General features: G+C 35.9%; 2 protein-coding genes across 8 annotated transcripts; both read left to right on the top strand.

The window, feature by feature from the left end:
* The first annotated feature begins 17037 nt into the window (after positions 1 to 17037).
* LOC127083655 (protein MODIFIER OF SNC1 1) lies at positions 17038 to 28028 on the top strand. 3 transcript variants are annotated; one of them, XM_051023979.1, is made up of 10 exons: positions 17038 to 17115; positions 18503 to 18577; positions 18854 to 18937; positions 19029 to 19073; positions 19174 to 19546; positions 22401 to 22503; positions 23270 to 23341; positions 23469 to 24759; positions 24840 to 25101; positions 25178 to 28028. In XM_051023979.1, the coding sequence occupies exons 2-10, from the start codon at positions 18546 to 18548 to the stop codon at positions 27584 to 27586; spliced, it is 4671 nt and encodes a 1556-aa protein (XP_050879936.1). In that variant the 5' UTR covers positions 17038 to 17115; positions 18503 to 18545; the 3' UTR covers positions 27587 to 28028. The 3 variants fall into 3 exon arrangements, with proteins under 3 accessions (XP_050879936.1, XP_050879937.1, XP_050879935.1); XM_051023980.1 differs by having other exon boundaries at positions 17071 to 17351; XM_051023978.1 differs by having other exon boundaries at positions 17071 to 17411.
* A 7250-nt stretch (positions 28029 to 35278) lies between these two features.
* On the top strand, positions 35279 to 45370 carry LOC127083656 (protein MODIFIER OF SNC1 1). 5 transcript variants are annotated; one of them, XM_051023983.1, is made up of 11 exons: positions 35279 to 35389; positions 35499 to 35604; positions 36565 to 36639; positions 36916 to 36999; positions 37294 to 37338; positions 37443 to 37815; positions 40212 to 40314; positions 41032 to 41103; positions 41230 to 42508; positions 42590 to 42851; positions 42928 to 45370. In XM_051023983.1, exons 3-11 carry the CDS (start codon positions 36608 to 36610, stop codon positions 44929 to 44931), a joined length of 4254 nt encoding a protein of 1417 aa, XP_050879940.1. In that variant the 5' UTR covers positions 35279 to 35389; positions 35499 to 35604; positions 36565 to 36607; the 3' UTR covers positions 44932 to 45370. The 5 variants fall into 5 exon arrangements, with proteins under 5 accessions (XP_050879940.1, XP_050879941.1, XP_050879939.1 ...); XM_051023984.1 differs by lacking the exon at positions 35499 to 35604 and having other exon boundaries at positions 35285 to 35389; XM_051023982.1 differs by having other exon boundaries at positions 35312 to 35599.
* The last annotated feature ends 26719 nt before the right edge of the window (positions 45371 to 72089 follow it).

Here is a 72089-nt window from a genome sequence, read left to right as displayed (position 1 = left end):
GAAGAGAAGATCAAGCAAATTGATATATCACTTTGAGTGATCATTATATTACAAACTTTACATTCAATCCATTGTTGTAATCCATATCTTATTTTTTAGAGTTGTTAAAAAATAAGATTGTGTGTTTTGTAAACACCTTGTTGTCTAGGATTGTTGGAAGCAAGAGAGTTGAGTTTGAGAGGATTGTTCTCATATCAACTTGGTGAATCGCAAGAGGTTGTTCTTGGTGATTGTGTCTGTCGTGTACAAGTCATAACAGATAGTGAATTCTCTTTCATGTTGAAAGGGGAGTGGAGTACTCTCGATCTGTGAGGGGAACCACTATACATCATGGTGTTCTTTACTTTCCGAACTTTACCGCTTTTCATCACATAAGCATCTCAAGAAGGTAAGACTCAATAAACCGTGGAAAATCTGGAAAATCTTCTAAGTGACTCATTCACCCCCCTCTAAGGCACTCCTTAAACTTACAATTGGCATCAAAGCAGGTTATAGGTAACTTGTTCCTAAAAGATCCGCATGGCTTCCGCAAGCACGAATCCGGTTTTCAAAGACGGTGGAAGTAGTAACAAACCACCATTCTTCTCTGGAGAATATTTTGATTTTCGGAAGATCCGCATGAAGGCACATTTAGAAGCCCAAGGAGAAGGCATATGGGAAGTCGTTGAAGATGGTCAGCATAATCCTATGAGTGTGGTCAATGGCATTGGTAATCCAAAGATAAAGAGTTCGTATGATGAAGATGATAAGAAAAAAATCTTAAATGAAAAGAAAGCAATAAACATTCTTCAAAGTGCTTTAAGCATGGACGAGTTCTTCCGCATATCTCAATGTAAATCGGCAAAACAAATATGGGACACCTTAGTGGAGACACATGAAGGCACCACCGAAGTAAAGAGATCAAGGTTGAATACATTAAGTCAAAAATATGAGATGTTTAGAATGCTGCTCGGAGAATCCATCGTGGCGCTACAAAAGAGATTTGTTCACTTGACTAACCACTTAATTGCTCTCGGAAAAACATTTATAAATGACGATCTCAATCTTAAAGTACTAAGATCATTGACTCGAGAATGGCAACCAGAGGTGACGGCTATCTCCGAAAAGAAAAGTCTTTCAACAATGACGTCCGCATCACTCTTTGGCAAACTTCAAGAACATGAGTTAGAACTTGGTAGGCTTGAGAAACATGAAAGTTAAGAAAAGAAATCTAAAGGAATTGCCTTGAAGGTAGACTCAAAAGAAGATAAAGATGATGACGCATTGGTGGAAGTTGAGAATTTCATACTCCTTGTTAAAAGGCTTGGTAAGTTCTTTAACAAAAATGATAAATCCTTTAACACTAAAAAGAATAGACATTTCAGGAAAAAGGAGACCACCACATCTACGCAAGATATAACATGCTACGAATATGGAAAGCAAGGCCACATAAAATCGGAATGTCCAAAACTTTCAAAGAAAGGCGGATTCAAGAGCGAGAAGGATTTCAAGAACAAAAAGGCATATGTTGCATGAGGGGACAATGAAATTAGTTCTTCATCCGGATCGGATAACGAGGAATGTGCAAACTTGGCGCTAATGGCTTCTCATCATTTCGATGATGAAGAAGAGGTTAGTAATGATTTTTCTCTTTTTGATGATGATGCACAAGGTGCAATTAATGAATTGTTAAATGAATGCAAAATTCTTTATAAAACTATATCATCTCAAAAGAAACAAATCTCTTCCTTAGATGAAAAGATTGAAATTTTTGAAAAAGATTTTGAAAATGAAAAACAAAAGATGATTAGTGAAAAGAAGAATTTTGTATGTCTAAAGTGTGAGTCTCTCTCTTTCCAAATTGTCCAACTTAAAAGAGTCCTTGAAAGGTATTAAAAAGGACAAATTGGTTTGGAAGGAGTTCTTAGCCAACAAAGGTACTCAAATGACAAAAGTAGACTTGGTTACTCCAAATTTTCTAAACCAAGTTCAAATAAAACTATCTGTTAGGCCTAAGGATCAATCTCAAAAAGAAAGAGTCAACACACCAAAAGTTGTGCATCAACGTCCTAAAAAGAAAAGAGTTACAAAGAAAAAGTCTTATGTTCCTAGATATAAAAGCAATTTTGAACCAACTTGTTTTTATTGTGGTATTATTGGCCATACACCTAATGCTTGCTATGTTAGAAACTTTAGTGTAGCAAAGGGGCATTATGTATGGGTTGAGAAAGGTACTAATTATAAAGGACCCAAAGCAATTTGGGTACCTAACAAAACTTAATTTTGTTTTGTAGGTATGCTTGAAGGCCATATCAAATATTTGGTATTTGGATAGTGGGTGCTCCAAGCATATGACTGGTGATGTGCACAAATTTTCAGATCTAATGCTTAAGGCCAAGGGTTATGTTACTTATGGAGATAACAACAAAGGAAGAATTCTTGGCATAGGCAAAGTAGGTGCACCAAATTTCATATCCATCGAAGATGTGCTATATGTCGAAGGACTAAAGCACAACCTATTAAGCATAAGCCAACTTTGTGACAAAGGATTCAAAATAAGATTCACAAAAGATGAATGTTTAATTGAAGACGAAGTCACACAAGAGGTAATGCTTATAGGTAAGCGAATTAATAATATTTTCATGATTTCCCTTGATGATGTTTCTTTGAAGGTTAAGTGTCTTGTGGCAAATAACAACGACTCATGGTTATGGCATAAGAGATTTACTCACATTCACATGTAGCACTTGAATAAGTTAGTAAAACATGACCTTGTCATTGGATTGCCAAAGATAAAATTCATCAAAGATGGACTTTGCGATGCTTGTCAAAAGGGTAAGCAAACCAAATCAACTTTCACATCCAAGAATGTGGTGTCCACTTCTAGGCCACTACAATTGTTACATATGGACTTATTTGGTCCATCAAGAACAAGAAGCTTCGGAGGTAACTTATATGCTTTAGTTATTGTTGATTATTATTCTAGATATACTTGGACATTCTTTTTAGTGCAGAAAAGTGATGCATTCAAAGCGTTCAAGAAGTCTGCAAAGCAAATTCAAAATGAGAAATTATTAACAATTGCCTCCATAAGAAGCGATCATGGTGGAGAATTCCAGAATACTTCTTTTGAATACTTTTGTGAAGATCAAGGTATATTTCACAACTTCTAGGCTCCAAGGACTCCTCAACAAAATGGAGTAGTTGAAAGAAAGAATAGGTCATTGGTGGAACTTGCAAGAATAATGCTTAGCGACTCAAATCTTCCTAAGTATTTTTGGGCGGATGCAGTTAGCACGACATGTTTTGTAAGTAATAGAGTTAACATAAGACCTATCCTAAAGAAGACTCCATATGAACTCTTCAAAGGAAGGAAACCCAACATTGCTTTCTTTCATATCTTAGGATGCAAGTGCTTTGTCCTTAACAATGACAAAGACAACCTTGGTAAGTTCGATGAAAAATCGGATGAAGGTATTTTTCTTGGTTATTCTCTTACAAGTAAAGCATATAGAATTTATAATAAAAGAACTTTAAATATAGAAGAATCAATGCATCTTAAGTTTGATGAATCTAACCCCTCAAAAGAGGAAATTGTTGTTTGTGATAATGATGATGATTTTATAGAAATTCCTAAAGAAGATACTTCAAACAAGAATCAAGAAGAACCGATTCAACAAGAGTCAAATGAAAATGATCTACCTAAGGAATGGAGGACTCATTAAAGATCATCCTATTGACAAAGTAATTGGTGACATTAGTTAAGGTGTTGCTACAAGATTGAATCTCAAGGATGCATGCTTAAATATGGCTTTCGTTTCACAAATTGAACCCTCCAAGGTTGATGAAGCCTTAAGTGACGACCAATGGATAATTGCTATGCAAGAAGAGTTAAACCAATTCGAAAGGAATCAAGTTTGGGAGCTTGTCCCTAGGCCAAGTGATAAACACATCATAGGTACCAGATGGGTGTTTAAGAACAAGCTTGATGAGAATGGTATAATTGTTTGAAACAAAGCAAGATTGGTCGCCCAAGGATACAATCAAGAGGAAGGCATTGATTTTGAAGAAACTTTCGCTCCGGCTGAAAGGTTAGAAGCTATTCGTTTATTACTTGCTTACGCATGTTCAATGAATTTTCAGTTATTTCAAATGGACGTCAAAAGCGCCTTCTTGAACGACTACATCAACAAAGAAGTCTATGTCAAAAAACCCTTGGGCTTTGAAGACTTCAAGCATCCTTCACATGTATACAAATTGAAGAAAGCGCTTTATGGATTAAAACAAGCATCAAGGGCATGGTATGATCGTCTAAGTAATTTTCTATGTGAAAAAGGTTTTGAAAAAGGCAAAGTAGACAAGACTTTATTTATCAAGAAGATAAAAGGGAACACCTTACTTGTTCAAGTCTACATAGACGACATAATCTTCGGTTCAACCAACAAAGAACTATGTGAAGAATTTGCGTTGATAATGCAAGGGGAATTTGAAATGTCTATGATGGGAAAGATGAACTATTTCCTTGGATTGCAAATCAAGCAACTAAAAGATGGAATTTGTATCAACCAATCAAAGTATTGCAAAGAGTTGTTAAAGAGATTTGAAATGGATGGTTGTAAAGCAATGTCAACACCAATGGGCTCCGGAACCTATGTTGATCAAGACGAATCGGGTGTGTCAATTGATATTACGAAGTATCGAGGTATGATTGGTTCTTTATTATATTTGACGGCAAGTCGTCCTGACATAATGTTTAGCGTGTGTTTATGTGCTCGCTTCCAAGCAAATCCAAAGGAGTCACATCTCACGGCGGTCAAAAGAATCATGAAGTATCTCAAAGGAACAACCAACATTGGCTTATGGTATCCTAAAGGTAGTGTTTGTAAGTTAATTGGTTATTCTGACGCAGATTATGCAGGTTGTAAAACTGATCGAAAAAGTACTAGTGGTACATGTCACATCCTTGGAAATGCATTAGTTTCGTGGGCTTGCAAGAAACAAGCATGTGTTTCTCTAAGCACTACCGAAGCAGAATACATCGCCGCAGGTAGCTGTTGCGCTCAAATACTTTGGCTTAAGCAACAACTTCGTGACTACGGACTCGATCTTGGATGCATTCCTCTTCTTTATGACAACACTAGTGCGATAAACATTACAAAGAATCTGGTCATGCACTCAAGAACCAAACATATTGATATTCGACATCAATTTCTTCATGACCACGTGCTTCAAGGAGATGTCAAAGTCACATCTGTGGATACTCATAATCAACTTGCCGACATCTTCACAAAACCTTTGGCGCGAGAACCATTTTACAAAATTCGAAGGGAACTTGGGATTCTAGATGAGTGTGACATATAATTCGTCAAAAACACATCAATAATCAAAGGTGCACATACGTTTCCAACTCATCTATTTACTTTTGAAATTTATTTCATGGCTTTCTACTTCTACTCCTTTCTTTTACATGATTCATTGAGTGTCTCTTGCATGAATCTTTGATAAAAATATGTATTTTTTTTAGCTTTTTTCACTGAGTAAATCGATTTACTCATGATGTAAATCGATTTAAACATAAAACAGTAGCACTAGTGTTTGTATTGGGCATATTTGGCACTGAGTAAATCGATTTACCCATGTTGTAAATCGATTTACCCATAAAACAGTAGCATTGTTTTTTTTCGTGTTTGGCATATTTTGAACTAGGTAAATCGATTTACCCATGATGTAAATCGATTTACCCCTGAAACTTTTCACTTTTTGTGTTTTCTGGCCATATGGTAATCGATTTACCTATGGGGTAAATCAATTTACCTCTGCGTGTTCAGATTTTTTTTCTTTTCTTTTACTTTGGTTGGTCCAATCACATCCCTTCTCTCTCCCATTTAAAAGAATTTTTTTCTCACAAAACCTCACTTTAACCTAGCAGCCAGAATCTGCCCACTTGGTGCTCTCACCTCAAAAAGTCCATCTTCTCCAAATCACCCAAAACCTTCATTAAAGCTTATCTCCATCATCTCCTAGCCTTTACTCATGGCATCAAAACTTAAGAGAAAAGCTGGAACTGCTGGAAAAGGGAAAGAAAAAGCTTCGTCATCATCCATGGATGTTCAACATTTCTTCAAAGATCACACCCCGAAAGAATTGGAGAGGTGTCAAAAGTTTTATCAAAAGAAGATTGTTCAAACTCCAAAATTCGGTGATCTCTCTTCCTTTCCTGAAGAATGCTTTAATTTTCAAGATAAATTAATCTCTCTAGGTTTAGGGGCTCTCATAACTTCTTTTGGACCCTATTATCCAGATTTAGTGAGAATGTTTTATTGTAACATGTGCATTAAGAATGGAAAATTTATTTCACATGTTAAAGGGAAAAAGATTACCTTGACCCTTAAGAGACTTGGTAAAATTTTGGACATTCCCTCGGGTGGTCACATGTTATATGATCCGGAGGATGAAGTATGGAATGATTATAATAAAAGAGAATTTTATTTTGGCTCAAGTAGGATATCAGAAGGCGAATATCATGTAAAAAGGGTTGAATCTCATGGTGGGGAAGAACCACCAAAAGATTTTTGGAGTGCTGGAATTTTTTTCATCAATGATAGGTTGCTTCACTATTTCTTGGCTTATGTTATACTTCCTAGAAATTCAAATCATTGTAGTGTTACCGATATGGAGATGCAAGCATTGTATGCTATTAAGAATGACATTTCGCTTAATTGGTCACGTCTCATTCTTCACCATTTGATGACTCACACCAACAAGTTTAAGTCTCTTCCTTATGCTTGGTTCGTCACTCGTATTATGGAGTATTTTAATGTTGATCTTAGTGATGTTGAATATTGTCTTATGGATACAAGAAGTCACAAAATCTCTATCAAGAATGTGGACAAGCGGATGGGCTATCGGTATAATCCGGAAACTAAGTCGGTTATGTTTATTGGTGGAAATAATGAAGAAAATGAAGAGATTCCTCAAGAAGGAAATGGTGGTGAAGATGTACCTCCTCCAAGTGGTTTAAGTAATCAAGACCTTTTTAACTTCATGGCATCTCAATTTGCCAACCTTAACACATCCATCAATGACCAATGGATTTCAGCAAATAATCAAATTGCGCTAAATCATGAAGCCACCACCAACCGCATAAACCTTCTTCAAACCGACATGAATCAACACTTCTCTTATCTCTACTCGTATCTCAATATCCCTCCATATGATCCAAATAACCCGGCTGCTCTCGCTCCTATATTTACGCCCATTCAATAACAATTTCCTTACTAAGGCAACAACTACAACAACACCAACAATAACATGAACCAACCTTAGTCTTTTTTTGTTTGTTTGTATTATTCTTGTTATAGGTTGATAATTACATATTTGGTTTCATTATCTTTTAATTATGTCTAATATTTGAACTATTTTGGTGTAAGGTACTTGGTACCACAACTTTGTTTGTTTGCATTGTTTATGATTTCAATTTTGGAATGCATAAGGTTGTTTTTCTTTTACTAGTTATGATGTATATTCTATTTTATATTTGTCATGTGGTTATCTTTCACCCATCTTTCCCTTCTTTTTGATAATGTCAAAGGGGGAGAAAGGTGTTATGAATTATGCTTGTATGCTTGTGAATTTCCTAAGGTACAAATGATACAAATCTCCTTCAAGATGATCAAGTCAACATGATCATAAGCTTCTCAAATTTAGGGGGAGTTATACATCTTAGGGGGGGAAATTTTTGTTTCCGGAAATTACTCGCATTAAAGAGGATTATTTGTCATCATCAAAAAGGGGGAGAATGTGAAGTCAAGCCTCTTTATGATGAATGTTTTTGATGAAAACAAAACTCCAAGCAACAAGAAGGCAAAGATTTTATTCAATGATAAAGCATCTTAATTCAAGAAGTTAAGCTTTTCACTTCAAGTAATGAGAATACTTACCTTCACTAAAGTCTTAGATGCTCAAGTATTCATATGGCTATTGCATAACTTTTCATAGTGCATAGAAAATGTCTTAGAATCATATTTTTCATTTTCAAACTGGGTAAATCGATTTACCTATAAGGGAAATCGATTTACCACTGGAGCCTTCATATTTTTTAAATGCAAAGAATTAATTTTTTCACTTAGGTAAATCGATTTGCCACTTAGGGAAATCGATTTACCACTGGAGCATTACATTTCCAGAAGCGAAATTTTAAGTTTTTTAACTAGGTAAATCGATTTACCTCTTAGGGAAATCGATTTACCTCTTAGGGAAATCGATTTACCACTGAAAGATTTTGAAAATTTTTTAACGTTGCAACAGGGTAGTCGATTTACCCATTATGTAAATCGATTTACCACTGTGCGTTTCTGAAAAATCAATGGTTGTTCATACACCTCTTCATGCACCATTTCATGGAATCTTTTCATTTCAATCTTTGACAATTGTTCATGATTCTTTCAGAATATTACCATGTTTCATTTGAGGTGTTATGTGCATATAAATACATGATATTTTAAATTCAAATTTCACCTCTTCCAATCAATCTCTTAGAATTTTCAGAATTCACACTTATTGTTTTAAATCTTCATTCAAGATTTTTCTGCATATTTTCATATCATTCAAAACAGAAAATTCTTGAGCAATCTAATACTTTTGTGTTGTGAATTATTTTCATTGGAAGAGAAGATCAAGCAAATTGATATATCACTTTGAGTGATCATTATACTACAAACTTTACATTCAATCCATTATTGTAATCCATATCTTATTTTTTAGAGTTGTTAAAAAATAAGATTATGTGTTTTGTAAACACCTTGTTGTCCAGGATTGTTGGAAGCAAGAAAGTTTGAGAGGATTGTTCTCATATCAACTTGGTGAATCACAAGAGGTTGTTCTTGGTGATTGTGTCTGTCGTGTATAAGTCATAACAGATAGTGAATTCTCTTTCGTGTTGAAAGGGAAGTGGAGTACTCTCGATCTGTGAGGGGAACCACTATACATCATGGTATTCTTTACTTTTCGCACTTTACCGCTTTTCATCACATAAGCATCTCAAGAAAGTAAAACTCAATAAACTGTGGAAAATCCGGAAAACCGTCTAAGTGCCTCATTCACCCCCCCTCTAAGGCACTCCTTAAACTTACAGCAGTTCCATAAATTAACGATGTAAAGAAGCAAAGGTAGAACATCATATAACAACAAGTACACATGCTAATAATACCAACATCCACGTATCAAGTATTCTTATCCATACAACATCACCAAATAGTTATTCACAAGTGCAACACTAATGCAACTGTACTTAACAACCGACTCAACATGCATGTGGTACCATTCATGAACACTCAGGTTTGTTTCACTCCTGATCCCCACGATAGGATAAGAGCAAGCTAAATCGTTACCATCACCTAACGCTTCACCAGCTCCCACTTGGAACCGACTGCTCTTTCCTTATCCCCACCATAGGACTAGAGCACACCAAAGTTTATTACCATCACCATAGGTAACACTTCAATAATTCCTCATTAGAATTATCTACTCGCTCCCGATCCATACCACCAGACAAAAGCATACCAAAACTGAACTGAAGTTCCTACACCAAGAATGCATGACTCAACCATATGCACTTAAACACATGCATATATGGCCCCTTTTCGGACCGTGCACCACACAAATAACGCCAACAACATAATTATGATAAGCAATATATCAACATACAACAACCTTTAATCACAATATCACCATAACATTCACCGTTTGCACCACACAATATAATTCATCATATAAATCATGTTAAGACTAATTAAGCACAACTAATAATTAATCATAGACACCAAATAGTACCCAATAACACCTTGATTCATCATACAATAACAAAAACTGGAATCGGGACTCAATTCCATGAACCAGAGCTCATTACACTCACTTAGGGTGAATGACATGTAACCGCCATGGAGATGGCGCCTGCCATCAACTCAAAGCCAATGGCGACTTGGTCGCCATGACGATGGCGCTCGCCATTGACCAGCAACCTGCATAATTCGTTTTTTTGCATGGATTTCAATTCAGAACTCTAATTTTCCACCTTTAGTACCTAAATTCGACCCAAACAGTACAAAAATATCATGTATGCCTTCATATCCTAATATTGCATCAAATTATCCTCCTTACTCAATTAATTTCATATTTTCGTAACCTCCTTCAAACCTTCAAAGACATTAACAATTATATAAACATGAAAACACTTGTAATATAATATTTAACACATATTGCTACATGAATTTGATGATTAAAATCATCATATAACCTCAACACAACACAATTATACATATTTCACATACAACACATACAATCATTTTAGAGGTTAAGGATTCCTCAATTATATCTCTCATGCTTAACATCCATTAAAGAAGCAATCTCCCCTTACCTTATTTTCCTAATAACAATAGAATCTCACACATGGATTCTTCTTCTACCTCTAGCCTTTTGATCTCACTTTTTCCTCCTTGCCTCTTTTCCAAAGCTTCTACGTATCTGATTTAGAACTAGATTATCTCTAACATTATATTAAACTTAACCTAACTTTCCCACTTCCAATATTTGTATTTTTCTCCCCACATATATGCCTCTCTTACTCCTTCACCCCATTATTCTACTAATTCCTAATTCATCCCAATATATTATTATTCTATTTTTTTTTTTATTTCTTTAATTTGTTTTAATTAATAAATTACTAATATTTTATATTTAATATAGTTTTTCTCCATACCTTCCACAATACTAATCATACACCCTCAACACTTATTTATTTAATTAAACACATAGTAATTATAGTTAATATCTATTCTTCCCCTGCTATTGGGCGGTTTTGTAAATCCCCCTGTAAAAAAAAGTTTAATTTTTTCCATAACATTTGAAGAATCCCTTATTTTGACCTCTCATGAGACTTAGTCATAAGAATCTTTGATGTGACAAACTTTTTTTAAATTTTTTTAATGACATGGAAAACTTAATTTTTTTTTTAATTTTTATTTTCTTTTTATAAACTTTGAAAATTTAAAAGCTAAAACAATCCAATTTTTTTTCCAAAGGTATGATTCGGCACAAGTTCCATTCTTTAAGGACAAGCAATTAAACCACGGAGCTACAACTTTCGTTGTGTTTAATAATTCTTCCAATTATATTTACATTCAACTTTATCATCCTCATGTAGCATTCCATTATCAATCTCTATATAACATCTTCATCCTCCCATTTCTTAATCATCCAACATATCAAACTCTTTGTAACATTGAACACAATAGGTTTATGTGACATGATGACGAGTTTTAATTTTTTAGCTCGAGATGAGAAAGAAGAGGAAGAAATAAGTTTATGCTTAGGATTGATTTTCTCAAATTTTAGTTAGTTTTGATGCAAGGCAAATGATAAATACAAATTCCAGGTTTATAGATGAATGGCTTGATGAAGATGAGGATCATGAAGGGAGAAGATGTGTGTATGTAATAATAATATTTGATAGGATAATAAAATAAAGTGACTAGACTATTCCAGTGGCAAAGTCTGTATGCTATTAGGTATGAAACCCGTATTTAAATCCTGCATTTGACAAAAAAAATAGAATTGTTTTAGCTTTAAAAATTTTAAAGTTTATAAAAATAAAAATAAAAAAGGCAACCTGGATTTAAAAAAATTAAAAATTAAAAAAAAAGTCAACTAAGCTTTCCATGTCATTAAAAAATTAAAATTAAATAAAAAAGCCTGTCACGTCAAAAATTCTAATAACTATGTCTCATGTGGGGGTCAAAATCAAACTTCTTTTACAAGAGGATTTTTCAAAAATCGTCCATATGGCAGGAGAGAATATGTATTAGTCTTTTTATTTTAATTAATAAATTATTAATATTATATATTTAATCTAGTTTTTCTCCCTAACCTCCAAAATAGTAACCATACACCCTCCAACACTTATTTATTTAATTAAACACATATTAATTAAATAAAATACACATAGTATAAATAAGTCACTTAAAAATTCATAAATAGTTCAATTAAAATAATTTAATCGAAATTTGAGTGTTACACCGGCACTTAAGAAACCTTTTCCCTTGGTGCTTCCTCAGTCGGTTTGACATTCACATAAAATTTCCTCACTATGCCAAGGTTGACAACTTCATTAGGTGCTTCTAGAATACCCCAACCCCATGTGTTTATTTCTTGCACCACATCAAAGTATTCTCCTGTATCCTCCAACTCAATTATTATTTCTTTTATCAAATTTTAAATTTCCAACTCAATATAGAATTTCTCGTGGATATAGCTTTTGAACATGTCCTCATCATATGGCACAACAGATGAACTGATGCATGCGCTTTGTCATTTCTTTGAGATTGTTGATCTTCCTAAAGCCATTTGAAACATTCATTAAATAACATAATATAGAATGCACTATGTTAGATAATATGATAGAATTATTACATTTGCAATTTATATTTATACGCTGTAACATTGATACAAATGAGCATATAGATGCATTGATTTCTTGACTAAGTTTCATGCATATGTACTGGATATTTCTTCATAATCAACAATCATATTTAGTATCCAGAGGTTTCTAACATACACCCATACCATCATTGTTCATCATAAAGTATCCAATTCAAGTGTTCATGCAAGTAATCTTAATTTATTTATGTTAACATCATGGAGAAATAAAGTTAACCTAATTTATCCCTAAATTAGAGAGAATACATTAATTTTGCAATAAAGTTCATAACATAGAAAAGTTTAAGCATAATCGAGTAAAATAATGTGATTGAGCAATCTCTAAACTAGATTAAAATGCAAAAATCTGATGCTTTTTCCTTTGATAAATTTCTCTAGTATGTGTGTGTGTGTGGGGGGGGGGGGGGGTAGATTGAGAGAAAATGATTAGGTTGGTTGATATTAAGTCTGATTGCATTTGCCAAAGTTCGGTAACAGGTCTATCGCTAGGCGAGATGGTATACGCTAATCGAGAGCTTATGTTTTGTCTTTTCGGCTTTCTTCTAGGTGTGTTAGGTAAGAAGTGGCACGACCATTTTGCGCTTAGAGAGCCCACCTTTTGTTTGCATATTAAAAAGAAGTATTGTTTAACATCAATTTGACACTTATTAGTGGGCACAAAAGATATATGAAATGATGTCTTGTCAAATGGCGATGATCGTTGGGGGCATAAGGCCTCATTTTATTTACTTCAGATTAGTTATATTTACTATTTTGTCTTATTTAGATGAGTTACAATCTCTGTCGCTGTAAGGATAATTTGGTGACATTTTTTGTTTGTGGGAGACATTTTTCCCTACATTGCCAACTTGGCACACTGATTTTTAACGGGGCCATCATCTTATTATTGGAATATGGCTATTGTTATTTATTTACAAGGAATCAAAAATAAAAAAGCTCTTATCTAGATCGCTCTACGAGGTGATCGAACGTGTTGGGTCCTTATATAGGAGTCCTTGTCTCCCTTTTAAGGCTATTAAACATGTTGAATCCTTGTACAGTAGTCATTGTCGCCCTCTGAGGCTATCAAACATATTGGATTCTTATACAAGAGTCCTTGACACCCATTGAGGCTACCAAACATGCTAAATCGTGTACAAGAATCCTTATCGCCCTTTGAGGCTATCAAACATGTTGTATATTTATACAAAATTCCTTGTCGCCCATAAAGTAATGTTAATACCTTCGGGAAAGGATCCCTGTTCTCCACAAGATTACCAAGGTCAAAACTTGGTTAGAGATATCCCCTGACAATTCATACAGAGACACAATAGCAAAACAAGTTAAATATAAAGAGGAACTCTTGAAGAAATAATCAGTACTACATAAGGAACCCCTGAGGCCAATTAAACAAATCTGCCAATGATGTGATTACAAAACCAAAAAGAAACAAGAAAGAGCCTCCGACCCATTGCCCGATTTCAGAAGCCTTGTTTTCCTTTGAGGTAACACCTTGGTGAGTTACTTTAGAATTAGTTTTCTCCATCACCTTATCACCCTCCAACTCAACTTTAGCATCTTTAATAGAAGAGGCGATGGGATCAACCGACAAAGGATCATATGTATCTTCCACCAACTTACTGCCATATACGACTTTCAACATGTCCAGGAGGCTTAGATCCATCCCAAGATAAAAGAAGGCCACCCTCTTCTTCACCCGCTCAAAGTAGACGTAAAAGGTCTCCACCAAACTATCTCTAAGTACATACATATCCTCATATAACTTCCTCTAAAAGTTGATGGCCTGATCCAGAGACATTTGCAACCTTTGCTCAGTGGTAGTAAAATTTTGGACTTTGGTTTCTGCCTCCTATAACTTGCGAGTCAAGGTCTTTTTCTTCTTATGTAAGGCATCTATTATCACATGAGCTTTGGATAGGTCGCCTAGATAGCCTGTGAGATTCGTCCTCATCTCATTCTCAGTTTGTGAATGTTTTTTTTCTATCATCATGCTCCATCAAAAGAACCCTCAACAACTGGTTCTCCTTGAGATTAGAAAGCTTGAGAGAGAATGTATTATAGGCAACCTTGTAATCACCTGAGAAATCCTCAAAAAGGGAATACATGATCTAGTAAACTTAATATCGTTGAAGTCGTGCTTGTTTAACATGGATGACTCATTAGAGCCTTTTATCAAGGATAATGTATGAGTGCCCGCCCCTTCTACAACACTAACATGAATTGACTTACCCTTAGGGGTAGGGGTGAAGTTAACCCCCCGCCTCTGAGCTTTTTGAGCTTGAGAAGTATGAGACGTATCCCCATCAATTTGCCCTTTTATTCCCTTGATTTGCAAGTCATCCAGATGACTCTAGAGTTTGTCTAAGTCGAAGTGTTCGACCTTCCTCCTTGACACGTCTCATTCCCCTGTCTAGAGAGATTTTAAACATCTTATCTGTAAAATAAAAATGACAAAAATGAGTACATACTCTAGTCGTCCCCATGGTCCAAGATGATCGTGGTACGAGAGCTCATGACCTTAAACAGATCCAAAAATTGGACTACCTCAATCTCTTCAATTGTAAGATGGTCAAAGTTGTACCCCATAATCTCCACATGATTAGACGTCTAAGACAAATGGAAATGTGGGGGAACCATTCGCCCCAATAGTATGTTTTGATGAGTCATCTTACCCCTCACTCTCATAAATTTGTCATTCAAACCCTTGTAGTGATTGAAATAGAGTTTAGACAGGGATATCCCAAGCAAGATGCTTAGGGTCACCTAGCCCTATTAAACAACTTCTTTGGCCTCGTAGAAGGAGAGGAACATCCTTATGGTAGGATAAACTCCCGACTGTCGATATATGATTTTGAACGCTCGTATTAAACTTCAGCCATTAGGCTTGATTTGGGATGAAACATTGCTGATCATCTTCAAATTTTCTGCCTCAAGGAGTAGAAGGGGAAAATAACCACACTGTCACGAAAAATGGGGAGGTACAAGTAAAATGAGGAAGTGTGAGAGTCGATCGAAGCTGCCATATTGGCCCTCTCCACCAAAGAACACGACTTTATAATAACTTATTCCTTGCCACATAAAGAGGAGAAGTTAACCTTCTGCCAGAAGGTGACTACTTGGTCCTCAATGGTATAATGAGATCCGATTTCCTCAACGTCCTTAGGCTCAAATGTCAGAGGTGGTCATTATCTTCTAGTTTCCTGAGAAAATATAAGGAAAAATGAATCCCTATCACTACCGCTGCTACTATCAATATCTAAATTAATGTAACTATCACAACTACCAAACATGCATAATTCCACTAATTTACAATCAACAATCACGTCAACAATCACGTCGGGACACTTAATATTCTTATAACAGTGGTTCCACAAGGATATGCGCTCATCACGAGTTGATGGTTCTACAAGGATATGAATTGGTTTGGATTCACACATTTTTGCGATAAAGCCCAAACTGAACCAAATCGAGAAACAACAAGTTGATTTGAGTTTGATTGATCAGTTGCATTAGAAACAAATGTGCAAAAATATTCTTAAAAAATATATAACTTACATCAACTAATTTTCCATAATATTATAAAATGCCTAATTTTTTTCGTTTCTCTATATAGATTGTGAATGTCAAAAATGACGTTTCATTTTTTCTTATTGAAGTTGAATACCCTAGACCAGTTTCCATGATAATCATGCTATAAATTATACTAATTAATCATGATTAGTTCGAGTGGACGGACTCCCCTATAGAATGTTAGAAACAAATGTGCAAAAATATTCTTAAAAAATATATAACTTACATCAACTAATTTTCCATAATATTATAAAATGCCTAATTTTTTTTCGTTTCTCCATATAGATTGTGAATGTCAAAAATGACGTTTCATTTTTTTTTATTGAAGTTGAATACCCTAGACAGGTTTCCATGATAATCATGCTATAAATTATACTAATTAATCATGATTAGTTCGAGTGGACGGACTCACCTATAGAATGTTGGAAATTTGTTGCTCGAAGCAATTAACATCGAGTTTTATTAGTTTGGTTCGGTTTTTACCCGAACTATAAAAATGTTCGACCCAAACACTATGATTTAGTTTGGATTTCAGTTTAGTTCAGATTTGTCTGAACCAATGAACACCCTTACTAAAGAAGATTGACTCAATTGACAATGAATTGACTCATACATTGAGAAGTCATGAGTTTAATTCCTGACATTGCTGTGAGTACTTTTTTGATGAATAATAGATAAAAATCTATTTGTAAACACTTTTTAAGTTTTGAGGTCGGCCATATTAAACTTTTAATAAGAAAAAAAGTAATTCTATTTTATATTTTGAATTGAAGTCTTATTGTTTTGATCGGAAAAATAAAATATATATTAGAAAAAATGAAATATACATGACAATAAAAAATAATTTTACATTATTAACTCATCACCGTCATACCTTCCACCACATTAAATTTTGATTTTAAATTAATATAGATATACGGTGAATTCTAATTAAATAATGTAAATTTAAAATTACTTTACTCTATCGGTAAATACTCTTATAAATTTTAATATATAGTTATGGTGCCACCTCTACTAGTTTGTATTATACGCATAGCACGTTGTTCGAATTAATTCCACTGTTCCAGGTTTCAGGTTAAGCTTTCTTCCCTCTTTCTATTTTACTTCTATCTTCCAATTTCTTCTTTCTCTTACAATCCATCTCTACGATCCCAAATCAAACCGTTAACGTAACCGAAACACACTACTCTCGTAGATCTCTCTGTCTCAAACTCATATTCCCCAAAGCTCGTCTGTTCCTTTTCTCCGCAATCCCTTCGCTTCGCTTATCTAGGGTTTCTACGAGCCACTTCCGTTTCTTCCCATTTACGGCAAGCTTTTTTCTCCTATCATATAATCGATAACTGTGCATTCCAATTCAATTGCAAACGGTATTTAACAACTTCCTAATTGCTTTTTAATTTGTTAATTTTCATTTGGACCATGGTTTTCACTCTGAATGAGTTGGAACGTGCATGTGATTGTTGGATCTACTTGTCTGAAAATGGTGGCGGGCTGGGTTTGTTTATGAATGAGAGACTGCGAAAGAGTTTGATCTGCATGAAAATTACTGCTATTTTTACTGTTTTTCTGAGTTTTGTATGGTGGATTTGAACTTAAACGTTTGTGAAAATGTGTTATTTGATAGACTTGTTGTAGTAGGTGTTAATTTTTGTGACTTGTAACGTAGCAGCTAGGTTCTAGTAACTGTATTCATTAAGTGTTGTTAACAGTAATGAAGCGGATCGTGGTTGAGAAAGAAGAGAGTCTGTTATATATAGTTTTAGTAATATAGTATTAGTTGCTCTGACCGAAAAGACAGTTAGAATATAAATCCTTAGTGGAAGTTTACTGCACTATGTAGGGTGAATGGGAAAAAGGCCAGTGTTGTAGTCACTTTGCTAAAAGAAAAGTAGAACAATTGCTGTTTTACTTTACTATTAGTTATGTTACTATAATTGCTATTTGACAACACGTTGTACTTTACCGTGTAGTGTAGAACAATCACTGTTTTTATTTTTTAAATTTTGGTATGCTGTAGCTGCTATTCGACAATACTGGATAAAAAAAATTACACTGTGGTGACTGATTTGGCAACTTCTGTATTGTACGAAGTGTGTTAATGCGGTTGGTGTTTTGGATGAGGGAGGGGCTGCATACAATTATAGCTGTAATTTGTTATGAAAATGCGTGTCCTTGATTTATATTGTGAATAAGGATTGATAACTTTGGGATGATGATTTATATTGTGAATAAGGATTGATTTAATGCGTGTCCTTGTCAGGAATTTTCGGCTACAACACACAACCATTATTTAAATATATCTCTATTTGTAATTCTTGAATGGTTTAATAACGTTTAAGGAAGAGTTAAATCCTACTCTCCCTCTCTGAAATTTAGCGGATATGATAGTAATTGCTAAGATATACTTAAATAACTGCAATATATCATAATGACAGAATTGACGTTATCTTTTTATTAGGTCTTCAATTTGGCTTGAATGACCGTGTGGCAACAACCAGGCTATGACTTCAAGCATGTTGAGTGGGGAACGAAGGTAATTTTAGACTTGTGCATTGAAAGCCACTAGATTTGGGCTAGTGATGAGGGATTTTGGGTATTCGAAAGCTAATTTGTGCCTTGTTATGCATATCATCTTCTGATATGTCGTTGTAGAAAACTAATTGTTTTTGTGATCATATTCTGATGCTATGTGCCAACCACTAGGTTCCTTAACTGAGGATGTTTCAAATTTTGATCCCTCCATTTGTGCATGAATGTATTTTTGTCAATAATATGCTGATTAGAAATTAATGATGAAAATTTTGCACAGGTGGACCTCTTCCACCAGAAGAGGTGGTATGACCGTGTTAGGGAAAGTTGCAGTTCCAAAACCTATAAACTTACCAAGTCAGAGGTATTTGATTCCTGGCTGGATTATTTACCTTCACAGTTATCTAGTGTTGTTGGTCCATGATCTAAACTTGCTTATTTTCTTCTGTTTTAAGGTTAGAAAATCATGGTCTGGACCCAAATGTGGAGATTGTACCCAAGTGAGTAAATATTCTGTTAATTTGACTAACATGTATTTTTTGGCTGGTTTTGTTCCTCTAGACTGGATAATTGATTCTTGTGTTTTCTTATATTGATTAGGGGTACCCTTGGCTGGGGCAGTAAATCATCATCTTCTGCATCAAATGCATGGGGTTCTTCTGTGTCTCCAAATGCCAATGTTGGGCCTAGTTCACCCAGTCATCTCAGTACCCGTCCTTCATCTGGTGGAAGTGGCACACGGCCGTCAACTTCTGGTAGTGATAGGGCTTCTGAACTAACAACTGGTGCATGGGGGTCAAGCTCCCGGCCTTCATCAGCATCAGGGCCATCAGCATCAAATCAGACTTCACAGACATCATTGCGTCCTCGCAGTGCTGAAACAAGACCTGGTAGTTCACAATTATCTCGATTTGCTGAACATGGGGCTGAAAATTCAGTGGCTTGGAATGCTGCTAGAACTACAGAGACACTGGTAGGCTTCTGTTCTTATTTGTGGTTAGTCACTTCATACGACGTTTTTAATGTAATTTATATGGTATCAAAATATTAATAGATTGGTTTAACCAATGTTAATGATGTTGCATCGACAATGACAATAATTGATGTGCGAGTTTATTTGCATGTTGCTAACAATTTTCCAGTTCGCACCTTCTATCTTTCTTTGGTTTGAGAATGATACAATATGCTTTCAACAGGCATAGTTTCTTTGTTAATGAAAATGTTTGCATATGTAAAAAATATCTCGTAATCTTACGATACATGTGGGTTGTATCTCAATTCAATATAAAATGGAACTCAATCGATGTGAATTTATCATGTGTATTTTTTTGTAACATGAATGTCATCTTGAACACCGATTCACTTTGATGAATCCGGTTTCATTATGATGAACCCGATTCATTCTAATGAGTCACTACCTATTTAGTATAGCCAACCATGTTTGTTTTTGTCAATTTTTTGCATTCAGCTACTTTTCTTTTGGCATTTGATTTCTTACTTGAATATTAAACTTGAAAGTTAGTAGATGAAATATCATCTTATAGTTTTACTATATCAATTATTTGTTAGTCCCTTTGTTCCAAAATAACTGCCATTTTATCATATTGTCTGCATTACTTTCTAGTCAGTATATTCCACTATACATTTATGACGATGACTTACAACCAATAGTTCTAGTTAATAGCTAATAAAGATAATTTTGAAAGGTTACATCATTCTTTAATTTATTTATAACTTTTCTCTATCTGTGTGAAAAAATCTAGGACGAAAGCTATTTTGGAACTGAGGAAGTACTTAAAAATGTCATGCTTTATTAGTAATAGTGTATCTTACAATTCATATTAATACTTGATCTGTGATTAGGAGATTAGGTCTTTCTTGATCTGTGATTAGGAGAATAGGTCTTTCGATTTGCAATTTGAATCAATTTGATAACCACATGACATTCTATTGTGTCTTCAATTTTTTTGAAATATATTTTTGATGGTCATTTTGGACTGATCGCACTCGCTCTGTTACTGCTCTGCAACATGTTTCAAGACCTCCCTGAGAAGAGAGGGAGCATTGTATCACTTATTGGTGGTTTTCCATCATAGCTCTTAGAATGTGTGGGTTGCACCTAAGTCATGTCTACAAAACCGACTTGTGGGACTACATCCACGGGATCAAACCCAACACAATGAAGGTGTTGGAGGCTACAAGGCAAAACAAATGTGACAATTAGGCGACTAGGGGAGGATCACAATGAAGGCGGAATTTCCAACAATAGCTACTATTGCGGTGTTGCAGCTGCTAAATAGATGTTGACCCACTTTGTCCATCTTTCTGTTTTCCTTTCTAGCAAAATCTACTGTCTCACTTCCACTTCTCTTTTCTACAATCAGCAGCCCGCCTGTTTTCTTCTGGTTATTTCAAATGAGCCAGCAGTTTTCTGGTCAAGTGTCATCTAATTACTGTTATGTTTTTGTCCCCAGCCTGACATTTTCCAGCAACTTACTAATTGTTATTCACCGCTCTACTGATTCACAGATGTTCTTTGTTGATTCAGTTCCAATCTTTGCTCCCCTGTTCACCGGTCTGATTCACAGTTTCATACACATCTTTTTGTTTCTGTTTTTTTTCTTTCTGATTCACAGTTTCATACACATCTTTGTTTGTTTTATTCTTTACCTTTTTTTTGCTGCTCCCCTGTTCACCGGTCTGATTCACAGTTTCATACACATCTTTTTGTTTCTGTTTTTTTTCTTTCTGATTCACAGTTTCATACACATCTTTGTTTGTTTTATTCTTTACCTTTTTTTTGCTGTGTTGCATTCTTAGCACTCCAGTTAACAAGCCTGCTAATGCTTGCTGATTTTCTGATCAATTCTTATCATTCTTTTTTAATTAATTGCACCATATTTTTTTAACAAAAGAAGTCCTTCCTCTGTATATTGTTTTTGCCGATGTTCCTAGACCTTTGTTGTTGGCTATTACTCACTTTAGACTGATGGAGATTGTGTCCATATAATGACTTTTGCGGACCCGTTTGATAGTTAGGATAATAAAGAGAAGATAGGATGAACAATCATATTATGTCTTAATCCAGTGTTTGGCAAACCAACATGTTAGGATAAGTCGATCTTGTCACTATCATATCTTGTATGTGTAATGTAATCTTATCATGGGATTAGGGTTAAATTAAAAACCAACATGATAGAATAATAAATTATTTTATGCATTTATCTTTGAATAAATAATTTAATATCTATTAAAACATCAAAATATTCAAGTTAAAAAATATAAATATAAATTATATATAATTAAAAAGCAATAAGAAAAACTAAAAAGTAGATTATTCTTGTGTGTGACAATATCTTAATTTTTTAATGGTTTTTTTGTTGCTACTTATGTGCATGACCGATTTAGTTTGATACAATGTATTTCATAATTTATATTGAATATATTATTTTATATAGTTAAATAATAAATATAAAAAATATATAGAATTATTTACCGTGTACTGTTCTTTATTAATTGCACCATCTATTTTTAATAAAAAAAACTTCCCTATTCCCATGAGTTTGTTGTTGTTGACTACTTATTCTTTATGACTTCTGATCAATAGTGTCTTTGTCTTTATTATGCTTAATAAAAATGTTTACTGTTTAAATCTTTGCACTATAAACTATTTAAGTAGGTATCCATAATCTTTGACCTACTAGCGGCAGTCTCGCTGTCAGATGCTTTGCACTGCTATCTAGGATTGACAACCATGCTTTAGAAAATGATGTTATCGAAGTTGATTTATCATCTGTGTCTGATTTTGTCCTGCTGTCCTGATGTAGGGAATTAAACAATGCAAGAATGATGATTTTTCTTTGAGCTCTGGAGATTTTCCAACTCTTGGTTCTGAGAAGGACAAATATGCACATGATGTTGAGTCGCAAGGTAGCATATTATGCATAACTATTATCAGTACTATGGGTAATATGGTTTTATACCGATTAACAGTTTTATATTGATAAGTAGTGCTGTATTCTTTAGTCCTGGTTGCATTGTACTTTTAAATTTGCAATTTTACACTGCTTACATTGTTCATTGAGGGTGATTGCTAAAATATCCAGTGCCCTTCCCCGCCTCCTTTCGATTTACCCCTTGAACTCCTAGTAGTTGCTGTGTGAATATGCACTCAGAAACCTAAAGGTTTTTTTGTTTGAAATTTGTGTTTTGCCCATTCTGTCATGTTCTGGCTGTAGAGTTGTTGTTTTTCTTTTCTTTGTCAGAGTTAGACATGAAAAGAGATTAGTATGCTCTATTACTTGACAATGACATGTTCTCTTGGTTTCTAGTATGTTGTTTTCATTTGCCATTTTCTTGTGAGGATGTCTCATCAGCTTTTTACTATTTTTTCTTAATAAGATTTCTTTTTATTAATTTGTTTTTATTAGTAAGATTTCTTTTTATTAACATGTTCATGCTAAGTTGCTTAACTGTTTTTGCTGCCGTGTTTAGTAGGTTTGTATGACATGAACTTTGAAATAGTTGAGAGAGTAACTTCAGAGATGTTAATGTTTTTGCTGCTGTGTTTAGTAGTTTTGTATGACATGAATTTAAAATAGTTGAGAAAGAAAGGAATAACTTCAGAGATGTCAATTGTGTTTTAGAAATAATTGCATTTGTTAGTTTTGATTAAAAGTTTATAAATCATTGGCAGATCATGGTTCTCATATTCGGCCAGACTCTTCTTCTGGACTTGGGAAAGAAAAAAATGAGACCTCAACTGCTGGTTAGTGTTCATGTTCTTGCGGTTATGTTAATGTGTTGGTGTTTTTTTTTTAATTTGGTGTCGGTTTGGTTTTGTTACTGCCTATTTCTGCTTCTAGGTTTGTGATTTTGCGTTGCTTGTGTTATAGATGATGTTCCTGTCCATGCTAATGCGATGGGTGAAACTGTAAATTCTTGGAGAAGAGACTATCAGGCTTTCAATGAGGATGGTATGAGGCCTGGAATAGAGAAATGGCAGGGGAATCTTCAGCACTATCCTAATGCTGGTGTTCTTCCTCAACACTTTGATGTTTGGCGGGGTGCTCCAGTAAATAACCATCAACGTGATATTTGGTTCAGAGGCCCACCTAACGGTCCTCCTTTTGCAACTCCTGTTGCTCCAGGTGGCTTTCCGATTGAACCGTTTCCATTTTATCGTCCACAATTTCCACATGCTGGTCTTCCCAATCCACCTCAAATTCCTCCTCCTGGAAGCGGTCCAAGAGGGCAGCATAATAATGCAGAAGTCTACAGGCCTCATATGCCCGATGGTTACATTCCCCCGGGTATGCCATTGAGACCTGATTTTTTTCCTGGCCCAATGGCCTATGAAGGCTACTATGGTCCTCCAATGGGCTACTATAATTCAAATGAACGAGATGTTCCTTTCATGGGAATGGCAACTGGATCACCTGTTTATAATAGAAACTCAGGTCAGAATCCACATGAGCCTGGCAATTTACATGGTAGATCTGGTGGGCATGATAATGTGGTTAAGCCATTGGCCTCAGAACCGGTAGAATCCAGTCATGCTCCTGATACTGTTGGACCTTACAGGGTTCTTCTTAAGCAACACAACAAGTGGGATGGAAAAAATGAACCAACAAACTGGGAGGACCCATTAACAACAAATGCATCATTTGTCAATGTGAGGGACCAACCGGCAATGTCTGTCCAGGAGAATGATCATATTAGGAACATGGAGATGGATTTAAGGAAGAAAAGTGTTCATGGCAAAGAAGTTTCTTCTCAAACATCGGGAAATCAAGGATCTACTTTTATCAAAAATGCCAAATCACTTGAAAGCACAGGAAGCTTTAATGAATTTGATCATATTGCAGCAAGGAAAATGGATGGTGTAGCTTCTAATACACTAGAATCTTCCTCAAGGTTGCCCGCCCCTAAAGATTCAACTCTGATTCAGAAGATAGAGGGTTTAAATGCAAAAGCCAGGGATAATTCATCTACTAAAAGTAAAGAGGAAAGAAGGAATAAGTTTCATGCTGGTAACCATGCGGAAAATGAAGTCAGTGCTGATATTGTGTTTCCTGAGACAACCCTTGCTACTGAAGTTAAAAATCCAACTGCTCTTGGAGTGGGTGCTCTTGGAGGCGAAGATAATTCTGAATCATCATCTCTCAGTGGAACAGCTACATCCAGGTTGGCCATTTTAAAAAAATATTAATTGCTCTAATTGTGATTATTTACCATAGTGAACATATTGAAATGCTTATCCACAGGCATATTTCTCATGGCATGCAAGGCAGAGGCAGTCATCGTAAGGGAAGATTTGATACTCAAGATGCTGATGGTTGGCGAAAGAAATCTGGGGTCATAGATTCTTCAACTTCATCAGGTGCACAGCTGGATGCATCTAACATTCTTGTTGGTGAGCATCAAATATCTGTTGATGCCTATGAAAGGTCCGGGTCCTATAACCAAGTAAGGCGCGAAGAAGAATCTATGCAAATCTTAGCCGATTCAGCTGATAGCCATGTACAGGTAATGCATACACTATTTCTATGCTTACTACTTGCTATGCTTACATTTAAATCTTTGACACTTTGAAACTCTTCAGCATGCTAAAACAAAAGAGTTAGTCAAGCAACGCACTAAGCAACTGCGGGAGGAAGAGGTGGAGCGGCCTAAAAAGCAAAAGGATAAAAGTCCAGTGAAGTTAGATGGGGTAAACAGACGCACACAATCCGTGAAAAGGTCAACACAGAAAGAGTATGATGTAAATTCTGCCTTGCAGAATAAGCAAGAATTTCATTCTTCTGAATCAGCAACAGTATTGGGTAAATCTGGAGCAGCCGCTTCATCAATGCCTAATGCCAATGATGCTTGTCAAATTAGCGATACCAACATTAACAAAGTTGAAACACCACCCATCTTGTCCAGTGAAACATCTTTAGAGAGACTAAAGATTGCTGACAAAGAACCTGTACTGAGTCACAATAAATCAGCGACCTTGTTCCAAGATGTTAATTGTGGTGATGCCACTAATGCTTTACAGGTTCACAACAATGCCGTGTCAAGACAGAAAAGAACGGGCCATAAACATAAACGTAATCTTTCTCTAGAGAAGACTTTGAATGTTTCTACAACCTCAACTGCCCCACAAGTTGAGAATCACACAGTGGCTTATGTTAATGTATCTACTGGCATTGCTACTGCTACGAATGAAGTTAGTTCAGCCTTACCCGTTAATTCAACTTCGATGGTTGAGTCGTCTGTAAACCAGAAAAGGAAGAATGGCAGGAATAGCAGAAACAAACAGAAGGTTGAAGAGACTTTGTCCTTGGCTTCATTACCATCGGTAATACCAAAGGAAGCTGGTCTTCCGAGAAGCTCTGTTGAAAATAAATCCAGGGTAGACATTGAGTTAGACCAGGGCTCAATTCAGACATCATCCTTGGCTAAAGACTCAAATCAGTATTCAGACCAAAGATTTATAGAAAATGAAGAACCCTTTGGTAGAATGAATAGCCAGTCAAAATCACAGCATTCTCGTAGGATACCAAGAAACACGCAGGCTAATAGACAAGCAGAGAAATCCCATGGGAGTGATGTTTTGATGTGGGCACCTGTTAAACCACCTAACAAGATAGAGATGTTGGATGAATCAAGTCAGAAAACTGAGGCAATTGTTCCCGCAAAGAGTGACCAGCAGGTGCATAATTTAAAAAATAAGAGGGCTGAAATTGAGAGATATATTCCAAAACCTGTTGCAAAAGAAATGGCTCAACAAGGAGGTTTACAACAAATTGTTTCCTCAATAAGTCAAGCTCCAGCGGATGACTGTGTTGGAAGAGTTGATTCTGGTCCTCAAGGTCCCCAGATAACTCAGCATGCTATTTCAGGTGTTGGAAAAGTGGGTTCTGCAATGGAATATAAAAATGGAGATAGCAAGCAGACTAGGGCTTGGAAAGGAAAAGCACATGGATCTTGGCGACAAAGGAATTCAACAGAATCAAATGACGTGCATGACATGCAAGATGGAGGGAACCATGGTTCTAACTCCTATCAAAATATTCAGATCCCTATAGAGCGTCAGCAAGTGCAGATGTCTGAAACAAGCTTGAGAGGACATTCAAAGCATGCTAATGACACTAGTAAACCTGATGGCTTAAACAATTCAGACAATCATGATTCAGCTGTTCCTGTTTCTGCTCCTATTATTAAAGATCATAAAGCAATGGTAAGGGAGAGGCAGGTTCCTTTTAGACGACAGAAGGGCACAGGGGTGAACCATGAAATTGATCAGAAGAAAAATGCTGGGGACACGAGAAAAGAATCATTTTTATCTTCTTCTGATCACAATCAACAAGATCTCAATGCTGTTTCCACAGAAAGTCAAAGTACTGGAGAACGAATGTCATCTCATTGGCAACCCAAATTTCAGGCATCAAATAATCAGAGAGGAAACAGGCCCAAGAAAAAGGAGTCTACTCGTACAGGTATATCATTTCGAGATGGTCAAGACAAAGAGTATAGCACTATTGTACCACAACCTCCCAGCCAATCAGTTTCTGAGAAGGGCTGGGGTGATGATGATTGGAATCTGGAGACTGTAAGGGAGAGTAGAAATGCTCCGCCAAAAGGCTACCCCCACTCAAATCAGGTAGCTGTTAGCTCAAGCGAGCAGGCTCCAACTGGTATGGATTTTAGGCATCAGCAACGCCCATCATCCGATGTTCGCAGAAATGGAAACCAAAATCGTTTTGGAAGGGGACATGAATCTCAGGGAGATTGGAAAACTCAAGATGACCGGCATTATCATAACCGACCTGCTAACCGGGAAAGACAAGTTCCAAACTTTCATAATCATTATGAGTACCAGAATAATGGGCCACATGTCGGCGACATCAAATCAGACAACTCTGAACGACCCAAAGATGGTAATTATCAGGCTGGGGGAAGATTTAGGGAGAGAAGTCAAACTCACTCGAGACGAGGTGGTGGTGGAAACTTCTCTGGTCACTAGTTAGAGTGGTGATTTTGACTAGAAGCTGTTAAAGACGAGTAGTGGTTCTACTTCAAAATGGTTTTTGTGCTCCATCAGAAGCCCTTGCATGTATGTATCGGTGCTTTGTTCAGTCATGTTGGAGTATATGTAGTGCAGGTTTCAGATTATTTGAGTTTTGAATGGGAAATGCAGTTTGCATAAGTTATGTTCTGATGATCAGTAAGCATTGGGCAGGGAACAATGAAGACGAGACCTCCATTTTTTTGGGGCTGGAGAGAGAAAGTTTGATGACCGGTGCCCTGTGATTTATATTATTCTTCCTTTGTATCTGAATGAAAATAGTAATTTGATGGCATGGTTTTTTCGTTATTTGTTTCATTGGAGACTGCTGTCCATTAACTGTGTACTCTATGTTTATTCCTTTCTATTTTATATAAGCTTATATATTTTTGGTTCCAAAGGTTTGAGTTTATTCTAAGAAAAAAACATTGAATTTTTAACAATTTCAAGAGTATTTTTTCTAGTTCTTGCTGATTTTTATATTTATTTATGACCAATATTTATTTGAGACTGCTGTTTATTTGTGACCTATATTCATTTGAGACTGCTGTCCACCTACTGAACAGTTGACTATTAAGGGTGTTCTAATGAAAGGCTTGATGATAATGTTGGAACAATTTTGGTTTTACATGAACAATTCTTAAGTTTTGATGATAAATAATTTTTTATTCTAATAGTTTCTTGAGTCTGTAGAATTTGAATTAGTGTGTAGAATTTGAATCAGTTAGATGTTAGATAAAGAATATTCTGAACAAATCAGACGCTAGATAAAACAGATTCTGAATAAGCCAAATGTTGAATAAAGTTGAACAAAATAGACTCTATACCTCGTATAGAAAAACTCTGACTTTTGGATAAAGAGATTTTGGATTTTGGACATCATCAAATTCTAAACCAAAGTTAGAATATGAAGAAGTGCTAAGTTAATAGTTAATTCTAGATATTTCAATCAACGTTTCTGAAGTAATCAATTCAGATGTACTCTGATAAATTCAAGTCTCATTTTCACTAGATTATGTGAAGTCCATCTTCAATGTTCTGAACTCTGATTAAGCTTCAAAACATCTCATATATGAAGTCAATGATCTAGAGAAAATGACTAAATGAACATTCTAGGAGATAATACAATTTGAACGGTGAAATCAAAAGGACATATACGTTGATATTCTCAAAGATTGTACTACTAACAATTATTAAAGATTTTCTCTCCACTATCTCAACCTCGTACCACTATTACACCCGTGGAGTTGAAGAAGTTTCCAATTCTATTCTCAAACGGTATTATTCATCATCTATATAAAGAGGACAAAGGAATTGTGAAAGAATAATGAACTTCATTGACAAAACATTTATACGAACGCTGAAAGAATTTCAATAGAAAATATCTATATCGAGAAAGAGAAAATAGAGAAAAATACTTAACACTCAATTTCATATATTCTTAAGTGTAAAATTGTTGAATCCTTTGAGGGACTAAGTTTTAGTCTGTAGCCTCATAAAGTCATTGACAAGAAGTCTTTGAGTTGTAATTCCTTAAAATATTAAGTTTAGTCAGAATTCTTGAGTTGTAATTCCTTAAAATATTATGTTTAGTCAAAAATTTTGAGAAGTCATTGACAAGTAGTCTTTGAGATTTTAATCAGTTTGATTATTATGTTAAGTCCTGTTAGGGAGGCAAAATCATTATGACAAGTGGATTGAACTAATCTTATTAACGGTGAACAAGGATGAAAATACCTTGTCATTTTTATCATTGTTGTTATTGTTTTTGAATTGCAAAAAATATGTCATATTTGAAATTTAATTCAATCCCTCTTTCTCGTGTTTCCTGAACTTTCAATTGACATCAGAGCTTCAGTTCTGGTATTGACTACTTTGTGTCAAATACTTAAACGTGTCAGATAAAGATTCATATTTTGAGAGACATAATAACACATGCAAACAATGATAAAGATTATTATTCTGCCAAACCTTCAATCTTTGATGGAGAAAAGTTCGACTATTGAAAAGATAGAATTGAAAGTTTCTTCATAGGTTGTGATGCAGGTCTATGAGATATGGTTATAGATGGTTACACACATCTGACAGATGTAAATGATACAAAGCTTGAAAGAAGCAAAATGAATTAGCAGAAAAGAAGGGTTACAATAATCATCATAGATCCAAAACTATATTGTCGAATTCTATTTTCTATTTAGAGTATGAAAAGATTACAAATAAAGACTCGGCTATGTCTATATTTTATTCCTTAAGAATGACTCATAAAGAAAACAAACAAGTTAAGGAAACTAAGCTCTTGATTTTAATTTAGAAGTATAAAACTTTTAAAATGGAAGAAGATGAAATGATTGGGGAGATCTTATGAAGATTTCAAACTCTTGTAGTTGGATTAAAAGTTATGAATAAGGGATATACCACTTTAGATCATGTAAAGAAAATCATTAGAAGTCTGCCAAAGAAATGGAGGCAAATGGTGACAACACTTAAAGTGTAAAAACAACATGAATCTTGAAGAACTTATAAGTTCTTTAAGGAGTCACAAGATTGAGCTTGAAGAAGATGAGCCACAGAAAAAAGTAAAGTATGTGGCTCTGAAATCCAAAGGCAAGCCTGAAAAGGCTTAAGCTATTCAAGCTGAAGAAGAAGAGTCTGAAGAAGAGGACAAACTATCTTTATTCTCCAGAAGGATCAACCAACTCTAGAAGCAAAGTTAGACAAAGTTTAGAGGCTACAAGAGAATGTGGATAATATAAGTCAACCTCTGGACATAAGAAGTCTGAAGCTGACAAGGATGTTACTTGTTTTGAGTGCAAAGAGCATGAACATTATAAGAATGTGTGTCCTAAAATCAAGCCTAAAAATTAAATTTTTTAGAGAGAAGAAGAAGGTTATGATGACAACCTGAGATAACTCTGAATTTTCAGAAGACGACTCTGAAAAAAAACAGGCTAACATGGTTCTAAAAGCTAGCACCAAAGCATCTGAATCATAATCAAATTCAGAATCAGACTCAGAATCTGACGAGGTGTTTTCTCATCTCACTCGTTCTAAATTAGAATTATTATTAGTTGAGATTCATGAAAAAATTAAGAAGCTTCAGTAAAGATACAAGAATCTGAAACAAATTCATGTAGTCGATTCTGAAGCCCATAGTGAATTGCTTAAAGAAAACTTTATTTTAAAAGAAAGAGTTAGTAATTTAGAAAAAGAAAACTCTATTCTAAAAAGCAAGAGTGAAAAACTTAAAAAATAAATTATTTCTTAAGCTCTTATGAACTCTGAATGTGCTTTCAAGAGATATGAAACATCTTTTAAAAAAATTCTAGCAAATAACATAGATAGAAGCAAGATGGATTCGATGATCTATGGAGTAAGTGGAAACAAGAAAATATGCTTTGGTTATGTTAAACCAAAGAACTCTATGTTAAAGTCTAAATTCAAAGAGATTGTGATAAATTCAAAAGCTTTATACTTTCATTTGACCTATGGTCACACACATAATATATATTTTGCACATAAACTCTTGGTTAATAAAACTTTTAGGAGAACTAACCACAAAGGATCCAAAAAGATGTGGGTAGCTAAAAACAAAATAATTTATGTAATAGATATCCTTAGTAGCCAAGTTGAGACACCAAATCATGGTACCTAGACTCTGGATGCTCTCGACACATGACGAGAAGAAGACATATGTTTTAAGAGCTGGAACTTAGTTTGGAGGCTCTGTAGGCTTTGGAGGAAATCAGAAGGTAAGATCAATGGTCTGGAACAATAGGCAATGGTTCTCTTCCCTCTATTTCCAATTCCTTATTAGTTGATGGTCTAATGCATAACCTATTTTCCCTAAGTCAATTAAGTGACAATGATTATGATATTATTTTTAATCAACAATCATGCAGAGCTATAAGTCAAAAGGATGCCTCTGTACTATACAATGGCAAAAGAAAAAACATTTACAAATCAAACTTTCAGATTTAGAAAAAAAATGTTAAATGCCTTACGTCAGTGAACGAAGAGCAATGGACTTGGCGTAGACAAATGGGCCATGTTAACATGATAATAATCTCTAATCTAAACAAGCTCAATTTAGTCAAAGATCTTCGAAATCTGGAGTTTTCTTCAGATGCTCTTTGTGAGGCATGTCAGAAAGGTAAATTTTCAAAAACATCGTTCAAAGTAAAGAATGTTGTTTTTACCTTCAGGCTTCTAAAACTCTTGCATATTGATTTGTTTAAATTAGTTAAAACAACCTCAATAATGGACATGAGGTATCGATTAGTCATTATAGAGGAATTCAATATATGGACTTGGGTAAAGTTCTTAAAACACAGGGATAAGTCACATTTTGTGTTTACTACCTTCTGTACACAAGTCCAAAATGAAAAAAAATAAAAAATAAAAAGTCAAAAGTCAAAAGTGATCATGGAGGTGGATTTGAAAATAAATATTTTAAAACCCTTTTTAAAAATAATTGGATTTCTCATGATTTCTCCTATCCCATAACTTCTCAACAGAATGGAGTTGTTGAGCGGAAAAATCGTACTTTGCAAGAAATGGTCAGAACCATGATCAATGAGACTAATGTGACAAAGCATTGGGCAGAAGCAGAAAATACTGCATGTTATATTCAGAATATGATCTCGATAAGACCAATTCTGGAGAAGACTCCATATGAATCGTGGAAGAATAAAAAACCCAACATTTCATATTTCCTTCCATTTGGGTGTACTTGTTATATGCTTAACACTAAAGATAACTTGATTTTTTTTTATTCCAAAGCTAAAAAAGTACCCTGTTAGGATACTTTGAATGCTAAAAAAGCTACAAAGTGTATAACACTGAAATTCAAATTGTTGAAGAATCAATTCGTGTTAAGTTTGATGATAAGCTTGACTCTGAAAAGTCAAAACTAGTTCATAAATTTGCAGATTTAGAAATTTTCTATCCAAACTCTGAGGATAAATCTTATGAAGATGCTCAAAAAGAAGTTGAACCATCATAACCAAAAGTTGTTGACACATCAAAATCTTTGAGGAAGTTCAAGCAAAGATCCTTACATCTTGAAGAACTGATTAGACAATGTACAAATGTTGCCTAAATGGTTAGGAACACTCTTGGTCAATCCCACATGCACCTTGGTGGTTCCTTCATGGCTTTTAGGGTGTTTTAGAAAAATAGAGATGTTTAAAAATATTTTTTAAGTGTGTGTACTAGTTGACTTTGAAATTTAAGAATTACTCTTATATCTTTACAATACCTTGATCACTCAGACACGAACCATACGAGTTTTCACACTTTCTATCTTTCACAATCTTTGAAGCTTCAAGATCCCTTACTTTATTCGTTATTGATTAAACACTTTATCTAGAACTTGATTCTTATATTTGACGAGGCTTGATAGAGCTTCTTGATATATGCCATCGTTCGGGATTGCTTGATCAAAGATCATCAGGGATTCCATCGAACATATTTATCCCACATAAGCTATCTTGATAAATGTTTCTTCTTGATAGATGAAGACTTCATATCATGCCGTTTGATATATAATGTTGTCATCATTAAAATAATCGTTAACTTTTGGCCTTGCAAATAGTTGTACCTACAAGCACATTGGTTCACATTTGTAACCCATTTCAGCTTGCTAACACAGCCATCAAATGATATTGTTAAATTTGAACCATTAAGGTTATAAGTGGTACACCATATTCTATCTGGTATGTTATTGGATTAATTGATTCAGGTGGGTTATAACCTCAATTATGTTGGGTCGATTAACCAATAAATGGTCTTTGTGATTCTGCTACTGAGCCAATGACTTATCTTTCAATGTAAGACATGTTTCTCATCAAGTGAGTGTTGATGTAAGATAAAACTTTATGCATACTAATTTATGTCTACTACTTTAACTTAAAGTTAACATGTTATTTATATCACTTGTCATTAGTTCGCCCTCAGAGTTAGCTGAACATTTTTGGGGATAAGGGATACATGTTGTATAAGATTTGGTTGAACTTGAGAAGGTCTTGCCTTTATGATGACCGTCTAACTCTACATTGTAACACATGCATGACTTTGTTACCCTTTAGCTCAATGAATGATGGTGATGATAAAATTTTCCATAATAGGCGCGCTTGACATTCAATTCTATAGCTTGTTGATTCTTATTTTGAACCATAGATTTTATAATGTTAGTTAGTTGTTGAAGGGCATACATGATGTCTCATAGTCCCATATCAATATATTATGTGATGAAGGGCATGATCATTCCCATTGACTATTTTGGTGGATCAATTGAATCAATGTCATAATCAATGGTAAATGTGGCATTTTATGGTAGATTATTCGGGTTAATAAGAGCTTGGCCTCTTTGATATCAAAGTATAGGGTATGTCATTAAGACTTGTACTAGAATACATGTGCATATGCCAATTGATTTGTGATAGGGAAAATTGATTTTTTTAAAATAATATTGATAATAGTATTCCACTAGACAAGTCAAATTTGTTGTCAAACTTGAAAGTTAATAGAAGAATTGACTAATAACTTTCTACTGCAATTTTTCTTTTGCGCTTCTAACCATGACAACAAAGAAGAAACTTTATTTCCTAGTTGTTGGTTTCTTAACTATTCATAGACTCTAAGTACATATACTTGTTTTTTATTGTTGCGATTTATTAAATTGAAAAAATGCATAAATAAAAGTAAAACATAAATATAAAAGATAAAATGCGAGAAATAAATTATGAATTTAATGGTAGTGCACTGTCAATGTAAAAAGTATTACACATGCATCCAATCAAAATATTTTAAAATATCAAATTATATAAATAATTTAAAATTTAATAACTGACTTGACGAAATACATGTTTATTATTGATTGACAGTATAAAAATAATTTTTATTATCAATACACCATCATTTTTCTCATAAATTATTTGATTGATTGCCTGTAAAATGAACTTTATAAAATATATTTATTGGCCAAGTTATTCGAACTTGCCAAAACACAATGACTTTCAAAATCTTGCACACACTTAGTCTCATTCAATTTTCCAACAACTTTCCGGTGGACAATATGTGTTTTTCCTATTTTGTAGGGTGTATATTGTGTTTGACTTATTTTTTCTATCTGAACATTTATGTTTCGTACATCCCACACATGAAACACATTTGCATTATAAGTTAAGATTGTTTATTCTCGCGTAAAAATAATCATTTAAATTAATAAAATTATATACATGAAACACAAATTATAATATTGAATTGTCAAATTTTATTGACAAATTTTATTGACTTGTTTTGAAATTCCGATGATATTTATTAACCTGATGAACTTGAGAAATAGTAGTCTAACTTATATTTATCTATCTAACTATCTTTAGTAAGACTTTTGAAATTGATTTTTTTTATCAAACTATCTTTAGTAAGACTATTTGAAATTGATTTTTTTATCAAATTCTTATAGTGTTTAATTAAAATCAAGTATGACCAACTTTTAATTAAAATCAATTACCTATATTATTTGAAGTTGAATTTTTATCTAATTCTTGCCGTGTTTAATTAAAATCAAGTATGACCAACTTCTAATTAAAATCAATTTTATGGTTAATTAGTTCAAAATCAATTTTAGTTGTGCAAAATTTACACATTTGGGAAAGCATAGGATAAAAAAATAAATTCTACTATCATAATCACACGCAAGTCGTTAAGCTCTTTTGATCAAAACTTCGTTTGACCTAATTCCACATTTCCAGGTTTCAGGTTAAGCTCTCTTCCCCATTTCCATTTTTCTTCTATCTTCTACGTTCGCCGAATCTATACGATCCGATACCAAAACCCTAACTCTAACCGAAAGACGCCACTCTCGTAGATCTCTCGCAAACTCGTTTTCCCCAAGCTCGTTTTTCTGCAATCCCTTCCTTTCGCTTCTCTAGGGTTTCTACGAACTTCTTCCATTTCTCCTCATTCAAGGCAAGGTATTTCTCCTATAAATAATCGTCAATCGTGCAGTCCAATTCAATTGAAAACTATATTGAATAAGTTCTTAGTTGTTGTTTGATTTTTGAATATTCCTTTGGACCCTGCTTAGCACTATGAACGTGTTATCGTTTGCATGTGATTGTTGGATCCACTTTTCTGCAAACGGTTAGTTTTTTTTATGTATAAGGTTGGGGAGGAGTTTGATAGAGTTGCTGTAGCACGTGCTACTAATGGGTTGTGAACATAGATGAAGTTAATAATCGTTTTCTAGTAGTCCTGTATCTGATAATTTGGCAGATATGATAATTAGAATATAAAGCTTTAGTGGAGATTTTTGACGGGAGGTGAAGTGAAATCGAAAATTTTGAGTTGTTTATTTCAGTATATAATTTAGATGCTGAGAGTAGGTAGTGTAGCGATGTCAATTGCGGATTGTGGAGAATATGAGTTTGTTCAAATCTGTTACTTTAGCATTACCATAGCCGCAATTTGATTTTGAAAATACTTTGTGCTAACTTGCATATGGCGGAACAACGTGGTTTGAAAACACTTTAGTGACATTATAGCAACTATATGACAGCACCAACAAAAGGGTGCATACTGAAAATGTTGAATGAAAATGCTGTTTTGGATGAGTGGCAGCATACTACAACCATGTTATAATTTGCAATGAGATATGAATCTCCTTAATTTTGGTTGTGGATAAGGTCTTACAGTTTTGAAATAGTAGTAATGAGAAGGGTTCTCGGGACTTTGCTGTCGCAAGACAACTATATTTAAAGAAATCAGCATATGTAATTCCTGAATGTTCCGAAAAATTTAAGAAAAAGTTCAACTCAACTCTCTTTCCCTCCTCAAAATTTAATGGCAGTGTTATGTTATTGTTACAAATATTTACAAAATAGTTGCAGTATCTCACATTGACATGATTATCGTTTTTGTCCCTTTTTCATCAGGCCGTTTAATTGGATTGAATGTCCGTGTGGCGACAACCAGACTATGACTTCAAGCATGTTGAATGGGGAACGAAGGTACTTTTAGACTTGTGTGCATTAGAATCCACTAGAAATGGGATAGTGATGAGTGATTTGGGCATTCAAAAGCTAATTTATGCTTTGTTATGCATATCATGTTATGATACATCTTTGTAAAAGACTAACTGTTTTTTTATGATCATATGATTTTGATGCTGACCACTTGGTTCCTTAAGTGAGGAGGTTTCAAATTTTGACCCCTCCTTTATGTGTACATGATTGTATTTTCATTAGTTGACTGAGTAGAAATTAATGATGATAATATTGGCACAGGTGGGCCTCTTCCACCAGAAGGGGTGGTATGACCGTGTTAGGGAAAGTTGCTGTTCCAAAACCTATAAATTTACCCAGTCAGAGGTATTTGATTTCTGGCTTAACTATTTACTTTCTCAGTTAATTAGTATGGTCAGTTCATGATCTAAACCAGTGTTATCAAATAGCGACGCCACGGCCGCTATGGCGGATATACATGACGGTTTTTTGGCTCGCTGCAAATGCAAATATCGGCCGATATTGCGGGTTTTTCTGCCATAATCCGCTATAGCGGCGCCACAAAGCGGCCTGTATGGCAGGATTTTGGCTCTTCGCCATGGACCGCTATACGCCATCGACAACACTGATCTAAACATGTTAGTTTTTCTTTGTTTTAAGGTTAGAAAATCATGGCCTGGACCCTGATGTGGAGATTGTACCCAAGTGAGTAAACATTTATGTTAATCTGGGTATTAAGTCTTTTTTTTCTGCTGCTTTTGTTCCTCTAGACTAGATAATTAATTCTTGTGTTGTCTTATGTTGTTTAGGGGTTCCCTCAGTTGGGGCAGTAAATCACCATCTTCTGCATTAAATGCATGGAGTTCTTCTCTATCTCCAAATACCAGTTGTGGTACTAGTTCACCCAGTCAACTGAGGTCCCGTCCATCATCTGGTGGAAGTGGAACCCGGCCTTCAACTTCTGGTAGTGATAGGGCTTCTGAACTAACTACTAGAGCATGGGGGTCAAACTCCCGGCCTTCATCATCATCTGGGGTACCGACATCAAGTCAGACTTCTCAGACATCATTGCGTCCTCGCAGTGCTGAAACAAGACCTGGTAGTTCAGAATTATCTCGATTTGCTGAGCACACGACTGAAAATTCATTGACTTGGGACGTTGCTAGAACTACAGAGAAATTGGTAGGCTTCTGTTCTGTTTTTTTTTTTTTGTTGCAGTTGAGGCTTATGATACTATCTTTAGTCACTTCATACAATGCTTTTGCGATAAATTATGGTATTAATAGATTGTTAGATTGATTTAACCAATGTTTAAGATGTTGCATGGACTATGAGAACAATTGATTTGTGAGTTTATTCTCCTGTAGCTAATGAATTTCCATTATGTACCATCTATCTTCTATGGTTTGTGAACGATACATAGCTTATCATCGGGCATAGTTTCTAGGTAACTTGAAGTGTTGGAACATCTATAAAATATGTCGGAACATTTTTATTGCATCATCACTTTTTTTTAAGAAATTAGGTTGGATGGTTGTTTTGGACAGAACACATTAGTGATGTTTAATTCATATGGCTTACCACCATTTAATGGGAAAAAGGACTTTTGTTGTGGTTGCTGTGTTTGACACTCAACTCAACAATTGAGTAGACAGTTGTGAGGTTCTTTTGTAAGAACACTGGCAGAGGGAGCACCGCGTCACATTTTGAGTGTCCATCACAGTTTCTAGGGCAGTGTTGTGGCTGCTACATAGATGAAGATCCCACTTTGCTCCTCGGTCTGTTTTCCCCTTCTAGGAAAATCCACTGTCCACCCGCTCCCACCTCTTTTCTACTTTCAGCAGCCCATCTGTTTTTTGGTGATATGAGCCAGTGATTTTCTGGCTAAGTCCCATCTTCTTTCCGACATGTTTTTTGTTCCCATCCTGGCATTTTTCAGCAACTTACTATTTGTCTTTATCCCTCTGATGGTTCACAGATGCCCTTTGTTGATTCGGTTCCAATCTCAGTCTGATTCAATGCATCTTTGATTCTGTTTTTTGTTGTCGTTGTTGTTTTTGGAAGTGATGTGTACTTAGCAGTTAGCACCTGCCAGTCAACATAATGCTAGATTTAGCCTCACGAGTTTATTCATATTATTCTTTTATCAAATTAATTGTTCCATATATTTTAAAAATAAAAAACTTCCTTCCACGAGTATTCTGTTTTGTCGTTTAGTCTAGATAATTGCTTTGATTGATAATATGTATTCTTTTATCAAATTAAGTGTTTATATGTTTGTGTTGAAACACCAGAGAATCAGAGACATTTAGAGAAACCGTGTGTCTGATTAGCACTACGGAAGTTCTATTAAATAGTGAATTACATAGCTAATTGTATTACTTACATAAGGACTATGGTATATTTAAGGAATATACTATGGAATATAAAATATTCTATTCCAAGTATATACAAATATCAACACCCCCCTCAAGCTGGAGTATATAAGTCAAATGCACCAAGCTTGACGCATAAATAATTAGTTTTGGGACCTCGTAGGGACTTTGTAAGAAAACATCTGCTAATTGATCATTAGAGTTGACAAAGCTTGTGACGAAATGGCAGTCTATTTCAAAACGAAAGTTGTAGATTATGGCTTTGATTGATAATATGTCTTTTAGTATGGGGTCCTGTGTTTTGGAAAAAAATGTATTTGTATGTTTGCTTAATAAACCGTTAGTTATGTATCCATACTCTTTGGAATATTAGCGGGCAACTGTCCTGTCAGCTTCTCTGCAATGTTACAAGGCTTGGCAACCACTCCTTGTAGTATATCGGGGAAATATTCAGTCATCTAATTGTAAAGTAATCTGGGTTTTCTTAAAAAACATAATCTTTTAAAAAGTGTTTTGGCTAACATTTATCCTTGTAGTATATCGGGGAAATATTCAGTCATCTAATTGTAAAGTAATCTGGGTTTTCTTAAAAAACATAATCTTTTAAAAAGTGTTTTGGCTAACATTTATAACATTCTCAAAAGTAATAAATAAAAGTGGGACGTTGAGGGAGTTATCATAGAAATAAAAAATATGTTATATATAAAATTTCATCCACACCTCATTGGAATATACTTTCCTAACCACTTTCTTAGGAATAATTTTTTTAACCTTGTAATGGATCCTCCCCCCCCCCCCCCCCCCCCCCCCCCCCCCCCCCATGTTCTCTCAATCCTTAAACCTCCTTTCTCCTTTTATTTCATTGTAAATCATCTTTCTCTTTCCTTTTCAATGGAAGGTGGAAATTTCAGTGGACCCTCATGTCACATGAGAGGATCCATTCTCAGAATACACATATTCTACCCATATATTCCTGGAATGTGTTTTGAATAATCTGACAAATATCCTTATTTTGGTGAATTTGGAGATGTACTAGTAAGAGTAATGCTACAGTAGTATTTGACCTTATTTGTTAAAATAAGATAATTGAGTCATTAACTCTTTCCAAATTTCTTTGAAGTTCTTCTGTTGTAGTTATTTGAAGGGATGTTATTGAAGTTCACTTATCATCTGTATCTGATATTTACTACTGTCCTGATGTAGGGAATTAAACAATGCAAGAATGATAATTTTTCTTTGAGCTCTGGAGATTTTCCTACTCTTGGTTCTGAAAAGGACAAATCTGTACCTGATTTTGAGTCCCAAGGTAGCATATTATGCATAAATATTATCAGTATTAAGGTGATTATGATTTCATATTAATTGATAATTTGTAACCGAAAATAGTGCTACATTCTTTGGTATCAGTTGCATTTGTATTTTATCAATTTACACTGCATACATTTCTCATTGAGTGGTTGCTGTCACTGCAATGACTTTGCCTAAAATTTTCTGGTTTCTTGTTTAGGTTGTTTAGTTTTTGTTGATGTTAGACATGCAGAAAGATTGGCATGTTCTATTTATATGACTTTTTCTCATAGTTTCTAGGTGTTTTCATTTGCAATTTTCTTGTGAGGGTGTCTTATCCTCTTGCTTTGTACTATTCTTTCTTTAGTAACATCTTTTTTAATAAAAAAGGAATTTTTTTATGGGTAGCAGATATTGTCTTTAGTTTAAGTTGCTTATATAAGTTTGGAAGTTCAAATTTACTTTTTCTTTATCCATTTAGTTTTCCACTATATTTTGTCTTAGTGTTTTTGCTGTTGTGTTCTGTAGTTTTATATGACATAAATTTTGAAATGTTTGGTATTTAAATCATTATTTGTTGAATAATTGGACTGCATTTTAGTCTTGTTATCTAAAACTAGAGTGACTTCAAGATCAAGATTATTAGAATATCGTTGTTGAGATCTAATGAGTGACTTCAGAAATGGTTGAGATTTAATTTATTGTTTGCTGTGAAATATTTATGTACCATTCACAGATCACAGTTCTCATATTCGGCCTGACTCTTCTGCTGGACTCGGGAAAGAGAAAAATGAGACCTCAACTGTCGGTTTGTCTTCATGCTCTTGCCATTATATTAATTCATATTGGTTTAGTTTTGGTTCTGCCCATTTCTGCTTCTAGGATTTTGTGATTTATCATTGATTGTCATGAGTTTGTGTTGCTTGTGTTACAGAGGATGTTCCTGTTCACGCAAATACAAAAGGTGAAACTGAAAATTCTTGGAGAAGAGATGATCAGGCTTTCAATGAGAATGGTATGAGGCCTGGAATAGAGAAATGGCAGGGGAATCTCCATCCCTATCCTAATGCTGGTATTCTTCCTCAGCACTTTGATGTTTGGCGTGGTGCTCCAGTAAATAACCATCAACGTGATATTTGGTTCAGAGGCCCACCTAATGGTCCTCCTTTTGCAACTCCTGTTGCTCCAGGTGGCTTTCCAATTGAACCATTTCCATTTTATCGTCCACAATTTCCACATACCGGTTTTGCGAATCCACCTCAAGTTCCTCCTCCTGGAAGTGGTCCAAGAGGGCAGCATAATAATGGGGAAGTCTACAGACCTCATATGCCTGATGCTTACATTCCTCCCGGTATGCCATTGAGACCTGGTTTTTTTCCTGGCACAATGACCTATGAAGCCTACTATGGTCCTCCAATGGGCTATTGTAATTCCAACGAACGAGATGTCCCTTTCATGGGAATGGCAACTGGAGCTTCTGTTTATAATAGGAATGCAAGTCATAACCCACCCGAGCCTGGCATTTCACATGGTAGATCTGGTGGACATGGTCCTGTAGTAAAACCATTGGCATCAGAGCAGGTAGAATCCAGTCATACTCCTGATACCAGACCATACAGAGTTCTTCTTAAGCAACACAATGAGTTGGATGGAAAAAATGAACCAACAAACTGGGAGGACCCGTTAACAACGAATGCGTCACATGCCAATGTGAGGGACCAATCAAGATTGCCTGTCCATGAGAATGATCACAGAGGGAACATGGAGATGGACTTAAGGAGGATAATTGCTCATAGCAAAGAAGCTTCTTCTCAAACATCGGGAAATCAAGGATCTATTTCTGTCAAAAATACCAAGTCTCTTGAAAGTGCTGGAAGCTTTGATAATATTTCGGAAAGGAAAATGGATGTTGTCAATTCTAATAAACTAGGAATTGCCTCAAGACCGTCTGCCGCTAAAGATTCTACTCTAATTCAAAAGATAGAGGGTTTAAATGCAAAAGCCAGGGATATTTCATCCACTAAAAGTAAAGATGATAGGATGAATAAGTTTCACACTGGTAGCCAAGTAGATAATGAAACACGTGCTGGTGTTGTATCTCGTGAGACAACCCTTGCCACTGAAGTAAAAAATTCAACAGTTTGTGGAGTGGGTGCTTTTGGAGGCGAAAAGAATTTGAAGTCATCATCTTTCAGTGAAACACCTACATCCAGGTTGGCCATAGTTTCTTTATATTAACTGCTCTAATTGTGGTTCCTTTATCATGGTGAAAGTATTGAAATTCTCTTGCACAGGCAAATTTCTCGTGGCATGCAAGACAGACACAATCATTGTAAGGGGAGGTTCGATACTCAAGATGTTGATGGTTGGGAAAAGAAATTTGGGGTCATAGATTCTTCACCATCATCAGGTACGCAGTTGGAAGCATCTAGCATTCTTGTAGGTGAGCATCAAATATCTGTAGATGCCTATGAAAGGTCTGGGTCGTATAGCCAAGTAAGGCGTGAAGGAGTATCTGTGCAAACCTTATCTGATTCAGCCAATAGCCGTGAACAGGTAATACATTCACTTTTTGTGTACTAGCTACTTGTTATGCTTGCATTTAACTCTTGCACAATTTTTAAATCTTCAGCGTGCTATAACAAAAGAGTTATCCAAGCAGCAGACTAAGCAGCTGCAGGTGGAAGAGGAAGAGCGTACTAAGAAGCAAAGGGCTAAATCTCTAGTAAAGTTAGAGGAGGTAAACAGGTGCACAGAAGCAGTGGAAGGATCAATGCAGAGAGCATACGCTGAGAATTCTCCCCTACAGAATAGGCAAAAAGAATTTCAACTTTCTGAGTCCACAACAGTATTGGGCGAATCCGGGAATGCCAATTCTTCTGTATTGCCTAATGATAATGGAAACCAGAAAAAGAAGAATAACAGGAATAAGAAAAACAAACAGAAAGTAAAAGATATTTCATTCTTGCCTGCATTACCAACTGCAATATTGAAGGATGCCGGTCTTTCTACTAGCTCTGTTGAAAATAAACCCAGGGAAGACATCGAGTTAGATCAGGGATCACTTCAGTCGTCATCTTTGTATAAAGACCCAAACCAGTATTCAGAGCAAAAATATTCAGAAATTGAAGAATCCCATGGTAAAATGAATAACCTGTTGAAATCACAGCATTCTCGAAGGATGCCAAGAAACATGCAGGCTAATAGAATAACAGAGAAATCCCATGGGAGTGATGCTTTGATGTGGGCACCTGTTAAACCACCAAACAAGGGCATCTTGGATGAATCAAGTGAGAAAAGTAAAATTGAGGCAATTGTTCCTGCAAAGAGTGATCAGCAGGTGCATAATTTAAGAAATAAGAGGGCTGAAATGGAGAGATATATTCCAAAACCTGTTGCAAAAGAAATGGCTCAGCAAGAAAGTTCACAACAAATGGTATCCTCAATCAGTCAGGCTCCTACGGATGAATGTATTGAAGGAGTTGATTCTGGTTCTCAAGGTCCCCAGATTACTCTGAACACTATTTCAGGTGCTGGAGTAGTGGGTCCTGTCCCGGAGTCTAAATTTGGAGATAACAGGCAGGCTAGGGTTTGGAAGGGAAAATCACATGGATCATGGCGGCAAAGGAATTCAACAGAGTCAAAAGATGTGCATGACATGCTAGATGGAGTGGACCACGGTTCAAACTCCTATCAAAATATTCGGATACCGATGGAGCGTCAGAAAGTGCAGATGTCTGAAACAAGAGGACAATGGAAGCATGCTAGTGATACTAGCAAATCTGATGCCTCAAACAATCCAGAGAATCATGATTTAGTTGTTTCAGTTTCTGTTCCTATTATTGAAGATCATAAAGGAACGATCAGGGAAAGGCAGGTACGTTATAGGCGACAGAAGGGCACGGGGGTGAGCCATGACGTTGATCAGAAGAAAAGGTCTGGGGAGACGGTGAAAGCTGAAACTTTGATACCATCTTCTGTGCACAATCAATCAGATATGGATGCTGTTTTGAAGGAAAATCCAAGTATTGGAGAACGTGGGTCATCACACTGGCAACCCAAATTTCAGGCATCAAATAATCAGAGAGGAGATAGACCCAAGAAAAAGGAGTTTACTCATGGTGGGTCATTTCGAGGTGGTATAGACAAGGATTCTAGCTTTCTTGCGGCACAACCTCCCAGCCAATCAGTTTCTGAGAAGAGCAAGGGTAGAGAAGCTCCAAATTTTGGGAATGTGGAGGTTAAAAGAGAGAGTAGAAATGCTCCACCAGGACATCCCGACTCCTTAAATCAGGTAGCTTTTAGCTCAAGTGAGCAGGCTCCAACAAGTATGGATCCCAGGAATCAGCATCAGCATCACCCATTATCCGGGGTTCGCCGAAACGGAAATCAAAGCCATTTTGGGAAGGGGCGTGAATTTAAGGAAGATTGGAAAACACATGTGCAACATAACAGATATCATCAAAACCGGGAAAGACAAGGCCCTCCAAACTTTCATCACGAGTACCACTCTTTAGGACCACATGGAGACGGCAAATCAGACAACTCTGAACGACCTAAAGATGGTCACTATCATGCCGGGGGAAGATTTAGGGAGAGAGGTCAAACTCACTCAAGACGAGGTGGTGGAAACTAGCTAGAGTGTTGGTTTAAATTCGATGATGTTAACGAGTAGTGGCCAAACTCCAACATGGTTTGTATGCTCCGCAAGAAGTCATGCATTTAATGCTTTGTTCAGCCATCATGATCGTTGGATCCTTTGAGTTATGAAAGATAAATGCAGTTGCATCAGTTATGTTCTGATGATGGGTAGGGCATTGAGCAGGGCTACGAATAATGAAGATGAGGCCTCTATCTTTGGAGGCTGGGGAAAGTAATAGTTTTGATGGCTCCCTTGTAGTTTATTTAGTTTCTGATTGATAGTTATTTGGTGGCATGACTTTTTTTTAATTGTTCCACCGTGCCTCTCACTGATTCCTACCGAACACAATGGTCCATTAACTTCACACTTTATGTTCCCTTCCTTCCTATTTATTTGTATTATTATTATTACTATTAGGAATTAATTACTATGCTATGCAATGTCTGATTGTATTACTTTATAGATTTTACAAATAAAAGTCAAACTTATTCCAATATCCAACGGTTATAATTAACTGACTATGTAAAATTCTTTTATACTGTCAGTGTTTTCAATTAAATTATTATTATTATTATTATTATTATTATTATTATTATAGAATATCAACTACTTGTTATTTTTTAATATTTAATTAGAAAATTCTATACCCAATTAAAATTATTTTCACTATTTTTATATAATTTTGTTTGGAATATAAAACAATATAAATACAATAATATTCTTAATACAAAAGAACATGAAATAATGATAAAACTAAAATATTCTTTGAACCCTAAGTAATTGGTAATAATTTTTTAACTTAATATTTGTGTGTACAGTACATACTCACATAGGAGAATATATGATATAATATCGAGGGGGAATACTCATTCCACCCATGAGGTGCGTCAATATCATTGAAAGATCTAAAATTGTTTGCATTGAAAGATCTAAAATTGTTTGTATTGATGTTTGGAGATGCATTTCAGTTAGCCACACCAACCAAATTTTGTATTTCAGTTAGCCATTTCATTTTTATCTAAATCTTTTTTTGGAGATGCATCTTTGTACTCTTTCCAGTCTTATTCATAAGTAAAAAAAATTTAATTTTTTTTTGGCCTTAAATATAAATAAATGTCAATAAATTTATGTTCATTTAATGTCTTTATTCCAAAACTATTCATGCATTAGTTACTTAGATGACGAATTAATTAAGGGTATATTAGTAATTGAGTTATCTTTTTTACATGAAACCAAAAAAATTAAATGTACTTAACTATTATTCTTAATAAGCGTGAAAGTTGTCTTTTTTGTTTATAAATCAGGTCGGAGTAGTATATTTTTAGGGGTGAATTCGAAGATGCATCTCTATAAAATCTCATGTACTCATTTATGGTGTTTTTATTTATTGAGTTGGTTTATTTAACAACCCAGTGACGATTTCGGAGATGCATAATCAAAAATATCAGTAGTTGAATTTGCACATGCTATACTGAAGAGTTGGTTGAAAAATAATAAATGTGACTTTTGTCGAGATTGGGATGTCTTGAACCAAGTGCTCAGAAACTAACATAATGAGATACAAACCTCTTTTCGAACTGTTTTGAGTTTGCTTGGTGAAGGAGAACCACACATTTGTACGTCATCGACTTATACAAGAATTGATGATGCATAGGAAATCATACACAACACTACACGGGAAAAAAATATATTACGATAAAATTCTCAATGCTCTTGTTCCTTGTGTTAGTGGTTTGGACATCTTATTATGATAGAGTGTGTATTGATTTAATACGATATGGTTTTTTATAAGCATTTTCCCACTTCGTTTAAGTTTATTCTAGAATCCATCAGGACATATCATGTGTATTGCGTGGCTTTTAAAAATGCAATATTTTGTTCAAGTTTATTTGAAATCAGGGTGTTATATACCAAAGACATCATCGAAGTGAATGACACATTTCACAAAAGTAGTTGAAATCTAGCCCCGAATCACTTTTTAGAAAGGATGAAAGAGTTCACCAAGTTGATATATATTAAAAGAGAATCAAATAAGAAAAGGTCAAACAAAAGCCACCAATAAGTATAAATTTGGGCGATCACACATGCTTTGATGTATTTTAGTTTTTATCTAACAATGTAATTCATTTTTTGTATGTAATTTTGTAAATTTGTTCAAGTTTTTTGATGTAATTTTGTCAAACAAATTCTATTTTAATTGTAAAATAACAAAATAAGTAATTTTACGGATGTGCATCTCCGTAAATCCATTTTTTGTATAAAAAATAGAGTTTGTCCGGATATGCATATTCTAAATATGCTCTGATGACAAGATATTGTTTTTAGGTCCAAATTAATCTAAAACTTGTATAAATAAGAGGTCTTTCATCCCACATTCTTTTAAAAAATACAACACACCAGAATGAATACATATCCCCATCTTGCATTTGTGTATTTAACGACGCAAAACACATACTTCAACTTAGGCTCTTCGAGGACATACCTCTTTCGATTTGAAATCTAAATTGGATATTACCTAATATCCAGAAAAGTGAAGAATTGTCAAACTCGAGTATTGTTCACCATCAATGGACGACAAATGGAAGATATGTTTCACGAAGCTTAAAAAGAAGACGAATGAAGATTTAAAAGTTATGGGGAGTATTTTACCGATTGAAGTGGATGCGACGATTGCAAGATCGATCAAATACATTCTAAAGATGTTGCAACATTCTGAACCACCCATTTATAATAAAATATAATGTTAAATTTATGTTAATGATTATCTATGTAATGTTACGTATTTTTTATATTAATTTATGTTATTTTTTCAACATTCTACAATTGCTTCTGATTTGGTTGTTTGTGGTTTGACCTAACATAACATATTATAGAGATGCATATTCGTTAAACCAAATGCGTTTTGAACTAATGATTGTTACGAAGATGCATCTCAAGATTCATCCTAAAGTTGATACAAATATATATTTTTAGATTAAATTTTGACAAAATAAGTGTAACTCGCCAATTTGCAATGATAACGGTGTAAAAAAGATACTTTTGAAGATGCATCTTCAAATTTTAGGAATATTTATGATTTTCCACTGGAGTGATGAGATGAAAAGAGTAATCCCCTAATATCAATAGTGTTTGTAGATACCTTTGGCATGTAAATTATTATCACTTCATAGAACGGTATAACTCTAATTTCTAACTTTTCTTTTCCGTGTAAGGTTTATGCTCTAAAGGAAAGAAGAAAAATATTCTTAAATACAAAGACATTTATTAGATGTATTTATTTTTTATTTCAAATAAATCTCTTATTAATACAACTAATTTGATAATAATTATATAAAAAATATATTTTAAGTTTTATTAATATTTATAAAAAGTGAAAAAAGCATCGTAGAAGTAGAAATAGATAACTAGATGCATTTATTTTTTCTTTCAAATATCTCTCTTATTTAATACAACTAATTTGGTAATAGTTATATAAAAATTATATTTTAATTTTATTCATATTTATAAAAATGACAAAACATCGTATAAATAGAAATGGATATAGTGTGTTAAAATCATAATAATATACTTTAAAGTAGTTTCTTCGCTCTTGCTAATATGATCATATTATACATTAGATAGAGTAGATTAATCTTTGTTGAGTTTGTGAGAAGATTTAGAGTCGTTAAAATCGAGTAATTAATATAGTCTAACTTGTTTAAGTTAATAGAAACAGAGAGAATGCAGGAAACAAAGAAGAGAAAGAAAAAAATATTTTAATCTAATTGAATTTGTGAATTCTCATTATGAAAGTTAGTTATAACTCAGTTAGAACTGAGTATTTATAAGACCAATCTAATTGTGCTGACTCAAAACAATTAGTTACATTAGTTATACAACTAAATGAAACTTTTACTTTAATATATTTCCATCAAGAGCAGGGTCATCTATGGACAAAATATATCTTCTCTTGAACTTTTAACTTGTCCCTTAGTTTAAGAAATATGAGAGGAGATAAATGTTTGGTGAAAAGAACATCATACCGATCAAATACAAGAATGTGTTGAACTATAAGGCTTTTCCTGAAAACTTTCTTTCTTAGAAAAAAGATATCAAACTCCATGTGCATGTTCTTGACATGCAAATCTGGATTGTGAATGAGAGTAATTATGCTGAGATTGTCATAAAAGAGAATTGGAGTGATGGAGGGCACCATGAGCTTTGCTAGTAGATACTGAATTCATAAGACTTCTGAAGTTGAAGTTGTGTTTTCCAGGCATTTATACTCAATTTCACCTTTCCACCAATGTTTGCTTTTTGGACCACTAAGATATAAAGATTAAGGCCTAGGAAAATGCAAGACCTGAAGTAGACTTTTTGTCATCAAGATTTGCACTTCAATCAACATAGAAAAAGATTTGATGGAAAAAGGAAATTGAGTGAAAGTAGGTTGAAGAAGAAGACCGTGATGAAAAGACCCTATTAAATACCTCAAAATCCTTTTCACCGCAGCCCAATGACTTTCTAAAGGTTGAGATAAGAACTAGAAAGCCTTGTTGACAACATAAATGATTTATGGTCTAGTGATGGTGACATATTGAATGGCACCAACAACAGACCTATAGAAAGTGGGATCACTAAGATAGTTAGGCCCATGTAGGCATTCCCTTAGAATATGCCAATTTAGCCTTAGTTAGAAGGTCTTTAATATATTTGTTTGAGATAAAAAGAGAGAGTCATTTTGTTGGTGAGATACTTCCGTACTGGTTAAAAAGTACAGGTGTGTGTTACTCTTGTAAGGGCATGGAGATTTAGAGGTCTTAGTAGGTATATTACACTATATGGTAGTTAGGGCTTGTCAATGACGGCGAAAAACCTATATTGTGGTGTTTTACGGTGGTTTTAGAAATCCTGCTCACGTGAGGTGAGAGACTCTGCGGACGGATGATATGTTTAGGTATAAGCGTATGAGGGATGTGATCAGTATATGTTATGATCTCCCTTCCTCTTACGAGAAGATGTATTTATATAGGCCTCTACGACCCATGATTATCTTGGGAAGGATCACCGCCCACTCAATCATTAATGGATCGTTGAATTCCTATTTCCAAGGAGGGTGTGAGCTAGTTGATGACCCTGACTTCTCTCTGCCCTAGAAATTTCTTTTCCCATGTTTCCTTTGACTGGGCATTAGGAAGACCTTGGGGGCGAGGCGATACCCCCCCCCCTTGTGCGACATGTTATTGTCGCCTCTCCTTGGGCGCCCTATAAACATCGCCCTAGTAGAACCCTCATACGAATATAACACTACAACTTTAATTCGCAAAAATACTCTAAACTGCCAAACTATTTGAGAGAAAATTGAGAATTTAGTTTGTTGATGAGTTGTTGAACATGGAAAGAGGAGTTTCCACTCATAATTATGTCATATATATATATATATATATATATATATATTAACATTAGTATAATATATGTAGAAGTGACCAAAGTAAAGAGAGATGGACCACATCTGCTAGAGGTGAAACCAAAATCACTAAGAGCTTGATTTAACCTTTCAAACCAGGCCTTATGTGCATGCTTCAACCCATAAATCACTTTATTTAAGTTACACATCATATGTGAGTTAATGCTTTCAAACCTAGGGGTTGTTGCATGTAGAGTTCCTACATAAGCATGCCATTGAGAGATGCATTATTGACATCAAGTTGAGTGTTATACCGACCTTTTGAAATGACAACCATGAGGACTATGAAAGACGGTAAATTTATCACGTTTCTTGCTTGTTTCCCTTTGATTTCATGTGTGTTTTAAGCCTTTTAGTTCATTTTTACGCATTTTTATCTTTTATGTTTGTTTCTAGGAAATAAGAGGTCAGTGGAGCTAATCGAGATGAAAAAGGCTGAAGATCACACAAAAAAGAGCACCTGCAGTACAAATTTCCCGAGGAAAACATGACCTGTTCGTACCCCATGACACTGGCCATGTTGTCCCCTTCGTGTCCCCTTCATACAAGAAGCCAAAGAATGAAACGACCAGCCTGTGTTGCTTGACACGACCCGTGTCAACACTCAGGAAGTTACGAACTTTTGATCTTTTGGCGTCTTTTGTGAATTTCAACATTTGTTACCTCCAAAACTTCATGACTAAGCAACTAGTGATTAATTTTCTCGAATTTAGTGCTAATTGATGAATTAAGCCTATGATTAGTATAGATAGGGGCTTGAGCTTTATCACTTGACACCATCTTTCACTACATCATTCCCAAACACTTGTTATTCATATAGTGCTTAACTTTATGCTTGTTGCTATTTCCTTTATAATTTTAGAATTTATATAATTTTAATTTTTACATTCATCTTGTTGTTACTTTATTTACTTATTTGTAATGTCTTTACTTTTTAATATTATTGTTCATATCACCACGTGTGAGTAGTCCCTAAAGGACTAATGGTTTTGAGAGTTTTGCACTTGATAGAACCCTAATGAATTCTACGTTTAAAATTACGAGAAGAAAAATATTAGTTTGTTTTTATTTTAGAATCCGAATGAGATTTCACACGTCTATACCGGTTGCAAAATCAAAGATAACATAGATGTTGATCATGTATCGAAAGATAATGATTCGACATTCGAAAGTGGATTGCTAAACAATAGATTAACGAGGTACCCGCCATGACAAGGCGACTCACTTTATATTGAGAAAGTAGTTAGTTGTTCCTAAATTAACGTCTAGATTGAGCACACCATGAAAGTGGATGACACACATTTTGATCTACTTTTCTATAAAAATACTAAAAGAAAATATTCTCATAATAATGGAAATTCATTGGGGTGAATCTAAGATAGCAATCACAATCTCATGTCCTTGTTTTTATTATTTGTTAAATTCTTAATTTTAAACCGCAATCACTCAAACTCTTTTACGATCACCTTAGATAAACATAGTTGAAGTAAACAGTTGGTAATCATGTTAGAACAGGGATAGAGTATCGGGATTTGTTATCGTCTTCACAGGGATTATGTGATATTGCCGCCGTTCGACAGTTGTTAAGTTCTTAACTTATAGTAACAAGGGGGTTTTAGTTTTCGGTTACGGTAGCTTGCATAAAAAGTAAGAAATTGCGGTAAAAGTTTTGGTTTTACGATTTGAGAAAGATTGTCAAAGTTAGGGTTCAACGATCACTTTGCATGCATATGTTCAATCAAACAAAACTCATAAACTCCATTAGATGATAAACACATTCACAAAATCCTCCCAATGTGTTTATTTCTAACACACATTGTGGGTTTTTCCCATTTTGATCCATTGTTGATTTCTCACACAATCTATCAAAATGAGAACTTTTAGGTTTAACTTTTTAGTGAACAAACTCATTCAATACTATCTCTAGCTAAAGAACAAGGATGGATGAAAACCTAGGTCAAGAGTTGGAAAACACATTTCAATCATAAACCAACACAAAGAGTTATCAATAAAACAAGGTTTTCACCATACATTCATCATCAAAGAGTTTACAAATGAAGATCAACCCATATACATACAAAGCTTATGATCATCTACATCTAACCTTGACAAATGAAAGACTTAGCTACTCATTTTCATGGTAGCTTGAACAATAAGTTTCGGAAGAAGGTTGATCAACATCCGAGTCGAAGAATCGAGATTGGATGGGAATCCACCTTCTTTTTGTAAAATATTGTCAAGAGAAGAAGAAGAATGAGAAATGGGGTTTCTAGGGCACACAAATCACCTCTTAGCAAAAAACAAGTAAAAAGATGATAAAAGATAAAAAAGATATGTTCCAAAAAGTAGCCCATACTACTTATAGAAATGGTTGCTGAGCTGTCATGCTCGCTAGGCGAGCAGAATGGTTCGCCTAGCGAGCCCCAAAATAAGTCACCAGAAGAGTCTGCGTCCAGAGGAATCATCCCAGATAAGTTTGCATCTGTTCGCTAGGCGAAGCCCTCGCTTCTCTCATTCGCTCCAGCGAGTCTTGATGTTTTTGCTACTGGAATTATTCGCTACTTGCTCGTTGGATGCTCGCCTAGCGAATACTTCGCTACTTCCCTCGCCACAACGAGTTTTGATATTTTTGCTACTTGAAGTGTTCGCTACTTGCTCGCTGGATGCTCGCCTAGCGAATACTTCGCTACTTACCTCGCCACAGTGAGTTTTGATCTTTTTGGTTCTGTCCAAGTCTGGGAGTGTTCGATGGCATCTCGCTGCATGCTCGCCTAGCGAATACTTCGCTACCTCACTCGCCTAGCGAGCTTGCTTATGTTTGCTTTCTTTCTTGGTTCCTTTGCCATCTTTCTTGTGCCTTAGTTTTCTATTCTTTCATGCCTAATTCATGCACAATAACACACAAATTAAAGGTACCAAGATCATTTCACATAGTATTGCAAATCAACAAGAGCAAGGGCGGTTTCGAACACTTTTTCGACAAAAAGGAGTGAAAGATGCCCACATTTGATAGCTCAAATAAGCAAACTTGGGCATCTAACAACTCTCCCCAACTAGATTCTTCCTTGCCCTCAAGCAAAGTATGCCTCTTGAAGGACAAGAGGATTTGCTTAAAGAAAAAGATTTCTCCGAAATCGGATAAAATGGCTCAAACACAAGAGAATCAACCAGACACAAGTTCCCAATGGTTAGAATAACACAATACACAAGAACTAAAGCCTTATAGCAATGCAAAACATGTATCAATCCACAACAATGTTATCCTGAATGAATCACCCTATCTCTCCTCTTCGAATAAGGATTGAAGAAATTACGTGTTTGCAACCGCGGGGACAATTTCACTCTCCAACAAACAATGCAAAAATCAATTCAATTCATACAATTTCTAACAATTATAAATGAAGATGCGGAAGCACGAAGATCACTAAGGTCTTTTTCGGTTGTAGCTTGGTCAGGTTTACAGACAAGGGTCATATCTAAGGCCATTGAAAACGAACTTGCCGACGCAAAAGAGACATTCACTGTATAAGCTATTCACACATCTCAACTTCGTTCCACTTGTTTCTCATTTGAAACCTTCACAACTCTTATTTCACAACTCAATTTTGTTTTTCACTATTTTTCTTCCAAGCAAGCATTCATTTTCATTTTTTTTTCATATCGTATTCACAAAACAGATGTTTCTCTTTTCTAATTTTTTTTTCAATGCTTGCTCGGTTATTCAAGAGTTGTGGCACCTACCGATTCTCATTTTTGTTCTCCCCGACTTATCTTTTACTCACCCCAAGTGAATGCTCTTGACTTTTTACGGCAAAAGAACAATTATCAAAAATTTCAGGGTTTCAAGAAAAAAGATTTTGACGTCTCGCCTTATTTCAAGCTGAGATTCAACTGTTTAAGCTCAAAGGGGTTCACGAATACTCTCTGCTCACGGGTAAGTTGTATTTGGAACTGGTTGTGCTCGAAAGAAAACAAGCGCCTTGATCATTTCTAATTGCTTCCACAAATTCACAATAATAAAAGACAAAGCATGAATCAAATGAATCAACACAGTTTATTAGAATCCAGCATTTTAGTGTACAATGGAGGTTTCCTCGCAATTTTTGGTTCTAAGCCCTAGGTGAATCATTCATTCAATTATGTTGCAAAAAGAACAATATTCAATTACGAAAAGAGTAAAGTTCTTAATGCATTCTAAAATTCTAACCAGAGGTAACCATGTACCTTAGCATTATTCGCTTGTTTATTTTTATCATCGCCATCCAAGCTTGGATGCACCTTCATTGGATACTTCTTTGAGGAGCAACCAATCTAGAAGGTTTGACCCTCAACAACCAAAAATTTATTAAACAAAAGAAATTCAAACCAAACACAATAATTTAAAACATAAACAACAACCATCACTTCAAAATGTTAAAATGTGCGTGGGGGACAAAACACCCCAAAAAGTACATAACCAAAATACCAAATATCTGAAAATACAAGAAAATAAAACATAACATAAAAAAAACTTAGTCCTCATAGGACTCAGAACCCTCTTCACTACTACCGGCCTCAGAACCGGAACCATCATCATCACCATCATCATCAGCATCAGCATCATCAGCGCCACCAGAAGCACCAACACCCGCCCCCTCTCCGAAAACAGGCATATCCTCAGGCCAACTAGCATGTTGCAGGAACTGCACACGCGTCATCATAGGATGCTCTCCAGAAGGGTCACGTACCTGCAACTGTAATACGTGCATAGAGTCATGTATATCAATCATGGCGCGCTGAGTCGCCGCCATCCAATCCCAATTGTAATTGCAAACAGCTTGCTGGAAAGGATCAAATCCCTGAGAAAAAGCACTAGGACCATCAGCAGCCCCGGTATCATCAGCAGCTGTACTACCTCGAAAGTTCTTCGGCTTACAGTACTTGTCCACATATCGATCGTCGATTGCAGACAGAATCCTTACCTTACTGCGGGAGGGTAGCTTCACCATCGACTGTAGGCACAAAGCCATGATGAGACAAGGAAAAGCAAGGGGGCGGTTAACTCGCGCCCCCGACTTCAGCCCGCTCTCAACCACGGACTTCATCCCAATCGCAATGATTCGCGCCACATCGATCTGCACATTAGTTAGAATACAGTGGACCAAGTGTGCCACTGGGATCGACACGGTCGACATGTGTGACTTGGGCTTAATGTTAGTCAGAACCAGTATCAAGATCAGCTGAGCCAAGGGAATCATATCCTCCCGATGGTACCTCACAGGAACCCCAAATGGGTTCACCTCAACCGACTTTCCCTCAAACAACAAGGCCGCAGAAATAATATCAATTTTCCTGTGGAGCCTCAGATCTCTGTGGTATGCATCCCTCTCATTAACTCCCAAATGGAGCGGTTCACCAAGCACTCGGTTAATAGCATCCCTATCAAAAGTGACCTGACGTCCTGACACTCTTGTAGTCCAAGTGAAAGGCTCGTCGTCATTTGGCAGCGCGTTCGCATAGAACTCGCGCACTATATCAATATCATAGCTTTCGGGTGGAGAGATCTGTTGGTGTAAGCCCTAGAGGTCAATAATTTTGGTACTTGTATCGAATTATTTATTAATAAGAAAAGGCTTTTTCTTTATTACGTTTGTTTAATAAAGTCCCTAGAATAGCTAGTCTGTTTAATGTATCAAGTATGACTTAATCATGAGATCACATTAAACATAAGGACACTATTCTTAACGTTTCCGTAGTCGAGCTTTAGTGTGAAGTGGGATAACATTAAAGCATTAAGACTATTATGTTTGTAGACCGATGATCACATCTCATGGATCATGGATAAAGAGTTATCAAGTCTTAAACATAGGTATGAATATTAGGAGTAATATTTATACCGGATTGACCCGCTATGAGAATACTATATAGAAAGTTATGCAAAGTGTCATAAGTTATTCTCATGGTGATAATGGTGTATACCACTCTTCGACCTGAAACCACTATGGACCCTAGATGTAGAGTCGAGTGCTTTATTGTTGATCAAACGTTGTTCGTAACTGGATAACCATAAATACAGTTGATGGGAACTCCACGAAGCATGCTGAGGGACGTGAGTGACCTAGATGGAATTTGCCCATCCTATATAACAGGATAAATGTCTATGGGCCCAATATTGAACTGGACAAGGATGACACGGTCTATGCCTTGTGTTCAATATAGACATAAGGGCAAAAGGGTAATTATACACATAAGTATTATCACAGAAGGAATTGTCAGATCACATGACATTTTCGTGTCTTGGGTAGTAGTGATGTGTTGCTAGATACCGCTCACTGTTTATCATGTTAAATACATGATTTAATATAATTGCCAATGCCGTGAAAACCTACAGGGTCACACACAAAGGACGGATTGATGAGAGATAGAGTAACTAAGGAACACCGTAAGGTACGGTGCTCTTAAGTGAATTGTAGAACATCGTAAAGGTACGGTGTGCTTAAGTAGAATACGAAATATGGTAAGGTACCATGAGCTTAAGTGATTTTGGGCATATTATAAGATATGGGCCAAAATACACTTAAGTGAGCCTTTTAGCTTGAAGCCCACACAAGTGGTTCTATAAATAGAACCCTTGTGCAGAAGCATTAATTGCGGTTGCATTATTTTCGTTTTCTCTCTCTCTCTCTCTCTCTCTCTCTCTCTCTCTCTCACTCAAAGCCTTCATTCGTACCAGCTAGCACTGTGATTGAAGGAATCCGTTCGTGTGGACTGAGTATAAACGTTGTCATCGTTCAACGTTCGTGATCGCTCCGTGGATCTGCATCAAAGGTTTTGATCGTCTCAAGAGATTTGCACCAAAGGTTTCATTCGTCACAAGAGGTAAATATTCTATCACTGATCATGGCCATTCGTAAGGATCTCTAAAGGAGAAAATTTTAATTTCCGCTGCACTTTGGATCATAATTCTCCTTCAGTGGTATCAGAGCCACTTACGAAACCATGACTCGGATAGCTGTTTATTTTCTGTATTAATATGATTAAAAGACAGAATGAATCAATTAATTAAACGGGTAATTAAATTTGGCATCATGAGTGTACGAGTTGGATGATTGATGTTGACTATGCTTCGAAACCGACATTAGTATGGTGAAGCAGCGATACATCGATCGTCCATAGGTTACGCAATTGAGACCGATCAACTTATATATGATATAAGTAATCCTAATGCAAAGTACGGTATATGTGATATATTGTTTCTGTTTCGTTCATTCAAACACTAAGTGGTTGTTTTCCTTTGAGCGATCAATGGTCATTTGCTTCGGAATCCGACATTAGTATGGTGAAGCAATGACCTGTTGATCAATCATACTGAATCAACAATCGAGGTGTGTTTGACGGTCTGAAATTGGTGCATTAGGGTTAGTGACGGCGCAAGGGTTGTGCCGTCAAGGAGTTGTGAATTTAGGGCTTGTTGGAACAGGTCTGTTGACTGTTTCAAAGCGATGGTTTTTTGGCCGCGTGACGATCGTCATGGACTTGTGACGACCGTAACAAGCTGGACGTGACGGTCGTCACGTGCTTTGTGACGGTTGTCACATTTACAAATCCAGAATTCTAGGCGTTTCTGTTTTGGCCGCGTGATGTTCGTCATGGGCCAGTGACGGTCGTAACATGCTTGTGACGGTCGTCACACTCACAGAGTCAGAATTCTCGGGGTTTCTGTTTTTGTGACTGCGCAAGAGTTGTGTTGATGCAAAACAATTTCCATTTCAAATGAATTCTGCGTAGTGTGATCGGTCGTCGGAATTTAATTTGGTTTTAATAAATTAAGAATTAATAATAATAATAATAATGTGTTTATCATTATTGCCTTATGGTGATCAGTTATGGCCTTAGTCTTCCTTCATTTTGTTTTGGGTTTTTAAATACGACCTGCGTGTCGTGCCTCTCTTTTTAATCTCTTAATGTAACTTCTTTTCTCATCTCAATCCCTCGTATGTAAAACGAGTTTCTTCTGTAATGTAATGTTATGAAGAAAGAGATGAAGACAATGTTATGAAGAAAGAGAAGATTTCAATATCAAAGGAGGACAACCTTGAAGATCAAAGGAGGACAACCTTGAAGATCTTGCTTGGAGAAGCTTAGATCGTTATTAGGTTAGCTTAGGTTCTCTCATTGGCTTGGGAGAACAATTGCGCTAGGGGTCATAACTGTTTCATTATGTATGTTGATGCATGTTGTCATACCCCAAAATTTGCCCATTAATCTTGCAAAACATTTCTCGAAGCACTCCAACTTACTCTGCAAGGCACTGACCTTAAAGGAACAAAAGCCCAGCTCACAACAGGCCCAATCCAGAAAAAGGCCCAAACTAGCTTGCTCGCTAGGCGAGCAACTCCTTCGCCTAGCGAAGCTTGCGAATACCAGAATTATTGGGCTTCATTCTGAGCCCATTAGGTCACAGATGGCCTGCTCGCTAGGCGAGCAAATCCTTCGCTTAGCGAACCCTTCGCTACAACGCTCGCCTAGCGAAGCTTGCGATATATCAGAATTTTCGGGCTTCATTCTGAGCCCATTAGGTCACCATAATCACTATAAATACCGACACTTCAGTCACGAAAAAGGGAGAACGGAAACGGAGAAAGGAGAACCCTAGCAAGCAAACCCTAACACTCACGAGAGGCAAACCCTGAAGGAACTCGGCGGCATCAAGGTTTACCTCTGCCCAATTCCATCCGATTTGCCGATTCAAAGTCGCAATTCAATTGCAAACAGGTTCACATTGCTATTACTGCCTTATGTTCTTAATTTGCATATAGCATTATGATTAAATTTATGAAAATATCTTAAGTTTGGCATGTGAATTTTAGCATGTACCTGAATACCTTAAATGATTAACCATATAATTGCTGTAATGAAAGCCATAAGGCATAAAATTGATTGAAATTGTACTGATATCAAAACCAGAATCCGCAGCCGCTCGCTAGCACATCGCTAAGCGAGCATGCAACGAGTATTCGCTAAGCCTTCGCTAGGCGAGGCAGGAGCGAACGTGACAGTAGCTGACTTTTCTGTTCTGATTTTTCACTCATGTTTTATCATAGCCATGCATCATTTACCCGACCCTATTTACTGTTGTGATCTTTTTTGTGTGGTGTAATCCTCGATTGCACCCTGATTTGGTGTTCTGACATGTTTTGTTGAGTTTTGTAAAGGTTTACATATCCCAGGAAAAGATTGCTGGTTAGGTATTCCACTTTATTTGTGGGATACCCTTGTGGAGATTCACCCTGAATTACTCAATTGATTTTAATGTATTAATTTTATGGCAAAGATCCACCCTAAATTGCTTAATTGATCTTAATGTATTAACTTTAATGTGGGGATTCCTCCTAATTACCTAATTGATTGTAAAATACGGCCTTTGAATATGTGATCTTGGACCTCTCTTTGTTACTTTACGGTATTATGGTCATGTCCCGCGAATGTGGGGATACACTTAGCAAAGACCCTTCGATTAAATCATCATGTCCCTATAAAATAAATCATAGTCCCTCGGATGTTGCCTTCGAATATATGATTTTGTCCCTCGATGACCCTTCGGTGTAGCCTACGGTTAAATGATGATAGTCCCTTTGAATGCTAAGGTATCCTTACAACCGTTGCTTACAATGACCAATCGATGACCCTACGATGACCCTTTTACATCCAAAGGATAAAACTACTTATTTCTCAATAATAAGGACGGTTTTACCCTCATAAGGATAGGAAATGCCCATAAAGACCCTAGGAAGGTATAACTCTTAATTGCTGGCTCACAACCTAAAACATTTTTCATATATCACATTTTGCAAAACATCTTCTAGAAAACCACCACTTGGTATACATTCATACTAGAATCATTGCCAAGTTATATTTTTCTAAACCGCTTTCAAAATTAAACGAGATGAATAATTTGTATACATTCGCACGAGAATCATTACAAAGTTAAACTCTCTTTTCAAAACATTTTTAGGCAATTCACAAATACTTTTTTTCAAACATAAGTGATCAAGCAATTAAGAGCCCATGGATAACCATGGATACAAAGGGTGCTAACACCTTCCCTTTGTATAATGTACCTCCCGAACCCAAAATCTTATTAAGGTCTTTCCTGTTCTTTTCCACCTTTCCTTATTGGATAAAAGAAAAGTCGGTGGCGACTCTTGCTATCCGCGACATTTGCTTTCTAAAGCAAAACACATAAAGTCAGTTCACCGTATGACACATGTGTATGTATGTTGATGCATGTGAATATATGTTGATGCATGTGAGAGATGATTTATATGATAAATAAGCCGGTGAGATCATAACAATTACAATTCCCTCAAATTAAATATTAAGTTTATGCTTTCCAAGTTTTAGCACTCATCAAGACTAGTATCGGATAATGTAGGTTTCGCCTACGCGAGGTGCATGTTCTATATTAGTAAGGTGCGATGGGATAATTGTAATATCCAACTGCTAAGACAATGGGTCAAACTTAACTAAACAAATTATGATAATATTATATATGTTTGCTTTCCAAGTTTTAGCACTGATCAAGACTAGTATCGGATAATGTAGGTTTCGCCTACGCGAGGTGCATGTTCTATATTGGTAAGGTGCGATGGGATAATTGTAATATCCAACTGCTAAAACGATGGGTCAAACTTAATTATAATAATATTATATATGTTTAGAAGCAAGAGTTGGGAATGATCCATATGATGGATTGGAATAAGGAGTTATTCACCCAACTGAAATTTTCGAGAGTTGTATGAGATACAATTGGAAGGAGTTCCTACCTAAATAACCTAGTTTTGTGTAATCTGCCTACGCGGACTTAAAACGAAGTGAAATATGGATCTCGACCCACTAGAAAATCTTCCAACGGGATTTTCCGAATCAAATGATGAGGGTCATTTGTTTTGAGTAAAATAGTGGGAGCATATTTAATTAAAGGCCTAATTAACTATGTCAATGATACTTATATTTTCATTAATCTCAACAAACACCTCTAACAAACATTTTGCGATCAATCCTTGACAAAGATAAATTGTCTGGGACAAATTTTCTAGATTGGCACTGAAACCTGAGGATTGTCCTCAAACATAATAGAAAGTTGTATGTCTTGGAGAAACCTGTTCCTGAAGAGGAACCTCCTGGTTCTGCACCTAAGGCAGAAAGAGATGCTTATAAGAAGCATGTCGATGATGCCAATGAAACTGCTTGTCTCGTGCTGGATGTCATGAACTCAGAGTTGCAAAAGCAACATGAGAACATGATAGCGTTCGATATGATAGAACACCTGAAGATGCTCTATCAAGAGCAAGCAAGGCATGAAAGGCTTGAAGTTTCAAAAGCCCTTTTCAAGACAAGTTAGTTGAGGGAGCCCTTGTAGGTCCCCATGTGCTCAAGATGATTGGGTATATGGAAAACCTTGAAAGGTTGGGTTTTCCCCTCTGAAAGGAACTTGCGACTGATTTGATCTTGCAATCGTTGCCAGATAGATTCAGTCAATTTGTCCTAAAATTCAATATGAATGATATGGATAAATCTCTTCCTGAACTGCTAGGCATGTTAAGAACAGCTGAGCAGAATCTGAAGACAAAAGGGAAGTCCATTCTGATGATCGGAAATGGAAAGAGACAGAACAAAAGGCCCACCAAGCAGGGTGATAAAGGGAAGGGCATGGAAGTTGCCAAACCCAGACCAACTGTTGCTTTGAAGCCTAGTGGAGGCATAGCAAAGGCAGACACCTGCTTCCATTGCGGTAAGACCGGACACTAGAAGAGAAACTACCCAAAGTACTTGGAAGATGACAAAATCTCCATTCACAGGAAAAGGTGAAAGAGCTGATGATCTTTTGGCCCTCATACATACTGATGTATGTGGACCACTGAACATACCAACCCGAGGAGGGTTTCAGTACTTCATCACATTCACTGATGATTTCAGTAGATATGGTTATGTGTATTTAATGAAACACAAATCAGAGTCCTTTGAAAAGTTCAAGGAATTAAAGAATGAAGTACAAAACCAACTAGGTAAGAATATTAAAACTCTTCGATCAGATCGAGCTGGTGAGTATTTAAGCCTAGAGTTTGATGACCATCTGAAAGAGTGTGGGATCCTATCCCAACTTACTCCTCCTGGAACACCCCAATGGAATGGTGTATCTGAGAGAAGAAATCGAACCCTGTTAGACATGGTCCGATCCATGATGAGTCACGCCGATCTTCCAAACTCCTTTTGGGGACATGCACTATTGACAGCAGCTTACACACTTAACCGTGTTCCATCCAAAAGGGTTGAGAAGACACCATATAAGATATGGAGTGGTAAGAAACCATATATGTCTTACATAAAGATTTGGGGTTGCGAGGTTTATGTGAAACGACAAATTTCAACTAAGCTTGAGCCCAAATCTGACAAATGCTTATTTGTGGGGTATCTTAAAGAAACAATAAGGTATTACTTCTACAATCCTTCTGAGGGCAAAGTGTTTGTCGCTCGAACTGGAGTTTTCCTAGAAAAGGATTTTATTTCCAAAGGAACCAGTGGGAGGAAAGTAGAGCTTGAAGAAATTCAAGAATCACAAAGCATAGATACACCTATGGAGGAATTAGAGCAGGAAATACAAGAAGTTGTGGAAGAGCAACCTGCTCAAGTAGAACAAGACCAGCGTAGGTCAAGCAGGATACGTCAACTACCTGAGAGATATGGATATCTCATAACTGATCAAGGTGATGTATTACTCATGGATCAAGATGAGCCTGTGACCTACCAAGAGGCCATAACTGGTCCCGAGTCTGAGAAGTGGCTAGAAGCCATGAAATCTGAAATGGATTCCATGTACACAAACCAAGTTTGGACCTTGGTAGAGCCTCCTGTAGGAGTTAACCCTATAGGATGCAAGTGGGTCTTCAAAAAGAAGACTGACATGGATGGTAAGGTACATACCTATAAGGCAAGACTGGTTGCAAAAGGATATAAACAAATTCATGGGATTGACTATGATGAAACCTTTTCACCAGTTGCAATGCTTAAATCTGTTCGGATTTTACTTGCTATCGCTGCATATCATGATTATGAAATATGACAGATGGATGTCAAAACTGCTTTCCTTAATGGAAATCTTCTTGAGGATGTGTACGTGACACAGACTGAAGGATTTGACATACCAAAGGAAGCCCAAAAGATATGTAAGTTACAAAGATCAATCTATGGATTGAAGCAAGCTTCCAGAAGCTGGAATCTTCGTTTTGATGAAACAGTAAAACAATATGGATTCATCAAGAACGAAGATGAACCTTGTGTCTACAAGAAGGTTAGTGGGAGCATGATCGTTTTCCTGGTATTATATGTAGATGACATATTACTCATCGGAAACGATATCCCTACCCTACAACAAGTAAAGTCTTGGTTGGGGAAATGCTTTTATATGAAGGACCTAGGTGAAGCAGCCTATATATTAGGAATCAGAATCTATAGAGATAGATCACAAAAAAAAACTGCTTGGCCTAAGTCAGAGTACATACATAGACAAAGTGTTGAGACGCTTTAATATGCATGATTCCAAGAAAGGATTCATACCTATGCAACATGGCATGTGTCTATCAAAAACACAATCCCCTTTAACTAAGGAAGAAAGGGATCGCATGAATAAGATTCCATATGCATCTGCAATAGGATCTATCATGTATGCCATGTTATGTACTCGACCAGATGTCTCGTATGCTTTAAGTGCAACGAGTAGGTACCAATCTGATCCTGGTGATGCTCACTGGCTAGCTGTCAAGAATATCCTTAAGTATTTAAGAAGGACTAAGGACTCATTCTTGATATATGGAGGTCAGGAAGAGTTGGCTGTAATTGGATACACCGATGCTAGCCTCCAGACAGATAAGGATGACTTTAGATCGCAATCTGGTTATGTGTTTTGCTTAAACGGTGGCGCTGTAAGCTGGAAAAGTTCAAAGCAAGATACAGTTGTTGATTCTACAACTGAGGCCGAGTATATTGCTGCCTCAAGTGCAGCAAAGGAAGCTGTTTGGATAAAAAAAGTTCATTAGTGAACTTGGCATAGTTCCTAGCATTGCGGATCCCATTGGTCTCTACTGTGATAACAATGGTGCTATCACACAAGCCAAGGAGCCTAGATCTCACCAACGATCCAAACACATACTTAGGCGTTATCATCTCATTTGAGAGATAATAGATAGAGGAGATGTGAAAATATGCAGAGTACCTACACTTGACAATATTGCTGACCCACTGACAAAGCCTCTTGCGCAGAAGAAGCATGATGGCCATACTAGATCTATGGGTATCAAGGGTATGCCTGATTGGCTCTAGTGCTAGTGAGAGATTGTTGGTGTAAGCCCTAGAGGCCAATACTTTTGGTACTTGTATCGAATTATTTATTAATAATAAAAGGCTTTTTCTTTATTACGTTTGTTTAATAAAGTCCCTAGAATAGCTAGTCTGTTTAATGTATCAAGTATGACTTAATCATGAGATCACATTAAACATAAGGACACTATTCTTAAAGTATCCGTAGTCGAGCTTTAGTGTGAAGTGGGATAACATTAAAGCATTAAGACTATTATGTTTGTAGACTGATGATCACATCTCATAGGTCATGGATAAAGAGTTATCAAGTCTTAAACATAGGTATGAATATTAGGAGTAATATTTATACCGGATTGACCCGCTATGAGAATACTATATAGAAAGTTATGCAAAGTGTCATAAGTTATTCTCATGGTGATAATGGTGTATACCACTCTTCGACCTGAAACCACTATGGACCCTAGATGTAGAGTCAAGTGCTTTATTGCTGATCAAACGTTGTCCGTAACTGGATAACCATAAAGACAGTTGATGGGTACTCCACGAAGCATGCTGAGGGACGTGAGTGGCCTAGATGGAATTTTCCCATCCTGTATAATAGGATAAATGTCTATGGGCCTAATATTGAACTGGACAAGGGTGACACAGTCTATGCCTTGTGTTCAATATAGACAAAAGGGCAAAAGGGTAATTATACACATAAGTATTATCACAGAAGGAATTGTCAGATCACATGACATTTTCGTGTCTTGGGTAGCAGTGATGTGTTGCTAGATACCGCTCACTGTTTATTATGTTAAATACATGATTTAATATAATTGCCAATGCCGCGAAAACCTACAGGGTCACACACGAAGGACGGATTGATGAGAGATAGAGTAACTAAGGAACACCGTAAGGTACGGTGCCCTTAAGTGAATTGTAGAATATCGTAAAGGTACGGTGTACTTAAGTAGAATACAAAATATGGTAAGGTACCATGAGCTTAAGTGATTTTGGGCATATTATAAGATATGGGCCAAAATACACTTAAGTGGGCCTTTTAGCTTGAAGCCCGCACAAGTGGTTCTATAAATAGAACCCTTGTGCAGAAGCATTAATTGCGGTTGCATTATTTTCGTTTTCTCTCTCTCTCTCTCACTCAAATCCTTCATTCGTACCAGCTAGCACTGTGATTGAAGGAATCCGTTCGTGTGGACTGAGTAGAGACGTTGTCATCGTTCAACGTTCGTGATCGCTCCGTGGATCTGCATCAAAGGTTTTGATCATCACAAGAGATCTGCACCAAAGGTTTCAATCGTCACTAGAGGTAAATATTCTATCACTGATCATGACCATTCGTAAGGATCTCTAAAGGAGAAAATTTTAATTTCCGCTGCGTTTTGGATCTCAATTCTCCTTAAAAAAGACCTTGGAAGTTTTTCAATCCCATGTCAGTTGGGCACAATGAAAATAGGTAAGGCTATTTGTGATTTATGGGCTAACATTAATATGATTCCCTTACCTATATGCAAAAGAAATAGGAGCATGGATAATAATAAAACATACGACGTGACTCTACAAATGACAGACAAACCGATCAAGTTTCCGGTCGGGATACTAGATGATGTTCCTGTCAAGGTGGGACATATCTATATCCTCACTGATTTCATTGTCATGTACATTAGGGAGGATCCTCACGTGCTATCATTATGGGTGAGCCATTCTTGTGTACCGTAGGTACTGTCATTGATGTTAAGAGAGGGACTTTGAGTTTGGAAGTAGGGACTAAGAGATTAGATTTTACAATGACCACCATGTTGAAGGACCACTAGATGGAGGTCTCATGGTATTTAATTGAGGTGGCAAAAAAAATCCACCCAATTTGGGAGAAAAATATAATGAGAGAGAGAAGGTAGGAAATGACAAGAGAGTTAAAATAAAGGAATATGATGGAATGAATGAGAAGATGAGTGAAAAGTACTTACTACCACATAAAATAAAATAAAAAAGGGAGTGGTAAGTATGAAACATTGATTGGAAAATGGGCATGGATCCCTAAAAAGAAGGATGAACCACCTTGAGTATTTATACACTTAAGACCGTCGAGCTCAAACGACGTTAAATAAAGCGCAGTGTGGGAGGAAACCCACATTTTTATAATTACGAAATGGTTGCTTGAATATATTTAATTGCAATGATTATAGGTAAGGTGCACATTGATATTGCTAACCCAATTAATGCATCAGAGGTGTTGAAAAGTATATTTTCGGCAAATATTTTAATATCGTATCCGCAGAGATTGGTTGTTATTACCGCCGTTCTATAATCCAAATTGTTATAAGTTTAAAATGTAACCAAGTTGTTTTGTTTGAAAAGTTATCTTTTGAGTAAAATGTCACTAAAACAATAAAATAGTTTTTAATCAAATGTAAAAGACTTGGCAAGATTGGAGTTCACTATCCTATTTTCTTATGTTTCCTTAATGACAACTATATGGACTTAAGATTATTAATGATGTTCAAGTATTCTCTCAATATCATTTATTTCTAAATGATATTATGATAATCACTATATTAATCTTTAGACGATTTCTCCACATAAATATCAATATAGCAATCTTTAATGTTTGATACAAAAGAAGAGTAATGAATAAATATATTTCTACAACTCATTCACTACTTGAAAGTGTATTTTAGATCAAGAGTTGAATAATCTTTCTCAACAACTACTCAAATCCAAATATTCAAAATAGGGCAAAAATATCATTCAATACATCAATAACCTTTTGTCATGTACAAGAGTCAAATGGAATACATAAACAAATAGGAATAGCTACTACCTCCAATCTTGACAAAATGGGGTTTAGCTCCTTATCATCATTTTGGACAGCAAAATGCAATAGTAATCTGAACTCTGTTTTTCTTCTACAATGTGTGTATCTATGAATGAATTTTTCTATCTTTTCCATTCTGTTTTCTTAAAGAGTTTAACCTTTTCTAAAATGTTCATTTTCATCTAAAACTGAAAAGCACTCTAAAAAAGATACAAAACTGTCACACTACAGTTGACTTGAAAACAGAACACTTGGCCCAAACAAACTGCTTGCTGGTTTCGCAAGGTTCGCGACGCCATCCCTGGTCGCGGCACGAACTGAAGCAAGTTCAGCTTCCTTGCCTTGCAAGCTTCATTTAATAATTCTCCCAAGTGTTATTCTTCCAAATTATGCCTCCAAATTGCCATTGAAACTTCTTCCAAATTATGCTTATGCACTCTAATGCTCTCTTGTCCAAAAACTCTACAAAACTAACAAATACATGAAATATCTACTTAAAACATAATCATTTAAACTTAATTGCATTTATACAAAATTGTGAGGATAAAAGTGTGTAATTAAATCAAAAAATGGTAAAAGGGACCAATAAAATTATATGGAAAGTAGTACTAATTGGTCCCTAACAACTCTCCCAAACTTATCATTTTGTTTGTCCCTAAACAAAAGTTTTCACCAAAACAACCAAAGCAATGAAACAATAGATTGAAACAAGGATTAACCAAGGACATTCAAATGGTTCAAAAGTGTATGGTACTTTCTCAATCCACCTATCTCAATCCTAGACAAAACATGAATAAGAGCAATGGTTGGGTGCAAATATCATACCAAAGAATTCAAAGCAATACATGTCAAAATTGAATCAAACTTATACACACATCATAATAATGATGAATAAACATGAAGGTTTACTTTCACTCATCCAAACAATTAAATCAACAACAACTCAAATCATGCGGTCATCAAAGCAAATACTAAATCATGTGAAAAATGAGAATCAAAAGGTCTTTCAAGGGTTGTAATGTGGCTTGGGTTACAAGAAAGGATATGATTAAGAGAATTCAACAAAAATGCCTATCCCAAGGGAGCATTCCCATACATTCAACTCAACAACAATTTCCATTTCTTTGATCCCCATCTTTCTTCTTTTCTTATTTTTCACATCCACACAACCATGAGCTTTTTCTTTGTTTTTTTCTTTATTTTCTTTTTCTTTGCTCTATAGTTTCAAGGGTGATTTCTTTTTCTTGTTTCTTTTCACACTTTCACCCTTTTATAAAACATCACTTTTCCAAGTTTCTAATCAACTCTTTTAATTTACTCTCCCCAACTTTAGATTTCAAAACCAAATTTATTCAATAATGCTCCCTACTTAGATATAGGCGAAAGGCAAAATTTGCAAACAAACTCGGTTTGAAGGTTCAATTGAAACGAAAGAAATTAGGATTCATTTATTCACAAAATTTTCAATTGACTTTACACTTATCAATCAAATGAATCCTAAAACAAGCTCCAAGGGGGTTAACTAAGGATCACTCCTCACAAGGTTAGTTGATTCAAAACTTTTTGGCCAAGTTGTTTTTCTCATAACAAACAATGCCTCTATCATTTTCACAATTTTCACAAAAATAGATTAATGCATGATTTAGCATGATAAGAATGAGTTGAAATAATGTTCGGTTTCCCGCATTTAGTGTACAATGGAAAGCTACCTCACAATTGGTTAAGTCCTATTTTGATTCAAAAATGACATGTATCTCAATGAATTTATGATATGGAATTTGCAACACACCATCAAACTACTCATGTTAAGTCTAGAAAGCGATAAAGTATACCTTGAAATGCCGACACTAATTCTTATCATCACCACTCGAAGTGTCCTATGCTTCCTTCTTTGCAAGCATTTCTTGGTTGCTTTAAGCTTAACTTAAGAATAAGAAAAATTAAACAAACAAATTTTGGTATACCAAATTCATTGTAACACACACTTAAATCTCACAAAAGATTCATACAATTAACAAAACAAATTAACAAACCAAAGTTTATGGTGAAACTAGAGCCACCAAAAGTACAATCATAATTAAACAAAAACAATAATAATAAAAAAACTCAAAATAAAAAATCTACTACAATTCAAACAAACTCCTCAATCTTCCTCATTATGGCCACCACCAACGGATCCAAGGACATCCTCCATCTCATCATCATGGGTCGCACCACCACCTCCTGCATCCCCCATAAAAGTTGGCCTGCCCTCAAGCCAATTAGCATAATCAGCATACTCCGCCTGGGAAGGAAAAGTGCGGGCTTCGGGCCCAAGGAAGGTGTTCTGAAATTGCTGCTGCATAGCATAAAAAATGAATGATTGAGACCTCATAGAGGCCTTAAAGCTCCCACAACAATAGGTAGCGAACCCCATCTGATCGAATGCTGGCGTACGGCGGGCTCGGGGTCTAGAGGAAGAAGCGCCAGCTCCTTCAGCTCTGTCCATTTGGCTATGGCAAAACCTGTTCAGATAAGCATCATTAATAATACTGGTGATAGACAAGTGTACCTCATCTGGAATGGGAACATTTGCCCTTCGGTAAAGTCCCATAATCATCCCCGAATATGTTAGAACACCAGCTTTCCCACCAAACTTCGTTCCGCTAGTAGCAACTTTGCGCATTTCCCCCGCAATGATGGATGCCACATCTACTGATTTACCAATCATGATGTAGTACAATAGGCATCCTACATCCAATGGAATGGTGGTGTTGTGGCTCCTTGGCCGAATATTATTCAATAGAAGCACCAAATATGCCCTTGCTTCCAAGTTCAAACTCTCTCTTTTCCACGACTTCGGGAATCCTTGATCATTCAAATCATAAGTCCTTCCTTCAAGGCATAGATGAGCGCTCACGATAGGAAGGTCCTAATCGTTGGCCATTTCTTTGGCACGGTACTCGCACCGCCCATTCTCCGCCAAGATGAGAGGATTACCTAAATAGGAGTTGATTGCGTCCCTACTGAAGGAAATGATCTTTCCCCTCACTCTTGTTTGATAGTGAAATGTCACTCCCTCTTCCAGCTTAAGAGCATTGGCGTAGAACTCACGCACAATGTCATAATTTATCTCTAGCTCCGGTTCACAGATCTTGTTCCATTTTCTTCTTTCAAAATTCGATACCAACTTCCTATAGGTTCCACCCGGTGACAAGCGGATGAACCTTTCCGGTTGAATGGTCCTTTTGATCAATTTTTTGAATCTCTCCTCGTGCTCATCACTAGTGAACCGTCGCACGGATCACGGAGGACCGGAGGTTTTGGTACGTTTTGACATCTGCAACAAAATCGGAACAACCACACAAAAGCCATAAGAGAAGTTAGCATTCAAAATCAAAAATCATGAAACTGGAATTTCCCAGTTCGCGGCGCGATGGCCCGTTCGCGGCGCGAACCCTGCGAACCAGGAAAATAATAACAGCCTCTAGGGTTCCTACTGCACACAACTTTTCTCAATCATAACCATAATCCCTTACCCAATCCTAATTTGAATCCTCTATAGGCATGCAAGGCTAAATTCAGCAACCACATCATTTTCTAGCAAAACCCTATTTCACCTAAATGAGGAACAAAAAGGAAAGGGAAGAGAGATTACACATACCTTTGTTGAATTTGACTTGGTTCTTGTTAAAAAGTTGGGATTTTGGAAATGGAGAGGAATATTTTTGATTTTGGAAGTGAGGTAATGAAAGTGATGAAGAGAATTATGAAATTGTGAATTTAGAAATGAAATGAAAATAACACAAAACAGAACTTAAAAGGTTCTGCCACGCCCAGTTCGCTGGGCGAACTTTGTTCGCGGCGCCAACCTAAAATTTTCCATTCAGTTCGCGAGGCGAAGGTTATTCGCGGGGCGAACTGAAGGAAATTTTTTTTAAAAAAATGTTGGCAGTGGACAGAACTCAATTTTCACATAAAAGAAACACAATAGACTATCTTAACAACTGAATTGATAAAACTTGAAATGCAAACTTACAACGTTGGGTTGCCTCCCAACAAGCGCTTTGTTTAACGTCGTTTTGAGATCGACGATTCGATGATAATCACGGTCCGGTTAGGGAAATGACACAGACATCTCGATTCACTTCGCCACTATGGTAGACTTTTAGTCTTTGTCCATTTACAGTCTAGCTCTCCTGTGACTTTGGATCCTCAACCACGATGGCCCCATAGTTTCACACCTCTTTTACAACAAACGGTCCTGACCACTTTGACTTTAGCTTACCAGGAAACAACTTCAATCTTGAGTTGAAAAGCAGTACCATTTGTCCAACTTTAAACTCTTTATGACGGACCTTTCCATCATGGTACGCTTTCACTTTTTCTTGTACAATTTGTTTGAATGGTAGGCGTTGTTCCGTGATTCCTCCAATTCATGGAGTTGTCCCTTTCTTTTCTCTCCATCTAAAGTGGAGTCAAAGTTCAAGAATTTGAGAGCCCATATGCTCTATGCTCCATTTCCATCGGGAGATGACAAGTCTTCCCATACACCAT

Source organism: Lathyrus oleraceus, chromosome 5, assembly GCF_024323335.1.
Source record: "Lathyrus oleraceus cultivar Zhongwan6 chromosome 5, CAAS_Psat_ZW6_1.0, whole genome shotgun sequence".
Taxonomy (NCBI): domain Eukaryota; kingdom Viridiplantae; phylum Streptophyta; class Magnoliopsida; order Fabales; family Fabaceae; genus Lathyrus; species Lathyrus oleraceus.
Note: the sequence above shows the minus strand (reverse complement) of the source record. Positions and strands in the feature narration are given on the sequence as shown.

Excerpts from the sequence above, each read along its gene's own strand:
- LOC127083655 (XM_051023979.1), top strand. The coding sequence starts at position 18,546 with ATGACTTCAAGCATGTTGAGTGGGGAACGAAG. Across the intron at positions 19,547-22,400 it reads CTAGAACTACAGAGACACTG|GGAATTAAACAATGCAAGAA; the intron begins GTAGGCTTCTGT and ends GTCCTGATGTAG. Across the intron at positions 22,504-23,269 it reads ACATGATGTTGAGTCGCAAG|ATCATGGTTCTCATATTCGG; the intron begins GTAGCATATTAT and ends AATCATTGGCAG.
- LOC127083656 (XM_051023983.1), top strand. The coding sequence starts at position 36,608 with ATGACTTCAAGCATGTTGAATGGGGAACGAAG. Across the intron at positions 36,640-36,915 it reads ATGTTGAATGGGGAACGAAG|GTGGGCCTCTTCCACCAGAA; the intron begins GTACTTTTAGAC and ends ATATTGGCACAG. Across the intron at positions 37,339-37,442 it reads GATGTGGAGATTGTACCCAA|GGGTTCCCTCAGTTGGGGCA; the intron begins GTGAGTAAACAT and ends TATGTTGTTTAG.